The sequence below is a fragment of the Fringilla coelebs genome, assembly GCF_963513975.1.
Source record: "Fringilla coelebs genome assembly, chromosome: 4".
In the NCBI taxonomy this organism is placed as follows: domain Eukaryota; kingdom Metazoa; phylum Chordata; class Aves; order Passeriformes; family Fringillidae; genus Fringilla; species Fringilla coelebs.
The window spans coordinates 48,721,933-48,792,750 of record NC_140032.1 but is presented as its reverse complement, the minus strand read 5'-3'; the positions used below and the strand labels follow the sequence as shown (position 1 = coordinate 48,792,750).

The 70,818-nt window shown below is 37.9% G+C and overlaps 1 protein-coding gene across 1 annotated transcript; it reads right to left on the bottom strand.

Moving 5' to 3' along the window:
* Positions 1-12,682: 12,682 nt before the first annotated feature.
* On the bottom strand, positions 12,683-48,794 carry TACR3 (tachykinin receptor 3; the record flags this gene model as incomplete). Its single annotated transcript, XM_084203869.1, has 5 exons — positions 12,683-12,998; positions 15,906-16,102; positions 33,457-33,607; positions 35,321-35,509; positions 48,319-48,794. 5 exons carry the CDS (start codon positions 48,792-48,794, stop codon positions 12,683-12,685), a joined length of 1,329 nt encoding a protein of 442 aa, XP_084059995.1.
* Positions 48,795-70,818: the final 22,024 nt, after the last annotated feature.

Genomic DNA, 70,818 nt, shown 5'->3' with positions numbered 1-70,818 from the left:
GCATCACATTTTTCAGCTTACAAGTTTCATGTTTATATTAAGAGAACTTTCTGTCTTGAGTGATTTAGTGGTTTCCATAAATTGTCCCTACACACTCGTATGGTATCAACACCTTCCTAGCCATGAATTCAAATCGTAGTACTGTGAGGGCAGCTATGGGGAAAAGTAGCTCCATCATATTCAGCCCCAATACAATCTCCACCCTTTATTCCCTATGGTTTGTACCAAGCGTATGTTCCACATAATTTAATACTCACATATATATACATCAGTTTGTAGCATTAAATTAGTTATTTCTCTTTGCTTCTTACTGTGTTGTTGGGCCTTTTATCACATGTTGTGGAGGTTCATTGTGGAAGTTTTTTTCTTCCCCTGGAACAAAATGTTCCACTTATGACAGTCATTCAGGCAAGCTATTCCTTAGACTTTAATACATATTTATAAAAACCTCTCAGTCAGGCCCATTTCTATTTAGATACTTTTGCAGAGTAACAATTATGTGGATAAGAATAAAGGACAACCAGTTCCCTGAATTTCATTTTCTGACGCATGCACCTGCAAGCTGTTTCACAGAGGTTAAAGCAACTAAGTTGTGACTTTTGAGTCTATAGTTGTCATTGAGGTAATAGCTTGTTTTCTGTGCATTTGCCTCATGTTTGCAAAAAAGACATTGATCTGAAATGTGCTCTTTTTCATCTCCATAATGTCACAGCTTAGAGCATTATAAGATTTAATATTTGCAGTGTGTCTTTGGCAAGATGCTGAACTACTTTAAAAGCATCTCCCTTGATTTTGTCAGGAATCAGAATTTCTCAGTACTTCAGGGAAAGATGCTTTTCTGTCATATGAAAAGATCTTGCTTGGTGCAAACTAATTGACTCAAATACAGAAGAGAAACTGTGTGATGGTTTAGACCCTTTGTTTCAGCCTTTGGTTTCTCAGTTGAGGAGGAGCTAACGAGTTCCATCCAGTGGTGGAAAATTCTGTTGAGCTGAATCAAGTCCACATCACTCAACTCACTGAAGTGCCCTCCCATGTCAGGTGTGGTACCACAGGTACTTTGAGAAGCTCTGAATTTTCTCAATAATACTGTAGACCAATTGTAGAATAACTCCTATTAATAGCTTTTAGAATAGAGAAAAGGAGCTCTTGCTTTTTAATACATTCAATTTTTAAAATTATTTTGTCTTTTTAAGTGATTTTTGCCTATTACAAGTTCTTGCTTTTATGCAATTAGGAAGAAGAATTTGTGGTTTTGGAAGGTTAGGACTATGGTTGTGTTGCTGTGCAGTCAAGATTCCATGCATGATGGATTACTTAAGAACAGAAAGATAAATATTAGGTAATTTGGAGGAAAAGTCACTTGAAACAGATCATAAACCCTGTGTCAAGAAGGTAAACAAGATCACTAAATGCTAGTAGTTCCAAGGGACTTAGGATGAAAAAAAGACATAATTCTTCTAGCAGAAGCCAAAGACAGCTGTGCAACCTGCTGCCTCTGTTGGATGTGATCTGTGTCCACAGTTAAGGTTTTTATTTCACCAGCATGGTGCACCTTGCTTTCAAAAGTCAAGAGGTTCTGGGAACAGACCCTGGCTGTTACATTTCTTATAATTCTAAGATTTCTTTACAAACACCCACTGTTGTATAGCAGGAAAGGCTTTTCATCTTACATTCAGGAAATTAAATAACTTGAATAGATTAGTGGAAATACCTAAGGTCTCTTTAATGTTTGGGTACTATCAGTGCTTTTTTCCTTTCACTTCCATGAGGGTGAGTCCTGCCTGATGAGCACAGTGGCCCTCTATGACTGAGTGACTATGTCAGTGGACAAGGAGAGACTACCAATTTCATTTATCTAGACTTCCATAAACATGACATGGTTCCCCACAACATCTTTCTCTCTAAATTGGAGAGGTGGATTTTATGACTTGACTGTCATATGAATCTGAAAGTGGTTGAATGATCACATCCAAAGGGTAGTGGTCAATGTCTCTGAGTTCCAATGGACATCAGTGACAAGTCATGTCCCTCAGGGGTATGTATTGTGACCAGAGTTATTTCACATCTTCATTACTGAAAGAGGTGAAGGGGTTGAGTGCAGCTTAAGCAAATTTGCAGATGACACCAGGCTGAGCGGTACTGTTGCCACACCAGAAGGATGGGATGCCATCCATAGGGACCTGGGCAAGCTTAAGAAGTGGGTCAATGGGAATCTCCTGTGATTTAGCAACACCAAGTGTGAGGTGCTGCAGCTGGGTTTGTACAACCCTGGTGCCAGCACAGGCTGGGGGTGAACAGATCAGAGCAGCCCTGCCAAGAAGAACTTGGGTGCTGGCAGGAGACAGGATGGACATGACCCAGCAATGTGAACTTGCAGCCCAGAGAGCCAAACTATTAGAAATTAGGAAAAGGGTTTTTACCAGATAGTGGTTGAGCACTGGGCTCCCCAGCGAAGTGGTCCCAAGCTTGTTCCAAGTGGTTCCATCAAGCTTGACAGAGTTCAAGAAGTGTTTGGATAATGCTCTCAGACATCTGGTGTGATTCTTGGGGCTGTCCTGTGCAGGACTAGGAGTTGGACTTTGATAAACCTTGCTGGTCTCTTGCAACTCAGCATATTTTGTGATTTCAACAAATCTTGTCATTTATAGCTCTATAATTTTACACAAGTTCTCAATTTCTTTGTAAATGGATGTGTTAGGTGCAAAGCTAAGAAAAATAATGGTTTGGTTTTTTTCTTTCTACCTGAATGAATACAAATGAAATGTTATAATGAAAATATCTGAGTCAATTTTTCTCAGTTATATCAGAGTGAACCTTGTGTGATTTAATTAATTTTGTTGCATACAGTTGAAAAGAAGATTGTATTTGGTCCCAAATACTCTCTCTCAGACCATCTTGTGAATTCAATGTTAACCTTGCTGGGAAAGCGAGGCATTGTACTTTTCTATTGAGAGAACCAGGAGACATTTTGAGAGCTTATTTTGAGAGCTTTTCCTAATCAAGTTGACTATTATTATTAGCAAACCTTTTTTCATCTGCCAGTCATTGTTTCACATTTTAATTCTAAGCACATTGAAGCAAAGGTTTTGTTTTCTGCTGAGATACACAGCACAGTGGGTCTTACTGCATAAGAACTTAGTCAGTATTGTAGTACAAATGTAAGTACAGTGCTTATGTCTTAGGATTATAAAATAAGAATTAATTTTATCGTATTGATATAATGAGATATATCCATGCCCTGTCACAGTTTGCAGTGCCATGCTTACCTAGTGCCTTCCTCAGGTACACAGTTTGATATATTAAAAGAACTATTGCTTTTTCATTTTAGAATGGTACAGACCTGTTTGTACTTTGATAGTAAAAGCCCATAGATTATCTGGTGGTGGGAAATAAAGTTTAAAAAAACCTCTCTTAACATTTGTGGGAAAGCAAGTTGAAAGGAATTACCTTCCCCCCACCCCTTCCTATTTCCAGTAAAAGCTTTTCTGGTGTGTTCATTGAGGAAAATGCTGAGCTTTACAAATACACTTTTAATGATTTCTATAGCTTAGGGACTGACTGCTTTCCCTCTGAGTAGACAAGATTAATCTTTCTTTTTTCTATTATTTTCTATCTCTTTTCCCATTATCTCCCTCTTTTTTTCCCCCCTGAAATTCTTTTAAATAAAATGAACAATCAGCTATTTCTAAGGATATTATTTAAAAGCATTTATATTAATTATTTAAGGGCAAAATACATAACTATAATCTTGAGCTGGCGTTTGCTGCTTTGAATCTGTGTTACAGAGTAATGTTTTTTTTCTCTTGAGTGCCAAAGTATTTTCTGCAATTCTTATCTTTTGGGTTATGAACAAACCTAGTTATCCCTTTTCCATCTACAGAATTTGAGACAAGTCTCCTAACAAAAGAGGAGGAAGAGTTGGAGACTAGTGTTTCTCAGCTTTAGTGGCCTAACTCTAGCACACTTTTCTTACGGAGGTCACAGTAATTCAGTGGCACCATTTCCAGGCTGCCTTACAAGTACAGGCTATACTTAATAGTCATAATAGTCTTGCTAGAGGAGCAAGAGAAAAGAATTGGAATTTACAAATATGGGCAGAAGCTGATGATGAAACTGACAACTCTAACACTGTTTAATCTACTGGAGAAATACTGGCAAACTCTAAGTATTTTCAAGGGATTGAATTTCATCAGTGTCATATGCTGCAGTAGTACAATTTGGTGAAGCATTCAGCAAAGCTGTGGTAGGAGAGAGCAAAATCCATTTTGATTAATCATATCATAGTCAAGTCTGACCCTGTGCATCAATAACTTGTGACAACAAGTTACTTACATATGCTAATTTAATCTGTGTTCACAGTTGTGGGTTTTTAAAAGCATCCAGCTGATGCTCAGTTGTTACAAGTGTCAGCTGCTCTCAGGACAGTTATGCCTCTTCTTTGGAGGTTGACTGGCATATAATCCCAGCATAGACAACAGAATTCTGTGCTTTCATCTTCAGTCTGATTAAATATGCCCTGTGAAGAGAGAGCAGATGAAGTTTCTTCTTAGTTTGAGGAGAAGCTATATCACATTAAAAACAACCCAAAAAACAGAACAGAGAAGAGGCACTTGCTGAGTCCCTGCCAGGTAGACACAAGTAGCTCCAGGTGAGGTTCCTGGCTCTTTGCCTCATGATTTAGTGCTTTGCAGAACATGTGTGCAGGCTAATTCTGCTGTGGCCTAAGCTTTATGTTAGAATTGCTGCCTCTGGTGTTCTCCTACACTGGTGAAAATCTCTCCAGAGAAAATGCTTTTCAAAATTTCAAATTCACACCTGTCAGGTAAAATATAGCTTCTTATTCTAATCTATTTTGTTCCATTTTTCTCTATTCTTAGGTTCAGGCAGGAACTGTGGACCTTGCAGAGTTAATAGCCTTGGTATGTACTGCTTAAGCAAAGTTAGTTTAGTGTTTGACCTTCATTATTAAGAGCTTTTGCAGTGATTAGAAATACAGAATAATATTAGCAGGGTTTTTTCAATTACAACACGGACACCTGTTTTAGTATATACAGAAACATATGGTGCCCTGTGTCAGAGGTTTTTTTGTTTTCAATTATCCCTGAAGACAACTCCAAGTTCCTTTGTCATCTCCTCAGAGGCCTCAAAAGAGTTAAGGTCCTTATGCAATTATTAGTTCTCAGGCAAAGTTTTTCAGTAATGCATTTCAGTCTGAATATCATATTACATTGATTAGGCAAATGGCCATCCAGATCCCCTCAAAGCTGTATATCAAAATGATATGATTAGCACAGTTTATCGTATCAACCTCTGACACATCCACATAGATTTCTGTTCAAATACTCACCTGACTGTGGAAGATTATTAGCATTTAACTATTTGGTTGTCCCAATGTCTCATTTCTGAACGCCTGTTTATTATTGGGTGTTTATTATATTACTTAAAAATTCTTGCAAGGGTCCGAGCTCTGTGAATGGGCCCCAGAACCAGTGCTAAGAGTCCAAGGTGCACTGGGGAATTGCTTAGTTCTTCTCTGTGGATGCAACTTGTGGATTTCATTCAGGATTTTTTTCCTTCCCTGGAGCTTGTGTGTGTACGTGTGCATTATTTGCTCAAAGAATTTCTGTGAAACACCCACCCCGGTATTTCACTGTGGCAAGCAAGGCAAATGGAATGATTTGGTAGAAAACAATTAGAATTATCACTCCTGGCTCTTTCAGGTATCTAGGTCTATGTTGAGATAAGGTGTGGCACTCTCTGTGTCAGAACTTGCAGCCATGCTGGAAATCTGTCAGGTTGCACCACAAATCCCTCATGGCCTTAGGGTCAGGCTTCTCTTGGGTTGAAACAAGGAGAGGCTGCCAAAGGTGGTGTTATGGCTGTAAGATGGAAGGCATGTAGAGCGTGTGAGGAGTTCTACCATTTCATTTTTTGAGAGCTTGGCAGATGGTTAGGCTGATTTTTTTTTTTTTCCCTTGGTACACATTAGGGTAATAATTGCTTTGAAATGTGGAGGTAGCTACATGTACTTTGAGTGGGATGTGTATGATTAGAGATAGTAGGAATGGTGCAGCCAGATGCCAAGTTTACCTGTGGTAGTTTGCTGATTTCAAGGTAAATGTTAGCCCCCCCAGAGCTCTATGTTTATATGTCTGTGCTATTTTTTGTACCTAAGCTTATCTGCTGCTGGCTCTGAAGTATCTCTACATCCCATTAGTTTTAGGATGATTTCATGTCTGACAAGCTGTGAAAAGGAGCTTTGGGACCAGGGGCAAGCTGTTCGGCTGCTTCCTCCTTCCTCTGTTAGCAGTGGTCCTGCTACCCCATACACAGTAGCCTGGCCAGGTGACAGCAATCACATGACTTAGTAGCCATGAGGGGGCTGTGGTGCAGGGCATACATGGGATGAGAAGTGAAGATCATAATGCTTCTATGAGCACTTCTTATTTGCCTTGTTGAAGTTGCCAGTCCTCAGGAGAGCTGCTCCAGGTGGGCCACCTCACCTGGCCCATGCCTTCTTGGTGATGCATTTGTCTAAATGTATTCAAGGTTCCAAACTCAACCAAATGAATGAAGGCTGTGAATATATTAGAACAAGCTTCTGAATAAAACCTTACTTTGCCCTAATGTAAGGTCCTACTGAGTAGAGCTTCAGGTTGAGGCAAAGCTCTCTCTACCTTTGATCTTGCTGGCTGCCTTAAGTTTTTCAGTTCTCATACAAGATATAGATTTCAGTATTGCAAACAGGAAAGAGCTGCTGGCTGGACTGCTCAAAAGACTGCTTTGAAGTCCTTTTGATGCTGGAATGTACCCCTGTCCTTGGTCAGACCTCCTCTGGCAGAGCCTCTGCAAATCTGGAGATGCTGTCTGGGAAGTTTTCCCTTGAATTCAAGAAGGAGCTTGCCTAAAGTGTTGATGTGTATAGTGTCTACTTGATTTGTTCTCTTCATTTGCATGTGAATTTGTGGGCAATGTTGTAGAAGAGCTGCTGAGCATTTCAAGTGTTGGCAAATTTGTAGGATTTAATTGGTGGACGCCTACTGATTAAATTATTGGTTGGTTGGTTTTGGGTTTTTTAAAATCTAAAGCGTTTAAATCAAACAAGGTGGGAAACATGAATTTCCATAGTAAGTGTGCTTGGGAAGTAGAATTCATGTGACTGTTCCTGGTGTCCCTTTTTCTGTTTGCATCAAAAATATTGCAGTGAAAAACTCATTGTGAAACTTAGGAATAGTGATTCCAGAGGCTGTTGCAGAGTACTCATAACAGACAGGTTTGGTGTTTTAAAGCTTAACCCTTTGCTTTGGGAAATCCAATTCCAGCTGTAATGCAATATGCATGTTTCAGTTTTATAGATAGGAGAGAAGCAATTCAATTAGCCAGTAACTACATCCGTGTGATATATGAATCCATCTAAATACAATTTGTATTTAAATACCCACAGCAACTGCTCATGGGCTGATAAAGAATTATCTTTGACTGGTCTCAACAGATCATTTTGATTTATGAATGTAGAACCACTTGAATCTGCTCATGAACAGGAAGACACAAATTGAACTGAATGCATTATTTGATACAGGGAATTCACGCGATATCTGTAAACAGTCATGTACCCTTAGTAGTATCTCCTGCATCTTTTGTAGCAATTTTTGGAGGTATTCTTTAACAAACAGCCCATAGTATTTGGGACTTTAAACTCATCTTGAATTAGAGGAAGAAGTTCAGCAGTAAATTTCTAATTGGAATAGGCACTTCAAAACTCTTAAAATAAATGCAAAAGGAACAAGAGTTTCTCTAAATCCTGTATCCTGGTGGGCACAGCCTGAAAGGTTTTGAAATTTATATCAGTGAAATAGGTGGTTCTTCACTGGTGTGAAAAAAAATTCCCCAGTGTTAAAGGAGGAACATCCACTTCCAAAATACCTGAAGGGTTTTATTTAGATAAAAAAAGCACAGACCTCTAAAACCTGTTTTGTTCTCCTTTTCTTCCATCGGTTCCTTCTGTATGTTATTTTTGAAAATATATGTTGGTCTTGATCAGTGACCTTCCTCAGTGACACTTTTAGTTACCAGATGTAAATATGCTGCGAATAGCTGACTCTGTGCAGGTCTGCCAGTGCCTCCCAGCCTTGACAATGCGCTGGAAGGAAGGCTGTCAAGGGATTCCTGCCAGAGATCCAGGCTGCAATCTGCTGAATGCATTCTGAGTACCCTGAGTTTGCTTGAAGTTAATTTTTCCTCTCAGGATCATGCTTTTATGTGGAAGACTGTTGCAAATCTTGATTTAGTATTCTGCTGACTATGCCAATTTGTAACAATTGAGTAGTTTAGGTAGCTTAAAGAATCACTGTCACAGGTATTGAGAAAATTAAGTTTTAATATAAATGTGTGAAAGTGCAACAAAGTTCAATGGCAATGTTCAATCTGTTATTTACTATGTAAATAGAACATGCAAAGGAATATTGGCTTAAAATCACTAAAATGATTTGCATGGAGACCAGGAATGCAAGTGATGAGGGTGCCAAGGGAAGGAAGACCTTCCCATAGAGTCGCAAGATTCAGAGTGGATGCCATTGAAAAACTTAGTCTTAGACCCGATCAATGTTTCATGCTTAAAGGATTTAAGTAGTCTTAATCAATTAACTAATTCAGCATTTATAACGTAATTCAATAAACTTGACTAAAATTGCAGTAGTTAGTTAATTATCATTCTGAGATATCTGTGTTTGTGCTCTACTGGCTGCAGGGTATTTAAATCAATTCCCACACACGCATGCACACAGACACAATGAAGTGTGTACAGAAGTACCTGTGAAAAATTCCCTCTGATTTCAGTCAAATACCCCTCTCAAGTGCCTTGGCTTTTCTCAGAGGTTGAGGGTTGAGGCTCAAGGAGTGAGACTTTATCTGCCTATGACCTGTTATCAGCTTTCTCACAAACATGAGAGTTTGCAAACTGAGCGCCATCTCCCATGCAAAGGGAGATTCTGGTGCACCCCACTGAAGTCTAGGGAACTCAAAGGGCCTCACTTCGGACCCCTATTTATAGGGTAGTGAGATGTAATCTGTAAAATTTCCATCCTCAGATCAGTAATGACTGGAGTTTCCAAAACAATTCCAAATTGCTTCCAATACAACTTCAAATTGTTTTCAAAACTTCAACCACGATGGTATTATTCCTCTTGGGTTGTAGTTCAGGCAAAGTCCCAAGGCTATAAGTGAGGGACTGACTGTGCTCTTGTCCTTTCATCTCAGGGATGTTCCCAGCTCAATCACTCAAGAGCTGCCATATCGTCAAGGGAAGCTTGACCACCCAACTCATCATACAAAGGCCAATGCCCAGTGGGAATTCCTGAGGTTGTAGAGTGGTTCAAGGAAGAGTGTGGGGAGGAGATTGCACCACTACAAAGACTTGAGAGAAGAAATGAGGAGGTTTTTTTATTGTTTAAATAGTCATGTTTAGCTTTTTAAGGTGGTTTGATTGTGGTGTGGTTTTTTGTTTGTTTGTTTGTTTGGTTTTTTTTTTTTGCAAGTTTAGCCCATGTAAAGGGAATGCCAGAGTAAACTGATGCTGATTATTTTTTCTTTGGTGATGTGAAAGTTAAACCTGTTCTGTACCAAGGGAATGTCCTTTCAAAATGGCTGTTTAGGGAGCAATGATCTCTTCATCACATAAATATTTGAGGCAGACTCCAGTAGGAGCCTGGGCTGAAGTACTACGAACTGTTGTACTGAGAAGGATGAACATATTTCAGAAGATTTCAGGATCAGAATACCCTTCCTGATGCTTAATTGATGTTTAATTGCGGCTCTTTGGGAGTATTATTGTGCCCTTCTCGGTGAGAAGCTAGCTCTGTATCTGTTTTCCTTAACTCACTCCTAGAAAAACTGAAGAATGCGGATTGAAAGTTGCAGACATGAGACAGCCCCAGTGCTGCACTAGCAATCATGCAAGAGCACGTGCTCTGCCTGCCCACTACTACTTTGAGCTGTCCTATTGACACAAACTGAGGATGACCTGATTTCCTCTACACTCAGTGAGGGGTCTAAGGAGGCCTGTAAGGAATTTTATAGTGACCAGGCCACTTGTTGAAAATATTTGTTCAGAAATAGTAATTCATATGGAAGCTGCTGTCAGTCACAGCTTTTGCTGTGCTACTTGTTTAGCTGTGTAACCTTGCATTGTTCTTGGGGGCTGAGACACAGATGGATTTGCACCATGTTACCACTGTAATGTTTTGTTAAAGCAATGCTGTGATTACAGGCACAAATTTCTTAATCTGTTGTACAGGAATATCCTCTAACTTCAGCGAAACCACAGGAGTAGTGTGGGTGTTTTTGATACTTCTACAACTAGGATTAGTTGTCCACTGATAATCTTGCTATATTATGTCCAGGAGGTCATATCATAAACACTTAAAGTGAAATTGTTTCACTAGAGGTACAAGTGTGAGGGAGTCACCATTGCTTTCTTGATATTTGTCAATGAAAAATCCTAAACGTTACATGAAGGTGATGTTTTATGCGTTTATGCTGCTGTACTTTTATATACAGCTTTTTAAAATTTATACTCTACATTTAAAAACAAATTTATCAATACAGATTTCGTAATAGCCATTTTTAGAAAGGACTGTTTATTTAACAAGTATACATTTTCTCTTTGTATGTTTCTCAGAAGTTGTACATGAGCAGACAGAGGACTTCACAGCATGTGTTTGTAGTACATAACCATCAGATTAATAATATACATAGGATCATTTATTGTTTGTGTATGACTATCCTGGATCTTCTCAACAGAGTTGTTAAAAATCTGTGAAGATTTAAAGTTCTTAAAACAGAGCATTTCAGGGAAAAAAAAATCAAGTATTTTATAGGCATTGCATGACACTTGCTGGATTACTACACACAAAAAACCAAGGAGAAGTGAGAGGATGACAATTACAGTGTTGGAAAATAGCTGTTATTTTTAGAGAAATAGACTGTTGAAAAGCACGGACCGATATTTAAAAGGGAACTCATTAATGAATGGGTTGTTTCAGTGGATTTAAGATCAGGCCATAGATAGAAAAAGTGTGAGTCTGGAATTGTGATACATTTTTGTAAGAGTACAATATTTGAAGACCAGGTTCTTCAGTTATTCCATACATGGAGAGTTTAATGTATCAGGTTTATGTATTTGAGGATATTTTACCTTATGCAGGATCTTGATTTAGTAAGTGATACCACAGTGCACTGCAATCACTATACAAGTACAAGTTAACACTTAGCAGAACATAATAATTGACTATATACATGACTCACAATACAAATATGATTCTTGTTTTACTGATCTTGTTTGATATGCTCATTGTCACAATGCTCATCATCCCCAGTTGCTGGGAAGGAATATGGACTAAAGTCAGCTCAAGTCTTTCTCTCTTCAAACGTCTCTTTATTAATTGCTCAGCTTTGGTACTGTGTTGAGTTCAGCCAGATATACTCTGTCTTGTGGTTTGGCTAGCTCAGGAAGACATTGACACTCTTGCTTGTGTTTTTATTAACTGTTTGACAACAAACATTCAGTCTATATGCAACTGACATAGTCATTTAACTAAAACAAAGGCTGCTCTCTGGTCCCTTTTTTTGTTACATTCAGCTTTCTCTGCAGCAGTGATGGTAAGTGGATTTTATCTGAATTCAGTGGGAACATGTCTGTCTGTGTAAGAATGCCTAGCATATTTTCAGAGGCAGGCACAGGAGTATTTTTACGTGCATCAAGCTATGGAAAATTTGTGAAAAGAACCCAAATAGGGTTTTTTTCCCAGTGGAAGTTTTTCACCATGAATCTGGTTACTTTATCTTCTGGAGAGAAGAGTCAATTGCCACAATGGTATTTTTTCATATATGAATCTCCAGTTTAAAATCTTCTGGCATTTCTAAAGTCAATCAGAAAGGTTCTGTTAAAGTCATTGAAGACAGACCTTACTTGGAACTAAGATACAAAACTATGAGAGATTCATCAAAGCAATTTATTCCCCTGGAAGAACAGATCCCATTAGAGTCTAATGTTTACTGATATGCAAACTTCCATAGAATTAATTTAGTCTCTTAGTCACGTTCTCCTTTTCTTATATATATTTGCAAAATTGTACTGTTGCAGACAGAGCTGAACTGCATTCACGTGAACTTAATTTTATCTATTTGTCTGGGAATGGAGCTAAATTGTGAAACAGCTTAATAGACTTGGGGCTCATTAGGTGTTCATTATAAATACATCTTTATAATCAAATATCATGTAATTTTGTTACTGTAGAATTAATACACTCATAATGGAAAACACAGTACATTTCTGCTTCAATAAGTAAAGGAATCTGTTACATTTTGGTAAGTCAGACATAAATGCCACAGGTCAGAGACAACTGAAACAAAGTTTTTAATGCCATTGGTTTATTCTGGATAATCCCTACAAACATTGTTACGGCGAAGGTGCAACTATGCTTTTGGACTGAGACATACGTATGTCTTCAAATTCCTCTTCTTCTCCAAAGCAAAAAAAAAAGGAAGAGATTTCCCAAAAGTCTCACAATATTTATAGCTAGGGTTTATTAGTAGAATCTGGTTTTCTTTCCTGTGGTATGGATACAGAGTTCCAAAGTAGGAGAACATTGTCCAGTGTTGCCTTTCTAGCAACGTGAGGTGTTTAGGAATAAACGTCTGCTGATGTGTGCAGTGAACTGATGAGGCTTGAGGCTGTGGAGGCAGTCTTGGAATTCTTCTGTGAGCAACCACTGACGTTCAGGTCCCTTGGAGCTGCTCTTTTCTTATGGCTGGTGTGCACGCTGTCTCCATCGTTAGTGTCGAACACCACGGTCATGCTGGAGTCCATCCTGGACACAGCATAGAGGCTGCTCTGCCGAGTGGGGTGGAACCTGGCTGCCTTGAGCTCCAGCTCGTCATAGCTGGACACCTCAATGAAGGGGCACCAGCGGAAAGCTCGCTTGAAGCCAGCTCGGAACCTAGGAGGAAAGAAGCCTGGTGAAGCCTGTGCCTGCGAGAGCCAGCCCCTGCCCTTCATCTGAAAACACACAGTGCTGCCAGGATACTGACTTGGCCAGTTATCCTGCCCCTGTGCCTGGGTGTGCTGGGAGTCAGTGGGAGTTTCCTTGACTGAAGTCAGAGTAGGGCAAAAAAGATAGTGGTAACAACTCATTTTGGTTTGATTTTGTATATGCTGTCCCTGCATTTAACAGTGATATTTTCCTTATAATGAATTTCCTGTCTTTTACTTGTGCAAAGTAAACAAACACCAACTTTCACAGAACCATCTTCACAGAAATTTTGATTTGACCTCTAATGAGAGATCTGCAACTATATTTTCATCTTCTTTCAGCAAGAAACTTTGTAACTTTCTTTTCTCTAAAATGCCATCCCAGTTTCCAAATTTCAATATCCCTTCTGTGTTTCTCTCTAACAGAGATGCTTATATGCGAATGATGTAACAACTAACAATTGTTCACATAAAATATTTGGAAAATTTTTAATGATTAAGAAGATCTTAATTGAAATCTGAATACGACCAGTATACAAACAGGCATTTTGAGGCTTTAGAGCATCAATGTTTGCAATACTCATACAGAGGCAGGGGTTCACCATAAAGACATTGTTATATTTTGTGTGTATGCATTTCCAGAAGTTTAATATATTAAAAAAGCTATTTCCTATGTATCTGTGTTACTGCATCTGTATAATTGCAAAAAGAACACATTTTTAACTAGACCTAAAGCTTGTCTTACTTCCTAACTTGCCTTGCTTCTCTTGTTTTGTTTTAACAATCAGCTCCATTGTTTATCCTGTCTGTAAGTTTTTTGGAGCAGTGGCTAAACTACCACAGTGATGACTGCAGGTAAAAATTCAGGTCAAGTGTTTAGTTGAAGTTAACAGATCTCACAGAAGTGACTTTTACTTCCTCAAATTTTTAAGTTTGCCATGGAGTTCTCATATGATGACACCTGAGCAGGTAGGCTGCTATTCAGCATTCTGTTTACATGCAGTCCATATTTTGGAAAAAATACCAAAAGAACCTCTGGTGAAAATGGATTTAGTTACAGGAATCGTAAAACCAAAGCATCTTTAAACTGTATTACTTTTCTTGGCACCTTCCATCCTCTTTCTAATTCAGGGCATGTTTTTTCTTCATCTTGAAATAATGCTCTCTTTATCTAGATACATAATATCCTAATTAGCCTGGAAGATGATGCTGGAGATAGATGTTCTGACTCTGTCTGATACTAGATCCAGCAGAGGCACGAATTGCTCTGACTCCCAGCAACAAGCTCTATTTTCCTACTTAATGAAGAGGAAGCAGGCATTCTGGTATCTTCATTTCAATATGGAACTTAATTATAAGAGCACTGTCACCAGGACTTCATTCTTGCATCAAATTCTGATTAAGATGACCTTTAGTATGTCTCAAAATATTAATTTTTCTTTGGCTGTATTCTTTAATCCAGACATTTAATTTTGCAGTTTGCAAGTATCAACATAAGCCACACCAGAGATATTATTCTTTTATAAATACTTTTGTAACTGTGCCATTAAAAGTTTTTGAAGCAAATGGGATCGGTTTAGAAGTTTTATGGTAGTGATTGGAAAAAATGAGGCCTCATTCTTCCTCGCCTTTGATTTTGCAGACACTGGACACTTAGTGAAATCTGGTTTCCGTTGAAATTAATGGAAAATTTGCCATTTGAGTTAATGTTGTTCTGGCATGCTAAAACTTTACCTCATCTCTAAACAGTTGTAAAATGCCGAAAAGCTCATCAGAAGGCAGAAGGCTCTATGAATTTAGTCATTACCTTGTCTTTTTAAAAGATCATTAATGTTAATTGTCATAAGTTATCCTCATCAAGGGGGATGATGCCAGTGTTTTTACACCAATAAAAACTTGTTAGGATTTGTTCATTTTTGATGAGATTCCTTTTGACAGGTACTTCATGATCTTTAATGGGGGTTTAGAAATACCTTGCAATATTGCTAAAAAGTTTGAGACTAATTAAACTTTGTACTGGCTGCTAAGTCAAAAGAGACTTAAAGTAATATTAAAGAGTACTTATTCAATATTGATTCACACTGACTGAATTTGTGAAGTAATTAATTGTTCTTGGTGATCTTTATCCAATAATGATAGAAGAAATGCTGATGAATAGGATGGCCAGGATAATGTTTGTGTGGATCCTGGTCCTATAAGTTGAAATGAAAGACTTGAATCCATTCTGCAATGCAGTAGTCTGACTAGCAAGTATCTGTAAAAAGTCACCAAACTCAATAGGTGCAGTGCCTTTGAAATTCAGAGCATAATGTGTTGCTATCAAACAATACTGTAATTTAGTATTAAGTAGTATTTAGTATTAAGTAGAGTATAAACATTTGTATAATATTTATCAGCCTATTGCAGATCTTGGAGCACAGTAGAAATCTAATGCTGAGTTATACAGAACACAATAAATCACATTTTGTATTGTATTCTTCCAGCAAAACAAAATTTGGGCTACAATTAGTGAACATGCAGCTTGCCCTCTCTATCACTAATTATTATCGTCTTTATTTTTATATTTTGCTAACCACAACCATTAAACTGCTGGGTTTTTAAAAAAATTTTGCAGGTGCACATGGGAAGAACTGGTTTCTGAAAACTGAATTTAGCTCTCAAATTTTAAGTAGACCAGAATCTCTACTGGAAGTCTGCATTTGGGGTTTTTGGGCATTCTCTCCTAGTACAAACCTTAAGAAAGGGTTTGGGGTCTTTTTTGCATTTTGTTTTTCCCACTAACTGGAAGCTATTTAAGAGAAAATTCTGTGGGTTTTTTTTTCCATTTAAGCAGCTTGTTCTTGGTTATGCACCTCATTTCATAATCAGCTCTTACCTCTTATTAAGACAGCAGTAGATAATGGGATTGTACATTGTAGAGCTCATGGCAAGCCAAAAGCTGGCTAAATAGATTTGCTGAATGTATTTCCACCGGTTTAATTGTTGATAGATCCCAGTGACTATGAAGTAAATGTGGTAGGGTAGCCAGCAGACAGCAAATGTCAGCACAACCACAATCATCATTTTTACCACCTGAAAGAAGTAATAATGGTATTTAGCCTTTTTAATTTGGACTAGCATTTCAACATCCATTCATAATTTTCTTGTAATTAATTTTTAAAGTTAGTCCAAGGAAAGCTGAATATACTTTTATCTAGTTTTTCCTTTTAATCTGACTCAATTATTTTCTTCTTGACTGGAGATCCTCTTTTTCCTAAGAAAAACAACAAGAAAACATTTCCTGACTTTATTTGTATTGATTTCTGCAAGTAATGTATTTGGCTATCTAAAATATCACTTCTTTTCTGTACATCTAACCATGGCGTAAGGTTACGGAGTGTTTTATTCGCACACCTCATTTTGGCCTTTATTGACCTTGGTGTCTATTTTTATTGTGGTCTGCAAGTCGATTTCGTGTCCCCAGTTTGTAGATGTGATTTGAATAACACTAGGTTGTAGGAAATGAGCGACTGCAGCATCCTGTGTAATTTCAGAGCCTAACAATTCCCTTGGCTGGTGATTCTTATTTGTTGTTTTCTGCAGGCATCACATCTGTTAGCTACCATAGTTTCCAGTAAGCACAAATGAAGAGGAGCTCTGCTTTGTGCTCCAAACATGTGAAGAAAGCTTGCAACTCATGTAAAATTTTCACTCCCATCTTTCTCTTTTCAGCTATGTCAAATACTAATCTAGCTACCATTTTCAGCACAATATGTCACATGTTTACACCACAGGTTTTCTTTTTGTAGCTGAAATGGAACTAGACATGATAGATCCATGCTGGGAAGTCTCTTCTTCATTTGTACTTGTGAATACTGAGGAATAACAGGGATCTCTATGAACAGTTCCAATATTTTCTCTGTACAAAGTGCCATTTCATACTGTTTCTAGTTTTACCATGGGAAAAAATCCAAAGACCTGAAATTTACCATACTTACATGTCTTTGGTTACTATTTTTTTAAAATTCCAACTAACATAATGAAATCATTTTACATATTTATATATACGGCATATATACATATGTATAAGATATCCTCCTTAACTTGCATTACATCTTCCTATGGGAAACATAAAGCAATTTTTCATTTAATAGCTGGCACCAATTAACAATCTTTCTTGCTGGATGGGTCTGTAACATGCAAGGTTTTACTTATAAGAATACTTATTATTGTTGTATGTATGCACTGATCATCACTTAAAGTCAAAAAAGAGGCATGTGGCCAAATATAAAACATTTATAATAGTTGGTTCCTCTGAAGCACTTTTCATCAGTTAACTATAAATCATCCTGTGATAAGGAAGATCATTGTTATAAAGGAAAGCAGCACACCAAAACAGAGTATCACTTTTACCTTTCACATGTACATCTGCTTGTCTACATCTAGGCATATATAGAAGTTTATGGGACTATATGTGATTTTGGGGGTGGGGGGGGGAAAGGTTATGATTCAATGTGGACAGAAATTTCTGGACTAAACTATGTATGTGAAGTGATGCATAAGAATATGTTGTTGAATCAGTCTATCGTTAAATGGCATCGCTATTTCACTGCTTTTGACGTAACTTCCACTGTTCTGCTGGGGACTTGCACCTCTGCCTTGCACGCATTGTATAGATAGAAACCTTAATTCTATAGTTTAACCACAGTACTTAAGCTCCCTGTCATTGATTTACAGGCGCCTTTTGCTTCTTGTTGTGTCTTCATAGATCTGTCAGGAATGATAAGTGTTGCCTCAAGCACCTTTCAGGACTTCTGTAATTTCAGAACACTTGAGTCTTAATTATTTACCTTGATATTTAATTAGCAGGCATTGCAGTTGCAGCTGTGCATGTGAAATTGTTCCTAGAATTAGTCATCGCTGGAACATCATAGGTACTGAATGAAAAGATTTTTGTGTCCAAATTTTCAGAGTGTAAACAGGTAAATCTGTATTTACAGTTCACATTTCATCTGTGCAGTGCTTGAGAACCAAAGCAGTAGAGCTTCCCAGCAACAAATGCAGCTTAATCTGGTTGAGCACTGTCACTCATGCCCCAGAGATGCTAGAAATCAGAGTGCAGGTTGCCTGTTTGGCATACTCAATTGTGTTAATTTTTTCCAAAATAAAGTTGTTTGTCTTTTTTCTGACATCCAAATGCTCATTGTCTAGTATTCTGGGATATATTGAAGGACAAGGCAAGCAGTGCTTCCTGAGCCTGCTTAAAGGTCTCCTAAAGCCAATAAACCTTCACAAACTGTACAAAAAAAAGTTTTTGGATTTCAGCTGTGGCAAAAAATAACGTTGAAGGAATGAAGTTTCAGTTTAAATTGCTAATAAATACAACATTTCAGATTTTGTTCAAGGGACCAGAAATCCCAAACTAACTTTTACCCTACAAAGGATCCACTATTTTTCTCGTCACAATTTCAGGAAATTCAATTCTAATTTTGAATGTTTTAACTTTTTTAAAGTTTTGAAATGAAAAATGCCAAATCACCCCCAAAGAATTGTCTTTCCCTGCAAGGTTACTCTTTTGTTTAAAACAAAATGCTCATCGTTTAAAAGAGTGAGATTCGTATAAGGTTTTCTTGTTGCTGTTTCTGTCTGGAAATCCATGATTAAATCTTAAGTCATCCTCCTGAAAGCAGAATTTTCTGAAGCAAATAGTCAAACTAGACAACAAGCTACAGATGATTTTAGATGGACATTAGTGTTTGATTTAATTTGTGAAGTAACAAGTCACTTGAATGATGGACAGTGAAGCACATTACATTCTTAATCATTCAGGTTTGCATGTCATTTTAAGTATTTATATAGTACAGTGCACTTATTGACATATTTCCTAGGAGAAGATAAGTGAGATGTTGCAAGTCTGTGTGGTGTAAATTGTTGGAAACAGAAGGCAATTAAGGTTAAATTTGAAGTCAAATGCAGAAATTGTGAGAGGAATCAAAAAGACCTAGTCTGTTCTCATTTCATCATCTAAGAATGACTGTGTGTTGGCAGAAATGGAGGCGAAAAAAAGAATCAGGAGGAAGAGGGAGATTATTCCCAATATCCTTTTCCTTTTCCCTTTCAGAAAGAGGCATACACTGCAAGGCCATACCTTGCAGTTTATAGCTGCAGTTCTTGTCTGTAATGTTGATCTTTCCAGTATAAAGTTTCATTTCTTGATTGTATCAATAGCTATGAACAGAAAGTGACTTCAAGGTCTATAAACTCAGGGCACCTTGAGTTTACTTGGAATAAATTCTGATGAACAAGTGCCTGTAAACCAACAGAGAAAGTAAATTAAACAGGCCCAGTATGAATTTACCACAAAAACTTGATTGTCTTTTCCCAGTACACTGATGTTTCATTAAGAAACCCCAGTGACACTTTACAGGTCCAACTGCAGAATATAAAAGACAGCTTCAGTGTTGGGGTTGTTTTTTGGCTACTTAAACCTGTGACTGAAAAAAAAAAAAGCTCTTTTTAATAGCTCCGTTCTGTTTCACTTTGAGATATTACTACTTTTCAGTTGCTTTTCCTTCTGTTCTGAGTTGCATGGAATTCATTAGAAGGGTTTTCTCTTGTGCATTAGGAAACATTTCTAAAGCAAGAAAATGACTGAATTCAGTTGCTTAGCTTAAAATCTAGCTCGGTTCCTGCCACCATTTCACCATGGAGGTTTCCAAAATGTTAATTGCAGTCAAAATCTTTTATCCCAGTGGCACCATTTTCTCCTGGTGTTCTGTTCAATCTCCCTCTGTGTGTATTGTGGGCAGCATGACTGGAGGAAAGAGGATTTTTTCTGTTCTAGGCAATGCTTTTGTTAAATGAGTTGAACTGAGTCTCCCAGTTGTGCAACCTTCATGCAAGTGTTGAGGCTAGATGTGTAAATGTAAAATCAAAGTATTTCTTTTTAGACATTGGTTTTCATCAACCAGTTCTGCTGATATTGATGCACTGCTCTCTATGTCTAAGAAAAAAGTCTGTGTATAAAAAGTTAATTAATGTGCTTTCTGGTCTTATCCATTCCTTTAAATCCTTTCTGAATGAGTAAGAAGCATTCGCTCATTCATGGATGTAATGAGAAAAAAATGTATATATAAGACCAAAACTGATGTAAGTTCATTGGAATTGGCATTTGCAAGTTTGCCTTTGCTGTGAAACATTTGGAACAGTGAAAGTGAAAAGGAACTAACAGATTCTGCTGCACATAGAAAAACCAGCAAGTGCCTTTATTTTTCCATCCTGTTTTTATTTTGCATGAAGAATAACTAGAAGAGTAGTCTGGTTTAAGATGTAGCATTGAGAGCAGCTCTTTAAAGACTGGGAATAACATATACTGTTCTGAGAGGCTCAGTTGCTGCTGGAGGAGTATAGCAATTCACATTGCAAGGCAATGATTTGCCAGCAACACCGAAGACTTGGACACTGCAATCATTTCCTTTTCAATCTTCTCTGCAGCTCCTTATTGCCTTTCTAAGTCACCTTTGATACTGCTGCTTCTACAAGTACAGGAATTTGGCTTTTGATTTCATTTCCACTTATATCACACAGAACAATTACTTTTAGAACTTTTACTCCTGGGTGTTATGCAGATATGTATGAGAAGCAAATTATTTAAGAACCCATGGAGTGTAAGAATGTCTTTGCTTACCCTTTCCTGGATGTTATTTATTCATGAACACAGCTTAAACACAGTTCACAGATAATCCCTATAATCATAATTTTGGCCCTGTGCTCTTTTGGGAGAAGTAAAATGCCACACTAACATTTCACAACGTGTTTCTCCCAGCATGTTAGGATGCAGCCACTAAATCCACTTCCCAGTCCTGGGGGCATACGTGGCACTTTTATGTATGAAACACCAGACAGAAAAGAACACCAATATGCCTTTGCTTCTCCGTGATGCTTATTTGGAGTAAACTATCTCTCTTCTGCAGGAAAATTAGGAGTCAAAGGTAATTCTACTGGCAATAGTACAGAGGCAGAACTGACTTCTGAGGTACCAAGTGCTGTGACTCACTCAGGGATTTTCTGTATTCTTTCAGCCCATAGGAAAGGCTGGATGATCAATAGCTGAAGGAGATGTACATTTAGGTGGAGAAAGTATGAGAGTGCTTGGAAGTCTTTCAGCCAGGTAAGGTATTTGCCAATTCCAGTGCTCCAGGTACTTTAGTCTTCTCACTTATGTTTTCCATCTGTTTTTCTCAGTTACTTGAAATAAAGAAACTGGTTTTAATTTCAGTTTGCATAATCCCTTGTTGCAAACAGAATTCACAATCATTTACTTTTTAGTTAAGCTCCAAAGTTCAAAAATATCTTCTTGTGTAGGGTGAAGTAGTTTTTAATTTGTTTGCTTTCTTCGAAGTTCTCCAATGTGGGACTCCCCCTCAAACCAAAGCAATTCTGACATTTTTTATGAATGGTCTTAACTACTGCTGTTTTTAAATTGTTTCCCCAAAGTTTCATAGAACACAGGTGTGACAGTGATTTTGAGTTTCTGTCAACATGTCAAGAAATATCTGTTCCACTGCAAAGAAGGGGTGAATATTTTGCTCAGAGTTTTATTTTCCTTAAGAATGTGTGATTTTTACAAGCATCTGACTGGGGGCAAGGATTTTCTCAATTTCTCACAAGAGATTGCTGAATATTTGGCAATATTTTAATGTCTGTTGCTCAACCTAAGAGGTTTTTTCTGTAAGATAGACAACAACTAAAGGTAGGTGGCCTTGTATCCTTGTCTTGGTCTTAAGCATTGAGTGTCATAAGAAGTTTATGTTCTTTAGAAAACGACTCTGAGTGGTTATTATGGGATTGGCATTATTTGGCATGATTATCCACAGAGATCTAGTTCTGGAAAAAAAGTGGAAAAGCTGATCTAGTGCTTTCGTGTTTAAGATTCATACCACCACTTATTTTTCAATACTTTCCTTCTTTATGGGGAATGAATGATGGGGCATAATTCATTTCCATGCCTCCAATCAAATATGAGATTTGTTGTAGGGGAAAATAAAATAATAATTTTTTTTTTTAATAATAGGGGTAGTTAATTCTGAAGTCCACTTTGACATAATTCTAAAAGCGTTCTGGAACATTTAATCCTCATTGCAGGCTCAATGTTTAAATTCATTTTCATATAAGACTTCTGAAGGAATGGCACTAGTGAATGCTCTCTTTTGAAGATTAATCTTAAATATTGGACTCTGCAATAACCAACTAATGCTATGATGAATTATGCCAATGAATTATGCACAAGTTGCATTCCATCCTACCTGTGTTTTACTTTATGTGGGCTCCTTATAATGAAATTTGTGCTCCTGAACCTAAAATGAGATGGGTGCCTTTTGTTATCTTCAGAATAAGAGCATGGACTCTTATTTCATATGGAAAGGCTACTTTTTGAATTGTTTTATTTCCACCTTATTTACCTAGGGGAATTAAGTAAGTGATTTATATAATTAGAAGCCATTTGAATGTTTACCATATTTCTCTAGAATTTTGGCACAAGAAAATAATGAGAAGTAATGCAGATTGTTTACTACATAGTTTGAAAAACCTCTTTCTTCTCTTTTCTGTTGATAAGAAAATAGCTATGAATTATTCTTGGACTGTACTTGTTTAGATTGCTTGGCAAAATTCTGTTAGAGAAAAGCACAGTTAAAGCTATTTTTTAGTTGCCATCATAGTTATGCATTTGCAGTGGTAATAGCCTTTTCCCTTTCAAAGTCTGAAGAAAAAACTTTTATTGCCACCTAAGAAACAAAAGGGCAAAAAGTTTCAGTATTGTTCCTCAGTCTATTTTCAGTCTAATTTTTAAATTGACTTCAAATTAAACTGTTAATTTCAGTGATGTTGAGGTTTATATTTTGAATTTCATGCACCTAGTTTATTTTTGTCATTCTTCAAATCACTGTACAAGGTTGTGAATTTACTAGGAGAAGTAGACTTGTAACTCACATACAGAATATTTTGGAAATACTTGGTCAATAAAAAGTGGTCCTTGCTCTGGTAAATTATTGATAAAAAGTATCAGGAGTGTCGTTATCCTGACAGCATCTACTTTTGTACAGACAAGTATTGCTTCAAATATTGAAGTATCCACATGACTTGGCCCTAATGGTCAACACATTGGTCATTATTGCACTGGTTTGATACTCCTGTGGTATCCCAATTTGTGGAATAAAGTATAAAGTGACCCATGCCAGGATGGCTGAAACTGTTTCCTAGGAAACCTGCTTTAAAAACTGGGGAACTAAATTACTTCTATCCACCCCAGAAAATGAGTAATGAAATAAAGGTGTTCCGAATAGGTTGCAGTATAGAAACTTCTAAAGAATTAAATTCTTGAGTTAAAGGCTTAGATTTGTTAGGAGAAGGCATTAATAGACATAACATAGACACCCCTCTGTGTGGAGGTGTGTAGATTTCTGCTTTAACTCAGAAAAAAACCTGTGCTGAAGTTACGCTTTGCTTTGGCATGGAGAGTATTTGGTAATGAATGCAAAAGTGCGTGGGTGTAGTACTGGAACTGCAGTTCTGTTCTGCTGAATATACAGATCTTGGCCCTGCAGTCCTCCAAAATGAGTGATCTGCATCAGATTTCCTGGGATTTTCACCACACAGATGCTTGGCAGTATTCTGAAAAGCTCAGCAGACTGAAAACTCATGTGAAAATCAATTTGTTCATAACTTCCCTACAGGGACTCAATGAGGAAGGGGCTTCTTAATCTTTCTCTCCTGTTTCTCTGTGTGTGTGTATATATGTGTGTGTGTATATGTATATATATATATACACATATATGTGTTTTTATGCACCCATGCACACACAGGACTATTCATGTGGTCATAATTTAGCATATGTAATGGGATAACTTTTACTGCAGATTAGATGATACAACAAAAGACCTTTTGAAGTTTCCAAGGTTTGTTTATGTGCTGGTGAAAACATTTATGTACAACTTAAAAACCACACTTTGTCCTGAATGTGGGATTTTAATGTTATCGGTCTGGAGGGTCAGGTCCCGAACTTGAACCTGGGGAGAACTGCACAGAGGAAGTAAAGTCTGTCTTTAAAAACCCAACTCCATGGTTTCAAAGATAAGGATCATAATCTCAATGTAGAAAATCTGAACATTGAAAAAGAGACACTTGGCTTTCATTTGTCTTTCTTGTAGGTATCTTGGTTTTTTTATTAATAAACATGTATAGTTGAATTCAGCAACACGCTGAGCTCACTGACATTGGAGTGAAGCACTGCTGAAATTTTTTGTCTGTTAACCAAGTGTTACTTCCATTCTTAAATATATGAAGCACTAGTAAGCAGAAATTTTTGCCCTAGGACTGTGCCTAGGCTTTATATTTCACATAAATTTTCTGCCAATAGTGGTGGAAAATATAAAAATAACAAGGAGAAACATCACAGCAACTGTAAGTGCACAGTTCTGAGCCTAATCACTGAACATGCAGAACCAGTCACTTAAATCTGCCTCTGACCTGGAGGTTTTGCCAGCTGTTCTATAAAAAGTATTGACCAGAAACTCTGTCAGTAAATATGTAAACTGTCAAGGCTTATGCACAGTATAAAGAGATATTTAGTATTTACTCTGCTTTTACTTCTTTGTGATTGCTGCTTGAAGCATGGACAATGGGTGTGGAGAGATGTTTGTTCATGGGTCATAGTTGAGTTTTAGGATCTTGAGGCAATGAATGAAAGCTGGTACTGTGGCTGAGTGTTTTGTAGCTATTTGGAGATAGACAGCAGAGAAGAGAAGCTTCCAATAATTTTGTTATATTTCACTGTGTCAGTCATGTTCAGAGAATGATCAGGAGGATGTCTGACTTTATTTTTACCTCAATAGGAAATCTTGTTCAAAGTTATGGGCAGATCATTAAAAAGAGAACAAATTGTTAGGGAAAAAAAAATCTTAAAAAGGAGAACAGGTGAACCTTTTTTTTTTTCTGAAGTTCTATGACCATAAAACAGCTCTGTAAAAAATATTTTGTGTTTAATAGACAATGACATAATTCCCCTGTACCTTATGCCCCAGTTTTTCCCTAGGCAATTTCTAAGCATGTGAAGAGTGAGACTATGAAATAGAAATCATGATTCACAACATTAATGATTACTTTGCCCATTTCCTACATTTTCAGTAGGTTTTTAGTCCATGTACTTGGTAATAGAAAGAGTTCAACAGAACTTTTTGAAACTTAAAACCAAAGATTATTGGTTATTCTGCCTCGTCCTTCTGGAAAAAAAGGTGCCTCTTTGTGTGTATGTGTTTAGGGAGGGGGTCATACATTGCAGTTCATTTGGTAATTGTGCAAGAACTTAATGATAAATGAAAAAGCCCAAATTTGGCTTTGCTGTCAGTATTCTGTATTCTTGTGGAAATTTTTGATAACTATGGGAATGTATTACTGATCAAAATAGTAACAGATATCTTATTCTGTTAGTATTTTCACCAGAAAGATACTCATATGATATTTGGAGCCTCTTTACCCTTTTCATGTTTAAGAAAAACTTAGAGAAAATAAGCTTAAAAAAAAGTCCTATTCTGCAAACTTTTGACAGTAATAGCAATTACTTGCAAGTAGAGACTTCAACTTTAGTGTTAATAGCAATCTGGTGAGTCTGGCAGGGTGTTTGTCTTTATGGTTATGGAATGACTGCTCAAAATGTTAGTGGAGCACTAACATCTGCAGTGGGGTCCAATAACCTTCTTTATGGCCAGTCCTGGCTCACACATGCAGTGCCCTGGAGAAGGGCAGCAGGCAGGGTAAGCATCTGTGCTCTGTAGGAAACATACACAGCATCATGTCACATCTCCTTGTGTTAGCTCCATCTACATGGTTACAAACCAAATTTCAGGCATGTGTAGTGCTTTGTGAGGTCAGGCTTAGCTTCATTAGGATTGGTTTGCATCTACTGTATTAACAAGGCTATTTCATATTTCCCATGAATAGTCAGAGTTAAGGATATCATAGTTTGAGGTGCCCTGAAGCAGAATGAGAGGGAAACCTATCTTTAGTTATTAATGTTTGTAAATAATTTTACCTGTTACATTTCACTACTAAGCATGATTTGGGACATACTTAGAGAAAAACTTTCCACTGGAAAGTTGAGAGAAAAAAAATTATTGAAAGTATTTAATACTGATCTCTCTCCAATCTGGAGTATATGCTCTAAGCATCAGTCTTGAGATCTACCTAATTTAATGTATTTATTTAGGGGTTTTGTACAGCAAAATAAAGGCATGCCAGATAAGTTTGATGATAAGACACTTCTGAGCAATTTTGCTGCTGCAGAAGTAAGAATGAACTGGGATGTGGAAGAGCTGTGGGGGCAGAAGTCACAGTGCTGGTCATATACTTTGTACAGTACCAGTAGTGTTTGTGTCCCTAGGTGGGGTGGTGGCAGTGACAGATATCACAGAGCAGATAGGAACTGCTGGACTGGTACTGTGCTAGTTTTGATGGGTTGTTTTACACTGTACTTCCATAGCTATGATAATACTCAGCAAAATTCTGGGATTTGCTCAATTAAGGACTAATAAAATTATCTGCTGTGAATTTGTTTGCCTGTTGTGAACAAAAGAGGAGACAGATGTTATTGACTCATTATAGCAAGGCCAGGTCATCTGTTTCATTAAAGGAAAAAAATGAGATATTAGGATGTTCCAGATGAGGCATTCTCAGTAGAGAACAGGGAGTTACCCGTCTGCAGGACCATGGTGACGCTACATTGGTGGCATTCCTTGTCTGGTTTTGATCACTTGATGCATAAAAGAAGATGAGAAGCACTTGTTTCATTTATGTAACAAATGTAAACAAAGACTGAGAGAAGAAATGGACATAAAAACATCTATAGAGGTAACACCAGTGAGGGATTTTAAGTAATTAATTAAGGTAACTGAAAATAATGGCTTAGAGCTGTCTATAAAGAAATTTAGCCTGGAAAACTGAACTCTAGGATTGGTGAGATTTTTACAAGATGGATGTTTAAGATGATATCAAAGGAATTCTCTAAGAGTTGTTTGTGGTCACAGGCCTGAGGGCTGGTTCCTGTTCTGTTTTCATTTAATGTTTTACTATTGAAAGATACAAACTGACACTCCAGTGAGTAAGTGGAGAAAGCACTGGACAGCACAGTTTGACATCTTCCAGTATCTGCCAAACAAGGGATGAGTTTGTTTTCTGAAGAGCCTTTAAAAGCATCTGAGAATTCCTTCTTCATATTTTCTTTTTCTTTCCATTAAGTAAGAAATGTAACATTGTTGAACACAAAACTTTCATATCAATGACTCATTGATATGAAAATCTTCAAAAATATTTAATTTTGAAAGTAACTTCACAAAATCTGAGATATTTGACTACGTGATTATAACCTCAGAGGAGACTGACTTAAAAGTATGAAATCATCAAGTCAGACTAATCACTTCAGAAACTTTTTGGTCACTTGGTATTTTACTTAGGGGAAACAAGGTGTATGAGCATAAGCTGCCACTTTGGTATTTTTGTTACACCTTCAGTTGCCTGAGCAATTAATAAGGGACATTTCCATGTAAGGACTGCAGTCTTTAAAAAGCATCTCTGTTTCTAATGATTGTTGGCTGATAACAGAGCAGTGGAGTGCACAGAAGTGGTGCTAGCTGGCATAAGTTGTTCTTCAACCTCATATTACTAAGCCTTTTTTCTTTTTGAATGTGCTGAACAGTGATTGCTAAATTTGTGAATGTGGCTGCACTCAAGTACACCTGTGGATTTCAGTCACAATAGAGCTTTGGCCAGCAAGGTGCTCACAGTGCATCAGCATTTTGGATAAATGATAATTTAACTGTAGCTGCATGAAATTTCAACTAGTCTGGCAATACAGTCACCCACACGTTATAATATAAGCCATAGTGCTATGACTGTTAGATCAGTGAGATCACCTCTTGTAAAAATAGTGTTTGTTTTTCCAGCTCAATCTTCTATGTTAGTTCTCTTCTAGTATTTTTTTAGTCTGTTTTGCACTTTGTTTTCATTGCCACTCTCTGCTAAGTCAAAGAGAAGACCCATTTACAGAAGATGTGTATTGATGGACCAAAAAATTATACAGGCCCCTATTTTTGGCAGGTGATACACAGTATTCCTAGCAAACTGAGCTTCTGCACCTCATTACCCCACAACAGGATGGGTAGGTTGTTTCACACATCACTCCCAGAAATGTAAGATAGCTAAAGGGAAGAGGTGTGTGAGCAAAGTGCTCTGACACCACCATGGCAGTCATTTCTGTTCAGGTGCGCAAGCACAAATGGACCTTCAAGGTGGAAACACTGGTGCCCCATGAATAAATGAATGATGAGGAAGGCACAATGGCAGTGTAAGTTCTCTTCAGCAGACTGCTGTTGCATGGCAGGTTTGGGTGATCTGTAGTCCTACACTGTATGTAGGGTGAAGATGCCTTCACTGTACATACAGGGTGTTCTAGGATTTGGTTCTCTTTGCACATCTAAATATGTGTAGAGAATATTTGGACCTATGTGTAGCCTTGGCAAACCATTACCTGAAAAAAGACCATAAAATTGTGTTTCTTGCTGTCTGACTTTTAAAAACTAGTCACAGGTGATGACTCTGTATATAAGGGCATCAGCTGGCAAGATTGGGCTTTCCCTTGAAATCTGTAATACAAATTTGTGTAGAGTAGTTGACTGTGGGGGGGAGGGGAGGGGGGGTTAATTGAATTTAGGATAATCGAGTTAGATTTACTTTCTGCTGCATTAAATTTCTATTCCCTATGTCATTTTGAAGATGGCATACAAATACAAGTTAGTGGAGATTGCAGTGCTGATTCCCGTGCTGGGATAAGCCAGAAGATGGATTGCTTAAATAACTGACTGAAGATTTTAAACTTACCATGTCTTTATGCAGTCCCAGGAGAAAGCAATTACTTTCCAACCTTGAAGTCTGAACAAATATGTAGGATAAAAGTGAAGTTTTAAGACAGTGTAGGAAGTCACATGCAAGACAAACCCTTGGACCCAGAGTGTCAAAATATTTTGTTTCACATGGCTGGATGCAAACTTTCACAAAAGGTTTTATGAATGGAGCAATATCCAACCCTAATCTGTCTGTCTAGGCTTAGTGGTTGCTTGTTAACTAGGAGGATTTCTGATTTCAGAGTTAATTATTGGCTATCTGATCTGTGCGTTCATAGTGTAATATTTTCATCATCTATTTATTTTGAATAAGCTTTATATTATGAGTAGAGTGTTTTTTTTTTCAAATCTGTCAGCCCATAATTAATTCAGTATTTCAGGAGTTTTGATGCTGTACTGCAATGTTTTAGGCTTTGACTCTTGCTTTTTTTTTCCTTTTCCTTTTCTCTTTTTTCCTGCATCTTCTCCACAATAAATTACTCCATAGAGAAACAATTAATCTTCTATTTTTTTGGTCTGACCTGGTTGGCTACCTTTTAATGCCAACAAATGTATCATTATTTCTAACTATTGCTTCTCTTTGTGAAGTGCAGTATAAAATATATATTAATATGTTTCCATGTCATTTATTCATATGTGATAAAGAAATAAAAAAGGAAGACCTGCATTTTTAGTGGCACTGAAAGCCAGTGGGAAGTCAGGAGTATTTTTATAGCTGCACTGCTATGTAAAAACAGGACCATAAAGATATAGGACAGTTCCTTCTGAATCAGACAGCTGCCCATCCATCCTCCTGTTTTGTCTCAGAGACAGGAGAAGGTGCTGTCTATCCCATGATCCTGGCCGTTTTCCATCTTCTATTTTCCTGATACTGTCCCAGCACCCAAGATTGTATTAAAGAGGGAGTGCATGTCTGATTCATCCTTTCAGTATCTACTTGGACATTAGGGAGGATTTTTGGACATCAGGAAGCATTTCTTCACTGAAAAGGTTGTCGGCCATGGGAAAAGGCTGCCCAGGGAAGTGGTGGAGTCACTATATGTGAGAGCATTCAAGAAACGAATGGACATGGCACTAAGTGTTGTGGTCTGGTTGATAGTGGAGACCAGTCAGAGGTTGGACTCATCAATCTTGGAGGATTTTCCAACCTTTTCCAACTCAATGATTTATGAATTTGTTTGTTAATTTTTCTAAAACTTTCTGAATCCTCTGAGATCATAAGCATCTGGCAGGAGAACATCTCAGATCCCCTTTACTGACTTTTAAATTACCCTATCTTAAAGTGCTCTCTCTTCTACTAGCCTTGTGCTGCTCTTGGATTTCAGGATCCAAGAGCAGCACAAGGCTAGTAGAAGAGAGAGCTGAAATGCTGGTGCATTTCATTAGTTCTTGCATTTCAGGGTTTGGTGACCAACAGTTCTTCAGTCACTTTATCCACTACCTTTGTGTTTCCCTAAACACTGACATCTTGTCCCATGGCCTCCACGTCTCCAAACTAAAAAGTGCAGGCCATTTTAATCACTTCATAAATCCTTTGATCAGTTTTAGCTGCCCTTCTTTGGACTTTCTGTAAATCTATGAAAAGGAGGGGAAAGAAAAAGAGAACAAACCAGAGAAATATGTGTGAAGAGTTCATATAGGAGTTCTTACAGAGGCTGTGAGAAGCAAACATATGGGGCTTTTTTCTCATTTTATACTCAAATTTGAGAAAAATAAATGCATTGAAACAATGTAGCTTTTAATCAATCTTCATTGCTAAAATAAATTGAGATGACACCTCAAGCTGTGTCAGGAGAAGCAGAAAAAACAGGCAGAAGCATAAGTGTGGAGGAATGAAAATTACTGAAAAAGATGCCTGGTGACATGTTATCACAAAATAACAGTCATATTTAAAAAGAACAGTAAAAAGGAAATATAAAAGTTAAAGAGAACTTTTTCTGCTTCTCTGTATTCTTCTCATTGTGGCCAGGCAATAGCATCTTCTGATAAGATAAATGTTCTTTTTTTCAGCAAACAGTTGTATCAGAACTGTATCTCTTGATAAAAACAATACTAATTTTACTTGCAGTACATGATTATTCCCTCTTAGGGTTTAAGTAAAGCTGAAAGAATGATTGGAACTTGTGAGATAGCAAAAGCAGGGTGTGGGGACAACATCTGAGAGCAAGGATTTACAGTGGGTATAAAGAGCGTTTTTACCTGGCAAATCTTACAGTGATATTATGAGACACTTGTATAAACTTGCTATGTGTGGCACCATTGAGAATATAATTCCATGTTATGAAAACAGGAATTGCAGGACAATAAATGATGTTCAGCAGTACATCAGTCAGTCTCATGCCAGGAGCTTTAAGAAGGGATAATGGCTGCAAAGTCCCCGCATGTAGGAAAGGTCAGAAGTTCAAAAAACTGATACCAGGCAGATTTGAATGGGAAATGGGTCAGTCCCTGAGATATTTGAGCTGTGTATAAAAAAAAAAAAGGCAGAAGTAGTTTTGTAGTTCCATCCAGCCCTGAATTTCTAAATATTTTGTCTTTGACCTTACAGGTACTAAGCATGACTTTATGCTGTCCTACAGTGTGCAGTGTGAAATTCTTTTTATCCTTCATCCCTTAATGTTGCTTTCAGGAGGATTCAGGACTGTATTGCCCAATCATATATATGAAATGATGATACTTTCTGTTGAACTACTAACAACTTTCTCAAGTTTCAAATTTTTGCTGGCAAACATTGTTTCTTTTAAAGGTCTTACATGAACTGTTTACTACCATCTTAATATTAAATACTATTTCAAACAACCCAAATCCAAACAACGCAGCACCTTTGTACTGTAACATTTCCTTTTATGAAACATAGTCAACTATTTTATATATCTCCTTCATTATAAGTGCACAGATTTTTCCATATGTCTTGATACTTATGTACTAAATAGCAAGAAAAACAGATTATTTCTTTGCCTGAAAAGGGCAGCCTGCCTGTTATCAGAGGCAGGCTGAGTTATGGCTTTATTTGGATTCCAGTCTGTTAGTTCCTCTCCATGAATAACCAATTATGATTCATCTTTCCAAATACCAGTTATTTCATAAATCCTGCTGGAGAGCCCAGCAGTGTAGCTGAAGTGCTGTCATGGAGCTCTGCCCATAAAGTCACTGATGCCGTTATAATATATCTGCACCTAATTTAATTCCCTTGTTGCATGTCTTGAAGATATGCATCCCTGTACTCTCACATTAAAATCCTTTAATTAGGGATGCTCTTCCTTGTCTCTTGTATATATTTAGAATTCTAAACAGGTGCTCTTTTTAAAGTATTCAAGGGATTTAATTGGGCTCTCTGTTCCATATAGTAAAAGCCAGATTTGGTCTTCAGAGACCTCTAGTTTCTATATCACAAGATGATTATTTTACTTAGCTGTTATGTTAACAGGTCCTGAAGTTCTGACAGGTCCTGGTTCTGCAATAATTTAATAATTTCCCTTCCACATTTACTTTTGCAAGTTGTGTCTGTTACAGAGATAAAGTGATTTCTGCAGTGTCCTGAAAGAAATGAAAATGTTTGTGTTCTCCAGAATTTGCAGGGGATCTTGTGTTGTCTTAGGACCCAATTTGCCCCACTCTGCTGTTACTGCAGCCCAGTAGCATATCCACTGTTCAAACATACTCAAGCAACAGGAAGCAAACTGAGCAACTGAAAATGTGCTCATCATTGTGAATTGGAAGTTTGCATTAGAGTTTTGCATTAGTTTGCATTTTTTCAAGTCTGAAAGGTTAAATACATTTTAGTACCAAAAAATTGTGTCAGAAATAAAAAAGTAAAAGGCCGCCTTACTAAATAAGGAAAGTTAGGTTTAAGAAAAAGAATGTTGTAGGAAAGAAACCTTAATTGCACTGCAACATTAGGAAAACTGGAGATATCAAATAGTTCATAAGCAATCCCAAGTCTAGTTAGTTTAAGCAATACCTACAGTGAAAGGGATTGAAAGAAAATATCTGGGAAAACTTGTTTGCATTTCTCACAAAAAGTTATTGTTTAAAAATCTAATTAATATATTACAAGCAGGCTCATATGCATGGATCTTAATCATCTGAAAGTTACAGCAAGATTCACTTTTGTTTCAGTAGGATGAGAATCTTCCCTAACAAGAGCTAATGGTTTGCTAGTCATTGTTCTAAAACCAGTATCTGAACTCTGAAGGCTAAATGTTTTGCCTTAGCTTCCACATAGCAGACACAATGTGTGCTGCTACATGTGGAATAAGAAGTTAAAACCCAAATGTTTCCTTTATTTAATGACAAACATTAAAGTTATGAAAAGAACAGCCAGTGAACAGGGAAGACAACTTGTCAAACTTAATCAAATTTTGTATTGAAGCTGATCTCTCATTACTGCTATTTCAAGTGATTTGGTGTTTCTGAAAGAATTTACTGTGATATGTTGCAACACAATTGCAGATGATTTTATAAGTGTTCACTTAGTGGGATTTACTGGAACAGTACCTTTCTCTTAGCTTTGAGCTGCTCATGATATTTGTTGGATGTGTCACCTGGTATTTCTCCTCCCCAGAGGGTAATTCCCACCATGGAATAAGTGATGCCCATGACAAGCAGCGGGAAGCAGTAGACCAGCACAATCACAATAACATGATACCTGCAATGAAAAGATATTAAGGTGGTAAGTGCCTTCAGAGGAGCTATAGTAGTGGGATGGGCTGCTACAAGTCAAGACTTCTATTTTAGCTCAAAGCATGTTTTATATTAACTGGCTAGTCCTTGGTGTTTTCACTGTCTTTTTGAAAATCTTGAATTACACTGCAAATTTATGTACATTTTAATGCATGTGCTTTGTGGGGTGTCTAATGCTGAGCCTGCACTAGTATATTATGATATTAGGAGTGACTCTGTCATTACTGTGATTAATGACTGCAGGATAAGGTGTGTTTGTCCATAACTAGCTGAGTTGATTTAATTGCACAGCAGGAGGGAAAGCTAGGCATTTGGAGCTCCAGTCTGTACCATAAATGAAAGAGAAAAAGAAATATTTTAGTGGCATATTGATGCAAAAACCCTGATGAGAGTCCTGTCACCCACCCTTCTTCATATGACACATCTGTTGCACACAGACAACACAGATCTGCAGCCTGTGTGCAATATAGTCACTACTGCTGATTTCAGCACTGGGAAAACAAAGATAATTTCTTTTGCCTCCTGTTAGTTCCTGGTTAAATGCCAACTTCAGATGAAATCCTAGTGAATGATAAGTGAAGGGATCCCCACCTGTCACTGAGTGTGACCTTCCTGCCCTAAAGAGAAATATCTGTGAGTAGCTCCTAAAGAGATAAAAATTATATGTGACTAGAATGTCTTTCACCTGCCTGAAAAAGAGCAAAAGGTCAAATTTTATTCTAGATAGTTACACAGACTTTCAGCCTTGAACACAATGTTTTTCTTAAATGTCAGTGATGACATGAAAGGACAGATGCTTAAGTAGCCACATATTCCTAATTCTACCAGAGGGACAAATAGGATATATTTAATTTAATTGACTGATATTCTCACTTTCAGAAAGTGAAACCAGTTACAGGTTATGCAGTTTTCTCTTTTGGACTAATATCTGACATAAGTAAGTAATTGTGATAGTGTAACAGAATGAAGTGGCAAAATCCAGCCCTCCCATGAAGAGATCTAGAGAAAAAAACCTGGTTATTGCCCTCTCATTCTCTACAATTATCTGGAAGGAGATTATAGTGAGGTGGATGTTTGTCTCTTCTCCCTAGTTACAAGAGAAGAAATAGCTTCAGGCTGTGCCAGGGAAGTTTTAGACTGTCTGTTAGGAAGATTTTATCCATGAGAAGGGTTGTTGAGCATAGGTACAAGCTGCCCAGAGATCAATTGATTCACCATCCCTGGGTGTATTTAAAGCATGTAGATGTGGTCCTTAGGGACATGGTCTAGTGGTGGACTTGATGACCTTAGAAGTCTTTCCAACCCAAATGATTCTAAGGAGAGACTAGAAAGCCTTGTTTTCCTGGTTAGGATAAAGAGGAAGCTTGCTTTCAGTTGCATGTTATGTTCCCAGTTCTGACCATCTCTGTCTCTATAGAAGTAGCGATCCTACGTGCAACAATGACGGTAAAAGTGCAGAACAGGAGGGAGCACGCTCAGATGTGGAAGAGAATAAATTTGTCCTGTTTATCAATAATGCTTTATCATCCTTACTTAGAAAACTGGCTCTGCATTTCTCAAGTGATCAAAGCTGTTAGTTATTCTGCATGTAGAGTATCTGCACGCCGCCAGAGATTTTGCCAAGTCCATTTCAAGTCTCAACACCACCATGCACAAGTTTAAAAGAACAAAAGCTTACGTAAAATGCTGTTTTGGACCACCTGGCCATGCTACATAGCAAAGAGTTCTCCCAGGCATCACCTTGGTTATGGAGTATAGGCACTGGGGAAAGGCCAACAGGAATGCCAAAATCCATATGCTCCCAATGACCACCTTGGTAGCAGTTGCAGAGAGCCTAGGTTTCAAGGGATCAATAATGGCCATATATCTGTAAAAGAAAGCAAAAACCTCTGTGTAAGAACTCTTCAGAGACTCAAAGGTATCTAGAAATCAGCCAAAGGCTTAGGATAAAAGTGGAGATATTTGTCTTCTTGCAGTTCTGATGTCACTGTGCTCTTTGTGTGGTTCAGCTCCAATGAAGGCAGCTCTGGAAGGAGAAGCAGGTTCATTGGATATTATTTTGGAGCCAAGGGACACCCAGTTAATCATGTGTATATCAGTAGAGAAACTATTTTGCAAAAAGTTAGACCATTCTGTTACTGTGCAGCCTGAATGAAAAGAAACAATGCAGCTGGATCCTCTGTCACTCTGCTAGGTCATACAACATTTATTTCTTATACAAAAATTTACAGCCAAGCTGTCAGGATTATTAGTCATCTGTCCCAAAGCTAGAGGAACCTGATAAATCCATATGCATTTATTTCAGTAGAGATTGACTGACTTCAGATTGTCTGCCAAAGAGCACCAGAACAACTGATTCATATGGAGACTGAGAGAAGAGCCAGTTTAGAGCTGGTAAAAGCACTAAGGGAAATAGATGCATAAAGCAAGAAAACATCTCATTTGCCTTCTCAGTTCCCATGTTTGCAGGAAAGATAGCATTCTTTGTCCTGCCTCACAATTGTACTGGCAATTCATGTATGCTGGTAACCTTAGAAGAACATGCAAAAAAAGAAACAAAATATTTAAGTAATTACAGTGTAAGAAAGCAATGAGAAAAAGCATCTAGACAGACAGTAATAGAAAAATAAGTCTTGTTTTGTGTTTTGATCTCTGTTGCAGATACAAGGAACAAGGGAGACACAAAATTTGTATCAATCATTTTTGATGAATATATTTGAAAGACTCATTTCAAATAAATGGAGTGACATATTTTAATTGTTACAGTACACATCTAGGTTCTTGGCAGACTTGTCCAAGATTTTTACATGTAGATATTAGTCATGAGACAATAACAATAATATTTTTAAGATAATGTTCCTGATAAGAATTTGTGGAAGAATCTTTTGCATCCATATTTACGTGCTGTGGTACTCAAATTTCACTCAAGATAGTCTTTTTTTTTTTTAATTGAATCTTTGACAGATGAGTAACTACAGAACAGATATTTGTTTTAGCAAAGCTAACTCTGTTTATAGTTAATGATAAAATATAAAATATGTGATAAATCCAACATTGGTCATAAAAGTGCTATGCCTTTTCTAGTAGACATAACTACCCTAATATCTTAGAACATCTAAGTGCTGTCAGAAACAAGGAGTCATCTAAAACAGCTTCACTTCTGAATCATCAATTTCCATGTGTGGAATTTCAGGCTTGTTAATTTTTTTTTTACTGCACTTCAATATTTTTTCTCCATCAGATAACAGTTAGTTCCCCTCTCTTTCAGGTGCCTTTTGGCTTTTTATTTCAGCTAAACTGGTGCATTTGGTATTATACGGTATGAAATAATTTTGAGTGCTGGGTGTCTTCTGTTTCTTGAGAACAGCAATTGTATTGTTGCCCTCTACCACCTAGCTCCTTTCTCCTCCAAAGTGTAAGTACCACTTGGTAAAGAAGTCAAGTTTGTAGTCATGAGCCCTGTCTTTCAAATTGAGCTGGCTTTTGTGTGGACTGCCAAGCACTGTCCAAATATTTGAAGATCTTTACTTGTAGTAAGTGATAAGCTGTAAGCAAATAATAATTTTCCCCTGCTTGTGAGACTCTTAAGGCATCTCCTTCTAGCCTGGAATCATTCCTTCAAATTGCTACTTTTCTTCACATTGCACATTGCTATTATTTTATATGCTATTGTCAGATTTCTATTCATGTACAGTTTTCTTATTCCTAGTTATATTAATCTTACTCCCAATAGATACCAACAGTAGTTCTTGTTTCCCAAGATAAAATTTGGTTGTTTTATCTCTCCATCTGCCCTTTAAAGACATGGATTGTTTGGGTGAAGTGACTCATACAGCTGTGCTGATGGAAATTTTAACAACTGGCTATCTGAGTAAAATAGGTCAAAGGCCAAGGATCAGATGAAAAGCATGCTATTCATCTTTAGAGTTCAAATTTGAGTGATAAGCCAACAGCCTAGCTATTGCACAAGATTGATTACAAATATGTAGCAGGCAGTCATTCTAACAAGCAAAATGGAAAGGAAGTAGGGGAACTTTGACTATTCCCACAATAATATCTTTGTGCTGGATAGATTTAGTGGAGAGTATTGACAGCTCTGTTACAGAGCCTTTGATAACAAATCTAAGTTATTCTACTTTGCCGGTACACTTACAATTACAGTGTGTTCTCTAAGTGGCTTTTCTGAGAAACAAAAATGCTTAATTAACATAGTGAGATATTGCTTTATAACTGCAATTATTGCATTCACTCAGATTTGTCATACATGTTTGGTAGCATTTTCTTAGAGAAGCCATCATTGCCACAAGTGAGTAAAGTAGAAAATGTGGAATGAACCTTCATTGAAGGTCAAAAACTACCTCCATGTTCGAACAGAATTTGATTGTTATCTCTGTAGCCAAAAGAAGCCTTGAAAAGAACTGAGTTCTTCCTGTACTTTTAGCTGTAATTTGCAAAGGAGGCACATGTGGTCCTGCTTATGATTTTGTTTGCTGTAAATGTTATCTTGCCATTACAGGTATCTAAGGGTAGTTTGTCTTTCTCTTTAGGCTCAGTCTAAAGTAGCAGTAGAGCAGTAGCTAAATTTTCAGTTTGCTCTCGCTTTTGATCTCTCTCCATTCAGCAAGTGTGCTTCCAGCAGGAATGAAAGCTCCTGCTAGCCCAGGCTAGAGGTTCCATGCTTAGGTGTCGCTCAGAAAATCAGTGAGGTAAGGAGACTAAGGACAGGATAATGGGTATGTATGAAGAGCATTTGTCCCTGTATATTATGATTCCCCGTGGCTGACAACTGTCCTATTTCATGGTGTAGCTCTGTCATTATGGCTAAGTTTTTTGTTCTGTATGATATCCTTACATATATTAAGGATGGAAAAATGCCAGTTAGAAGGGGGAAGAGTAGACATGCTGTCTGAATTGGGCAGTGAATGGTGCTGAACATGGTGTAGAAATAAAAGAAATTGAATAGGCCAGGAGTGAAAGGGAGAATGATGAGGTATATAGGATCTAGCAAAAGAACTGAGACTAGGGAGCAGTTTCAATGAAAAAAAAATAGAAGTGAAAAGAGAAGAATGAGAAACTACTAGGAGAAGCAAAGAAAGGAGAATTGTAGAATAACAGCATATAGAAATGGTGTTGAGAGAAGAGAGAATAAGAAAGGAAACTGGGGGTCATGTAAGAGCAAAAGACATGACAGAAATCAGCCCTAGCGTAGCAGAGATTCCAAGGTAAGTAGAAGTGGTATCAAACCAGAACATTTTGGCACTGTGGCTATGTGGTGGCAAGTCCTTCTGCCTCTGCAGGTGTATGGGAGAGAACTCCCAGAAAGTTTTTCTCTCTGTTATCAGCCAACCATAAACAACGTGCAAGGGGGACAGCAGGACTTCTTGGATGCTCTGAAGTCATCTGTCTTACAGACTGTTCTGCTACTCCACAGTTCTTTCAAGTAGTCTGAGCTTTATCATAGAATCATATAATAAGCTGAGTTGGAAGCGATTCATGAGGGTCATTGAGTCCAACTCCTGCCCCTGCACAGGACCATCCCCAAGAATCACACTCTGCGCCTGAGAGCATTATGCAACTGAGGCTGTGCTGTGCCCACTTCCCTGGGCATCCTGTTTCAGTGCCCAACCATCCTCAGGGTGAAAAACCTTTTCCTGATACCTGACCTAAACCTCCCCTGGCTCAGCTTCATGCTATTCCTCTGGGTTCTGTCACTGGTCAGGAGGGTGAAGAAATCACTGCCTGTCCTTCTGCTTTCCCTCGTGAGGATGTTAGAGACTGCAGTGAGGTCTGCCTTCAGTTTCCTCTTCTCTAGGCTGAGGAAGCCAAGTGACCTCAGCCACTCCTCATAAGGCTTTCTCTCCAGACCCTTCACCAGCCTTGTAGTCCTCCTCTAGATGCTCTCTAGACAGATTAATGTCTTTATGTAGTTGTTCTGAAGCCAGTGACAAATGCAGAAGCCCTCATAGGTTCACCATGTTCTGTGATATTTATACACAGACCTTGTACCTTTCCACACCTCCTCTCCAGGGACAGTAAAATATGGTAGGCATTTGAGCTGAAGAAGGATTTCTAATGGCTACAAGCAACTGAAGCCTTGTTACACTACTGAAAAGCATGCTGAAGCCACACAGACATTTTTTCAGTGGGGTGCTGTGACAATTTGCTTTTACAGTCTTTGGACAGTTACTGTTCAGTCTGTCACCAGGTTTGAGCAGTGTGATTCCCTGCTGAATAAAGGACTCTGAACTCCCACTGAGGTGGTTTGATTTAAAGATGGGACTTGTAATGATTTCTCACTCCAGTGGGAGCTGCTGATAGCGCCACAGATAGCTTATTCTACACAACAAAGCAGGGATGTATACAAATATACACTGCTGGAAGGAATGAAGTCGTTATACTCATCAAAACAAGCAAAAATTATTATTACCCTACCCACAAAACACTTATACTTGAAAAATAATTATAAGATGGAATATGCATATTTAGAAATGCAGGGATGGAAATATGTGCAGGTAGAGTTCAAGCCAGCACTTCCAAGAATGTGGATTGCTCAGTAACTACACCATGTTCTTCTATTTATGACTCCAAAGCATTTTAGGCAGCCATTCAGTTTCATATGCGCATCATTAGCACATGATTTTTTTTTATGGCCATATGACATCCCACTGTTGTCACTTCTCTTACAGCTTTATCTTGTGTTAATCTTTGTCCCTAATTGATTACTGCTGAAGTCAGCAAGAGTCTTTCCACTGAGCTTAATGAGAAATCATTCAGGCTGCACAATACAATGGCTGGTGCATCATGGTGTACTTGCTGCTGCGCTCTTTTCATAGCTGCTGGGGTTAGAACAGGTCCAGTTCCCTTCTGAACGGATCTGTTTGTCTAGAGTCTACAATTTAGACTCTTCTCTTCTTGTGTCTTGGGTTCACCACACATCAAGAAAACCTGTTTTTTCTGAAATAAAAGTAGAGACGGTCTTCTTTTGAATAGCGTTGGTAAACTTTAAGCCAGTAGTTTTAATGGCAACATAATCATGTATCTCTCTTACAGTTTTCAAGTAACAAGAGCCAAATAGCTGCTACATACTATAAAAGCTTGAGAAGTTTGTCTATTATGGTCCCAACAATAGAAAAGGTAAAAAAATAAACCTAATTTGTCTTCTTGTAAAATAGCATACACTGGCTAATACAGCCAGGAAGACCTTTTATCTTTAACACGTATTTTGGAAAATTGTGGCAAAAATACACAAGATGATGTTAAAACAAAATTGTGTTCAAAATTGGATCCTACAAATGCCTGTCTGGAGACCCAGCTGGAAGCCTTTAATCATCCTAACTGATTTGTTTCACCTGTTTACAATGTGTTTATAAACTCACATGGGGCAAAATGTAATCATCCCAGATTGTAACAGGAAATTGGAACTTGACAAAGAAAGAGACAGAGAAAAATCATAATGCTTGCATGTAAGTGACTTGTCAACAGGAGACAGCAGAGCATGCTTCTTTCATGAATACACAGAGGCTTTTATTCCCTCAAGACAGAAGCTGATCTTGAGACTTTGTATTTAGAATCAACTGGTATTTAAAAATATGAAAGAAATTTCTGTGATTCCCTGCCCTTGTTTAGAACACTGCTGTGGAAAATCCTCCAAAATGTAAGCTATATAGAGTAGACTAAAGGTGATGGAATGAACTGAAATTTTATAGGCATTTTTTGTATCATGAAAACCAAATCTTTGACTTTTGTATTCTTTAATCTGTATCTGCTATCTACTAGAACAAGGCTCCTTCTTTTTTTGTGGGACTGGTTTGTATTCATTTATTTAGTCTGACTTTCTCTGCAGGAAGAGTTGCTGTGGGCATTTCTGTAGAACTATAACTGACTGTTGAGAAAGACTTGTTTTGGTGCCCTGAAGGGTCTGTTGTGCAGTGTTCACCTTAAAGCTAATGCCATAAAGGAGGTGTGCGACAGCATGACAGATAAACACATGGTACATTTGAGATATCAGTGGGCAATACCCCAGGAGTATAATTTGGCCTTGATTTACCCAGAGGAATGTGTGTTGCTCTGAGTGAGTAACTATTTGTGCTTTGAGCAGGGGGAAACACTGATGTTTTTCTGAAATCAGGGGTAGCTTCTAATGCCTTGCTTACAAGCACCTCTTAAAATCTAAAACCAGTAATATTGAAAATTTTCAGGATGACTGAGCTCTCATAAACAGTGCTTTCTACTTGAGGAGGATCTGGTAACTGAGCAGTGGGCTAGATTTTTATGAGTATGCAATTGATTTTATGCAATGTATTCTATACCTATGAATATTGATAGAAAAGATCTGTCTCATAAAATGATAGACTGACTTCCCCTGAGAGGAAGGTTTCTGTTTCTCCTTTTCTTTTAACATCATCTACCTAGGCTGTTGAGGACCAGTATCAGTGCAAAGTCTGTAGAAACAGCTCCAGCTAAATTAAACCACTGTTAGTGTCAACATTTCTGCCACTGTCATCTACATGGCTTCCTTCTTGTTTCTGCAGTAATCTTGAAATAATTTTATTTTAGGGGAACAGTAATATGTGAATGATACAACTTTCTCTCCTGGCTGGTAACTTAGTCAGAAAAACATGCATTTAGGCAATAATATTTAAGAAAACAAATAAACAAAACAAACCTCTCCCCAAAAAACTCATCACCCCAACCCTTGACTAACTTTAAGTACCACAGGCTGCATTGCATAGTAAACCACAGAACATATTTTAATAGTTTTCATTAAATAATAAATAAGAGTATGCATTTTAGGCTGAGACTCTGTCTAAAATGAACTTCTTGTTTGAACATAAGGTTAAAACTTAGTGGATATTTCCTCTCTGGAGCAAGAGTTCTGGGGGCTTGTTGTTGTTGTAAATGTTGCTTATATTTCTCAAGATACTAGTGTATCAACCTCTTTTTTTACAGCACCTTTTGAAAGGAGCTTATTAAATAGAGTATTTACTCAGTACATAAAAAAAAAAAAAAAGGAAAAAAATTACTGTTCTACCTGTATTTTTTTTGCTGGACTGCCCCAGTATGTTATTAATAACATAACTCTGACATGAATTTTGACCAAAACTGCAAAAAAAATCCTGTCTTTTTGCCCAATCACTATGAAATTGTACCATTGCAAGAAAAGGTTTATTTTTCCTAGGCCTGTGCATGCTGAATCCTGTAGCCATTGCATCAAAGTGTTCTGCAGAAATTATTTCACCTCTTTACCAAGAGAGGAAGAGAATTGTCAAGTGCAGAAACATATTTTTAGACCCCCAGATGATAGAGAGTCCTTTGTGTTTCAGCTCTTGATATTTGAAACCCTTAATGCCCTCCTATTGAACTATCTCTCTAGTTCTGAGAACTAAGAGTTTTCAGAGGGCAGCCCAGATACTGGAACCCAGAAATAAGATGTGCTTCATCTTCAAATACTCTTTGAGGAAGACAGAGAAATGGGGAAGGGATTTCCTCTTTGAATTCTATAGTTTGACTGGCAAAGTAACAATAGAAATAATAGTGAACATTTCTAAAGCATATCTTGCATTTTTTCACTTTGTGACGTGCAGCGACCAAGGCTGATTCCTGAAGTTGTGATTTTGAATTTATCCATCAGTTTGAAAAAACAATTTGTTGCACTTTAGTGTGGTGGTAGGTAGTGTTTTCTTGTAGCTATGTGGCATGAGAGGCTTTAGGAAAAGCCAGCTAACAGTAAAGTGGCATCTTATGGAAAAAGACAGAAGCACTATCATTTCTTATAGTGAAAATATTCTCAGGTATGAGTGGGAGGTCTCTAGCCTGTGAAGCACAATAAGCCTGAAAAAAACTCCTTCTCCTTTTTTCTTGTTCTGATGCTCATCTCTCTCTCACAAGTCTTCAGTGCAAATTCTCACTTCTTTTTAAATGAAAACCATTTACTTTGAGACATCTAAATTTGAGGGAAAGGGAATGAGAGAAGGGCCAAAGGCTGCAGTTCTCTTTGAGCAGAGCTCTGTGCCAGGCATGGCAGCTGGCTGGGCAGTGCAGGTTTCCTTCTGTCACTGCTTCAGCCTCCTCCACTCACCAGTGAGCCAAGCACAAAACACTTGGTGCCAAGCTCACGTTCAAGGATGCAAATACCAACAGATCTTCTTGATGTGCATCTTCTGTTGACACTGCTGCCATATGATCACAACACAGGGTCATGCCCTGTGCACTCCGTGTCTTAACCTGCCAGAAATGTTTGAGATCATTTTTACACGTACACATTTTTCTGTACTTTATTATTTCTGAGCACACAAGGCAGGTAACAGATACGTAATAGCAGTCAGATAATAGATGGCTTGGAAGAAATATCAGTTTAAAATGCTTATGGTGCATGAAGGCCTTTAGCAATTTGTCCCAGGAATGGGAAATCAGGCAGAGAGTGATACCAAAAATGTATTCTGCTGGAAAGATAAGACATTTTTGTGCCGACTGCCTACGTCAGAATTTCAGTAACATTAATTTAGAGGGCTTATGGTACTATTTTGTGACAATAGTAACTGCACTTACTTCAGTCTCTCACCTGGAGAGATTGAAGAGTCTAAGTGATATTTTGAGGATGTGAGTGTATATATGAGTTGGGTTTTATTTTATAAGGTGAATCCTGCGTTTATGTCTCATGTCTATCTTCTGTTACAAGCTTGTATCATTACTTTTGCTGCAGTCTGAGTGTATACAGAGATTATTAACAGCCATCAGCAACTGAACAATGTCACAGAAAAAAAGAAAACTGACACAGTATATGTATGCTTCTGTAGATATATTAAAAGTGAGAAAATAAGGTGGGAGACCAGAATGACAGGTATTGAATAAGGACATACAATATGCATGCTAGAAACTAGGTAATACTAAGGTTCATAAAAAAAGAGAGAAGACTGTGTAAGAGGAGAAATAAAATTGAATATTAAATATAAAGTCACATAAAATGAAACAAATGTTTTTTGCCTTCAAAGACCAAAAACTTGCAGGCATACTAGAAAGAAAACAAATGGTAAGATACGAATAGAATCAGCAACTACTCATCATTGCTATTAGAATACTTTTAAGTCCAGAGGAGTTGCTTTTACAAAGAGTTAAATTCATTGATATGTGAAAATCATTATGGAATTGCAGAGAGAAAAGTAACTGAGAAGTATTACAGTAAATGTGCTAAAACCAGGGGAAAATGCATAGTACTAAGTGCTCTATGGAAGGCATGTAATTTTGTGCTATATTGCTACATCCCCAAACTTCCACTGTAATCATCAAGCATCTGCAGAGAATTTTTAGGCCTACACACAAAACTGGTTGTATAACGAAGCAATCTCAAGACTCAAAAGTAATTGCTGGCATACCTGAACCACCTTCTTTGCATGCTGAGGTCTCGTAGAAAAGGACAGCAGGTCTTCAATGGCCAGGTGGTCTAAATTCTGCACAATTTACTGTCATTAGTATGTCCAAGAACTGTACTGCAGTCACACACTGTATTGCCATGATCACAGATGGACCCTTCAGGATCATGCACTGGTCAGTGACAAGGACATATTGGCTCCAGAATTCTCTCTTATTCAGTTTATTTTGGTCTACTTACCAGTTTATCCCCACAACAGAGCTAAAGGAACTGTTGCACTGGAAGCAATGGAACTGTGGAACTGTGCAGTATGAACTATAGAATTATGCAGGAATGAATGCCCATGAAGCAGCACAGAGTAAAATCTCTGCTGCTTCTCGTGCCTGAAACAACTTGGTTTGAGCTACCTGTGCCATCTTTGCTTGCTGTAGACTGCAAACAGCCTGCTGGGAAAGAAGGAGAAAGCAGGGGAAAAAAGGCCACTAGGAAGGAATGGTCAGAAGTGAATAAACCCAAATGAATTTGAGTCTGTGTTCAAGGACCAGGATCTTCAGTCTTGGATACTTGAATCCTCAGCTCCAGCTGCAGCTCACCCCCACTGCAGGAAGTGCCTAGTTCACAAAGCTCTGGGTCAGTCCAGTAATATCACAATTTACAGAGCTTAGAATGTCCTACAGAATCAGATGTGAAAGGAAACATGTACTGTCCATGACCTCTGCTCAGTGATGTCCAGGTTCACAGTCACACATTTATACTCTATGAACATTTGGATGTTCTAAATCAACCAGTGGAGCGTATCACACCATACTTTTTAGTGAGTTCCTACCCATGGCCTTTAGTATTTTGGGATGGTAACAATTTCTAAAGGAAAATCATCTGATCCCATAATTTCAGTTCCCTTAGCACCTTTATCCTGATTTGTAGCTTTTGTTGTTTTAAATTTTTTAATTAAAAGAATGTGTAAGGATGAGTTTACTGGGTTAAAATGGCTGAACTTTTATGAAAGGCAAACAGGAATCAAAGTTTTAAAAGACATTCACCCAGCAGATCTTTGCCCTGGAATAGGGCAGTCTGTACATCCAAGGACATTCCTTGGGATCTATTTTGACCCTTGGGTTTCCTCAGCTTGGCAGAATTGCTTTGCAGATGTAGCCAGGGAATGTTTAAAGGCACTGAATGCATCAGGTGTGATTTGATATAAAAGGAAAAGGAATAGCAGTGAGAATAGGGAAGGAGGGGTTAGACTGCTCTTCTGTTTGTTTTACATGATGTTGCATGGTACTGCAGAGAGCTCACCTGAACACAGCTGTGCCATTGTTCGTTGGGAAGATTTTAATTTGCCTTTGGAGGCAGGTGAACTTGGAGGATGTGATGGGGCGCAAATAGTGATTTCTTCAGGGGATTTTCTGACAAGAACTAGATCAGAGTGAATAACAGTAGCTATTTACTTACCTCTGAGCACCAGCATTTTGCACTGCTACACCAAGGAAAACATTTCCAGTAGATGTCTCTGTCCATTGCACTTTAGTCAGTACGGAGCAGAGCTATTTTCTCTCACTCTGGAAATGCATTTGGATTCCTGTGGAACTGTATTCACTTTTGTTTCAAATTTCCTAGCATAAATTTAGGAACTGCCAAAGTAGTACGTACTACATCTCTGTGGATAATTTTGTCAGGAAAAATGAAATAAAACATTACTCAAAGCATCCCTGTAACTGCTCAACTGATGGCTTGATGAGCTGCAGCAGTAACTACTAAATATGCAGCTCTAACTGTTAAATACTTCAATTACAGCCCTCTTATGTTTCTGAAAACCTCAAGCTAGATGAGAATCTCAAATGAAACTCAAAAACACAATGAAAGAAATCTCTTCCTGGTCAAAGGTAGTAGCACAGGTGATACACTATCTTCTCAGTTTTTAATGGGGATTAACATTTGAGAAGATACCTGACTGGCAGGAGGAAGTGCACTGATTTCCTCATGTCTTCTCCCATCCTCAGAGCAGAAAAGTACAAGAGTTGCCAAGAATCTAATTTGCTCTTTCATTTCTAGCTTTACAGAACAGAAAGGCATCTTGCTGAGAATGCCACTGAAAATTTTCAATTGGTAGAATAAACAGAAAAGTATTATTATGAACTTGTCCACAAGTACAAAAGGCACAGCAATGTTTCCCAATCTTTGTACCTGGAAATGAGAAATAACATTTCAGAAAGTGGATTGAACCTTATAAAATCTTAACTACCATCACTTGGAAATACTACAGCTCTGACAATTCAGAAAATGTGTACAATGTGATTTGAATATGTAGAAGGAGTTCAGTGAGTAATTTCAGTGTATTGCTGAGAGGAATAAAAGACCTGAGATACAAATCAATCTGTTTTTCTAAAAACAAAACCAAAAAACCCACTAAGTTATCTCTCCAGCACAGCAAATGTGAAAACAATAATAAAGAAAGAAACATTTTCCAGGGGAGACTCAGCGCACTCTCTGAGAAACAAAGTCCATCAGTCCATCTGTGTAGGAAACCCAGCAACTACATCTCCCCTTTGCTGTATGGACACTACAACTGTCTTATTCCATTATTGTCAGGAGTACAAAGGTAAAGTTTTTCCCAGACCTTTTTTCTTTGACAGTCACAAAGCTTTATTTTGCTTCAAGAACTCAGAAAAAACCTGAGCACTTTGAAACTGTTCTTACCAGACCTCTAGATCTGCACAGATGGCAATGTAAATAGTCTCATTAGTTAAAATCAGCAGGAATTAAGCATCTCAGAGCTGACTGTGAGAAAAAAAACAGGATCTGAAGTGATTTTTGAAGAGGAGGCAAATGCCTCTGCCATCTGCAGAAATACAGAGAAGAGGGAAATTTGAAATCCTCTCCCTTTACACACACACACACACACACACACACACACACACACACACACACACACACTCTGCAACTCCAAATCAGTATATATTAGATGCCTGGCTGAGAGACAGACTGTTTTCACAGTGGGAAGCAAAACCCTGAGTTGCTGTTACAGACTAAGTATTGAAAGATAGAGCACAGAAAGCAGCCAAAGTCAAACAGAGAGAGGAAATGTTTGTTACAAAAGAAAGCAGAAGGATAAAAACAATGGAAGACTGAAGGAAAAAGCCCAGGAGAAAAAGCGTGTTAGGGAGAGATCCTAAAGAAGAACAGAGGAGCACAATGAACGAACTACTGAGGTCTTTGCTTCTCATCACTATGATTGTTATCTCTGCCTTTTTATTTTGGCAGAGAATCTGATCTCAGCCTCTCACCCCTAAACTTGTCTCTTTTCTCACCTGTCCACAGCGATGGCTGTCATAGAGTAGATGCTGGCGAAGACAGCTGTGATTGGGAAGAAGTTGTGGAAGCGGCAGTAAGCCTCTCCAAAGTACCACTCGCTGTGCAGCGCATAGATGAAGTTGATGAGAGTATTGAAAGCAGCCATGGAAGCATCAGAGAAGGCCAGATTTACCAGGAAGTAATTTGTCACCGTCCTCATGCGCTTGTGAGCCAGGATAATCCAGATGACAATAAGATTCCCAAAAACGGCCACTGCCACCACACCACCATAAGCCAGAGACCACAGGGCAATGCGCCAAGAAGGTTGCACAAACTGATTGGAGAAGTTGCCTGCTGAGGAGGCTGCAGGGGCAGAAGCATTTGCAGCTGGTGCTTCCAGAGCCTGTCCCCAGGGATCGCCTGTTTCAGCCAGGCTCACGTTCCACCTGCTGCTCGCGCTCATGTTCCACTCGCCTGTGGGGACTGAAGTCATCTTGGGTGCTGCTCTCCTCTCTTCCAGAAATGATGTACCTGTCCTGCCTCCCTCTCCCAACCCTCCAAAATCCCCACCAACAGATAAGAAGAGGGAAGGAAGAGAAGGGGAAGTAAGGCAGCACAGCAGGTACTGGAAAGGAGAACTCTGTCTGAAAAAATCTTTGGCTATGCTGTTCAAACTGTTAGAAATGCTCTAACAGACAAGTCAGGAGAGCTACCTCAGAGTAGAACAGCATCCTGTGTCTCCTCTGTACAGCCTCTTGCTTTTGATTTTGCTTAAGGAGAAGGGGACTGGGAGCCAAGGCACATTTTATAGGCTTGTGAGTTCCCAGCGTCACGAAGGGAGTGGAGCGGTAAGCTCCATCGGCTGGTAAGCTAACAGCTCTTTCCCTCTGCTCTCCCTCCCCTTGTATGTCATTCGTTGCCAGCAGCAGGCACTTTCAGGAGCTGTGGAAAGCATCACAGGGAAAATGAATTATCATCTCGTTTATGTTGAGAGATTTGTTTTATACTGTCTTTCTTTAAGATTCATTATTGTGCATTCTTTTTTAAATAGTCTTTTTGCCCTGTGTTTGCAGGGCTAATCAGCTGGCTTAGTTGAAATTCCCAGGACTGAGGCTGCCTTTTTTATTAAAGCTCTTTCCAGATGAATTTATTCCAGATCAATTCAGAGCTGCTTTTTTGCTGCTGTCTTTTTATTTAGTACACACTTTCCTTGAAACCGTTCTGTTACCTACAGATTTAGAATAGTGACTCTTTCAGACAAACAAATACATTCTGCTGCTCTCTAATTTCACTTTTCATTCTGTAATATGTAATTGATATCAAGAAATATTTATAAGCTATTTGCATGTTCAGCAGTTACTGATTTTTACTGAAACAGTATGCAGCCCTAAACACAGGTGTCCCTAGTAATGGGCAAAATATTAGTGGCTTATTTTCTTTGTGTCTTTGAAAAAAGAAAATTAGTTCTTTTTCCTGATTTGCATTTATTTCATGCTTAGTACTATTATTATTTTGAGCAACCAATATTTTAATGTGCAGCGATTTCTACAATGGTATAAAAGGGTAAATGAGGAAATTTAACACCCAATGTTTTCAAATCCAAAATCACTTTTCTTGTTAATATGTTAACAACAGCTGGCATTAGGAATCCATGTTTTATGCAAGGATTGATTGCAAGGGACTTCAGCTAACAAACCTTTGTTATTCAATAGGCTGCAGTCTTAAGGGAGAAAATGTGTTTTAGTGCCAATCTTTCATGTTTCAACAATTTAGAGCTACTACTTGTCATCAGCAGAGGTTTCAATTGTATCACAGCAGTGGGAGCTATTCAATGTCCCTATCAGCAATGACACATTCAGTACTTTTTTAAACAAAAGCTTCAAACAAAAATCAAATACTCCTGTGTACCACTTCCTCCCTGATGTATTTACCCAGTGGAAGCAGTGCCTGCATTTTAATTGTCAGGTTTTCACTGCAGTTTTAATTTGAATGAGTGTAATTGTGGCTGTTTCTATATGAGCTTTTACCAACTTAGCCCAGCCCGAGCAGCTGCCTATGTCAGGCTTAGAAACTTTGCAGAAAACCACAGAAGCTCTGCTGTAAATCACCGGGTGCTACAGCATGTCTAGAACCCACCCATGCACTGCAGATGCTTGTAACAGGAAAGTCACTGCAGTTAATCCCAAAGTCCCATTTTGAATTCTGAATCTTCAGCTGCCTCTCCTTTCTTCCTCTCCTTGGAGGTGAGCCTGAAGAAAGGCATGGTAGACAATCTGTGTGAGTTTGAGAGATGAAAAAATTCAAATGGTGGTTCCAAAGAGTTAGGGACAATGGACTGACTAGTTATAGCAGAGAATTGGACACTCAGCTCTTAATTCCAGCAGCTTCACTCAAGATTTTCACATGGCTGTAAACCAGAGAGTACAAACCCAGCCCTGTTCCCGATACCATTCCACGTTTGTGCCCAAACTAGGAATTCCAGACTTTATCCTTTTACTAAGCTATGTGTTTTCACATTGACACACCAGTTGCAAAGGTGCCCCACACGCTTCTATTGCTTCCATCCATCTCTCCCAAGCTCAGCCTTATTATTCCTTTTGCTTCATTTCAGCAGAGACACAGCCATCTTATTTCTAGCACACAGTACTGACATGTTTGCAGTAGAGTGCAAACATACAGGAGCAGAGTCCTGTAGAGCACTGTAGTCATTTCCTCTGTATGGGAAGATAAAAGATCTGTGTTTGAACCACTTGCTATAGTTCATGGAATCCCATTCTGGTCATGTGTGTAGATTTTGTCTCCAGTTTCTGTGAAAAATGTGCAATATCCAGTAGTGCTACAAACTGGGGACAGGATTTTGACTTTCAAAGCAGAAATCTAATTTCTTGTTCTCAAATGAAGCTTGTTCTAGCTTTGCTGTGAAAAATTGCTTGCCATTGTGCTCCAGGTGTTCAGGAGAGACCATGCCCATGTCTTTCCCTAATCATGTACAGTGCCCCCAAGGGAATTTTTTCTCAATGCATTCCTAGTCACAATGTGAGAAGACATCTCCTTGTTCTAGCAGAAGTATAGGTAAACTGAGTCCTTGAGGCTTACTTTAAACACAAATCAGGAAGCTTTTTGTAGTCTGTGTTTGTGAAATGTCAGCCAGGCCACAGGAGTGTCAGCTTTGCAGTGTAGAAATCAAAGTGTCATTGATTCTGTCTTCCTCTTCAAAGGTACGCCGAGGAAATAAGCCTTCCCTGTAGGGAAATTTTTATATGCTATGCTCTTCCCCATCCCCTCTCCCCCATAAATGAGAAGAAAAAACTGTGGGGTACCATTGGCATAAAAGGACAACCTAGATTATTTAATTAGTTATTTGCTCAGTAAGATGGATGTGATCAGCCTGCAGCATGTATCTGAAACTGGCAGAAGAGGTGCCTGAATATCTGGACTTGTTTTGAGAGGTGGAAAACTGAACAGCACAGGACGAATGTTGGGCAGCTGGATCAGTCTCCCGTGGGGAATATTTATGACTCCTTTTGGAAATGACTAAATATTTGCTAGAATAAATTCTCTCTGTTCTGGTTTTCCTTCTTACTGAAGCCACGGAGAAGTAATTGGAGCAAAACCAGATTTTCCTACATCCAAAGGGCTACAGCAAATAAAATAGGTTGATCTGCCTTGGTAACATTTTACTTAACTAAATAAGAAAAGATACTAGGCAGCCAGTCATTAATTGGATCTTATCTATAGAGGAAATTCACATATATAGTGATGTCAGCTGTGCTTCTCCATCAAAATTTGTATTGGTTACACATGAATTGATTGAAGTTTAGTCAGCCAGAAGTCATCAATATTGAGTTTCTCAAAAAAGTTCCACAGCAACTTTGGTGAAAACATTTGTGTTAATAACTTCTGAGTAGCATAATCTACCTGACTGGGATGCACCTTATGCAAAGGAGTAGTACAAAAGACAAGGATCTGTGTTTTTTCTCAGTCTCTCATAGACAATAGAGGGTAACTGTGCTGGTCTTTTCTTCTAGAACTGTCACAGGTATGTGATATCTTATGTTAACTTTTGGCCATTCCAGTTTATGCATATTTGCAGTTGGAATGTTTAATTTTACATTCTGTAAGCTACTCAATTTTAGAGTGACTTTCTTCTTGCCATCTACTATCTGCTATTTCCTGATGGTCATTTGCTCCTTTGCTTTTCCAGTGACTGCTACTTTGTGCCTGTGTCAAAGCATATTGTACTTTTAAACTGTGGTTAAACTTGTCACTATTAGCAGCTCCCCATTCCCAGCTTCACAGAAACACTAGGAAATCTGTAAGAAATATCCAAAGTGTGAACAGAAAAGTAGCTGTGATTGTCTCTACTTCTTCCTTTGTGTTATATAGTTTGAAGCTGTTTTTTCACAGTTCCAGCTTAGCTGGCTCCTACTTAGCCAGAGCAGAAGCTACGCTCCTGACTTAGCATCTTGACTAGAAGGTAGATTTAGAAGTTATTCTTAGTTGCTTATGAGATTATGATTTAATTTTCTACAGGTCTTCTGATGTCCTTGAAGTTTTTGTTGGAAATTGTTCTTCCACTAAATTTTTCTGTGTGCTATGAGAATGAGAGACAGAGAATATCATCATTATTGCACAAGTAGGGTTTTGTGGTAAAACAGCAGCTTGCACAGTAGGTCTATTTAGCATAAGCAATTACTGCATTGTCAAGATGTTTCACAAGGCCTGTCCTCTGTCCCTTCTTTTGTGTATAGAACAGAGGGCATTGTGACTTTTACTTTTGGTTTTGGATTTGCTTGCTTGATTAGGCTTAGCCTAACAACCTCTTTCCCTGCCTCTTTCCTCCAGTGCTCTGCTGGAAGAAATGATTCTTCAGCAGGAGCTTTTTTTATTCTTCAGATTTGATAGCTTCTGTTCATCAGTCAGTCATGAAAAGGTTTAGCTAGGGCAGCAGAATTTATGCAATTTAAGGATGCTCAGCACTGTCCTATTTATCATGGCTATATGTTTGCATTGTGCTGCTGTCATGACAGTACCAAACCACCTAGATTTTGAACAGTTTGCTTTTATTTGTGAAGCTTAAAACACATGTGGAAAACATAATAATTCTTTGATAAAACTTGAAAACTTCTGATAATTGTTTATGAATGCAAAAGTGTTATTCCTGTCACCAACTGCAAGTCACTCAGTGGATATTTAGCAGCCTCACAAGCATGCAAGTAAGGATGTTGCAGCAAAGGAGAAAGACCAAAACCAGAAATACAGTGTGTGGCTCTTCATCATGGCTAGAGGGGGCCAAAGGGTGAGGAAAATCAGAGCCAAAGAACTGATTAGAGACAAGTTTTCTTCTGGAATATGATGCTGAGATGCAACTTTGCTGAACTATTTTTAGAATAAAGTAAAACTCAATATGTCTAGAGATGGGTTATGAAAAACAAACAGTAAATAGAAATGAAGACTATTTTGAATTTCAGATAATACTCACAAATTATTTTGTATGAGAAAACTTTTTTCTTCCTCAATGAAAGATTTCTTCAGCCATTGAGAGTTAGATCTTCTGTTTCTCCTGAAAGGCTAAATATATGTGTTTTCCATTGTCATCAGCATAGCATATCTCTCTGTTCTTTAGCTGCTACACACAGGACATGACTGAAGGTGCTAAATTGCTGGCAGGGTGAGGTGCTTGTGCCAAAATGTAATTTGTAGGGCACAGTTGTTCTGTGAAAAGTAATTCTTATTCATTTGCTTTCCTGGTCAGCTAGGGCTTTGAGATGAAAATACGTTGTACAAAGTGTGATACTAGCAATTTTTTGGAAGAAACAAAGTGGATTGATTCAAGTGGTTCTTCTACCTGACAGCACTATATCTGGAGAGGAGGTAAAGGCAAAGGGGAATGGACCATGGTATACAACATTTTCTTAAGTTATTGTGATTAGTCTTCTTTCCTGCTATTATTGTTTTCCTCTTTACATTATTTGTGACAGTCCTTGACACAAATTAGTGGGGAACCTTCACTGATACTTCCCCCCCCCTAGCTGTTTTACATTCTCTATTTTCTCAAGTGGGAGACAATTTATTTGCAATTGTAAATCCAGGCACCTCTTCCTCTTCTTTCTGCAACCTCTCAAGTACCTGTCTAATGTCATAGGTGAGATGAACTGACTTTTATGCGTGCACTGAATACATCTTTGCCATATTCTTCTCTTCTTTTAAATTGCTTTAATAACTTTTTAAAAAGTTATATTTAATGACAGAATTATACATATGTCACAACATATTGGATTGGATCCTGTAGGTTCAGAACCTACAGCCTTGAAATTAATGGGTGGCTGCTGTAGCCACCTGAAATTGCAAGTCCACTGAAGTCAGTCGAAACGACACCTACTGGGAAAAAACCCATTTCCTCTGTCTCCTACAAGGCTCTTTCCAGCAATTTGTTTCCTTACAAACATCCAAATTAAGGGGGATTTTACTGGTGACTTTTCTGACTCTTGAAGCTACTTACTCAGTTACATAAATATATTGCATATAATAAACACACATATTGCATATAATTTACATACAAACTCTTAGACAATAAAATGCATATTTTAAGGTCTGGAGCAAATTGAAAAGGCACAAATGGAACTGTAGTAATTCAGCACTAAATTCCATTCAGTAAATCTTAGGAAATAAGATTTTCTGATAGCTTTACCTATGTTATTTATAGAAAGAATCAGTGACACATCTGTTTTTCATGTTACCTGAAAAGTAAAACTGATAGGCTTTTTGGCTTGGTTTTTTAATAACAGGAGATATCATCTTATCATTGTGGTATCTAGAGAATATTCTGTATTTTTTTTTCCTTAACTAAATTAAAATTTTGATGGATTGGTCTTCATATGAAGCACTACAGGAAATCCACAGATTTAAAATACTATCTAGACAGTAATTCTAAATAATAAAATATCATCTCACCTACTTTTGAAAACTAATTGGAATGTTTGTATGGAACTGTGTTCTGTCAGCATAGAAATGGTTTGTCTTTGTTGGACAAGAAAAAAGAAGGGGGAAAAAAATGCACAAATTTACATACGGTGTTACTATCTTCTTATGACTTTTTACCAGAAATTATTTTACATTCTAAGTGCTAGAGCAGGATCAGAGTTAAGGGAATTTTGTAATTGCTCGTGTAGAAGCATATGATAATTTAGAAAAGCTGTGTCTGCCAATGTGTAATAAATACAGGAGGGAACCTCTGTCTTGAAACATATCTATTTTGCATGGGAAGTAAAGGATAAAATTAAAATATTCTCAGCTGTTTTCTCAAATGTGCAATATCACTTGTGTTCTGTTCTACATTTTGTAATCTGATTTGTGCCCTGCCTTTTTTAGAATCCAGGTTTTTCATCTGAGATAAAAGTGAGAAGGAGATCTGAACTTGGCCTTTCCACATTTAAACCACTGTTGTGGCCTAAATGGTGACAATGTCTTGTCATATCTTGTGAATTTGCCTGTGTGACTGTTAGTGGAAAAGAAATTACTGTCAAAACTGATGCACAAGGATTATGTTATTTTTATGACATTTTATCACACACCTTCTTTTTCTAAACTTAGAGTTTCTTAAGCCGAAAGTTCTGCTAGTTAGTTGGTGCTCTGTGAAATAATTCATTTATTTGTCAAGAACCCCATATGAACTGCCTATGTAAAATTTTATGGAGCCTATCACTGAAATTGTTGTGTTTTAAGAACTAGTATTTTTTACTGGAAATTTATTTGTTGCCAAATGTATTTTTTTCCTTCTCCCTAATATTAAGGTTGTTTCTCTGTTTTGTGACCTTTGGAATTGGAATGAAAGGAAAAGCATCTACTTCCATATCAGTGAAATTCAATTTGTGGCTTCAAGAAGTCAGTCTCTTGCACCTTTTCTGCAAACCACTGCACTATCTTATTTCTGCTATGACATATATTTACAAAGGAGTTCCTATTAATTCGATTTTCTATATTCATGTTGAAAGAGATTATTTAAGTGAGAACAAGAGTTCAAGTGACCTAACCTTTCTCAATAATTCAGCAAGTTCCAGAGGTATTGTAAGGCGACAGAAAGGAAGGCAATTAATTTTCTGAGGTGAAATGACTTAGGCTAATTTATTTTTTGTGGATGACATATATCACTAGATGAGTTTTGAAGAAGCAGCAGCAAAGAGGGAAGGGAGGCATGAAAGCAAAATGTAGTATCTAAATATAATTTGTTAAGAATGCATCTTATTAATTTGGCTCCAAGAATTAGCATTCAGATTTGGTGACTAATAACTTTTGAACATCATAGAAGGTACTTAGATTTTTGTCATCATGTTCTTTTAAGATTATTTTTATTAATTTCAAGTAACAGGCCCTTTCTGATCCTCATTGCTGGTTTTAGAACAAAACCACAACTTTTAAGTGGAAAGGATAAAAATTCATTTAGGGTTGGCAACAGGTAGCAATATCTTGCTAAAAATGCTTTCTAGCTTTACTGGGTTTCTTTTAAAATAAAGATGAACAACCTTTCCTGTCTAGGTAAACAGCAAAGGAGGAGGCTCACAGCCTGGATTTTTCACACTGTTCACATAAACAAACAGACAAGGATGTTTTGAAGATAATTTCTGTGTCTTATGGTTGAATGAATTGTTTGACTCCAACAAGTGACAAATGAAAACTAGTTCTATGGAGTTATAAACTTACAAACTAAGCCTCACTGTAGAAAAACACATGCAACTACCCTTGCCTGATGCAATGGCTCTTACAAGAGAGTAGCTGATAAAAAGACTATAAAAGGAGGTCAGGGAACTGGAATTGTAAAAATGAAAATGTAAGTCTTCCTTACCTTTCCTGAGGCAGACAGAAAAAAAAAATCTTTTGATTAAATCCCTTACATTCCCTTCAGGCTATTGTCTGAAAATAATTTGTTCTCATGTAGCAAGCACTGGGGATGGAAGCTATTTTATAAATCTTTTGCTCTTTGAAAACCAGATGGTGGGTGTTGATAAAATGTTTGTTGTCTCCTTAAATTGTTCGTATAATCTAATTTCATCAAGTAGAATTTGTAGTGGTAAGAATTATGTGTAGAGGTATCATTTGTAGACTGGAGAAACTAATTTCTTGTGTCTGACTTAATGTATTCAGGGTTTTATCTAATGGATTTATTTCCAGATTTATCTGGTGGAGAAAGGGCCCTCCATCTCTCCTGCTGTAGAGCACACATTTTCTTTTATGGATGATAAAGACAGGGAAATCTTGGGCTGATATACAAATTCCAGCATTGCCCTAATGAAATACTGCTGTCTTAAAAAGATGAACTAATGTTCCCTGCTGCAAAGCAGTGTTTTTCCTTCATGTTCTTCTTCCTTACTGAGTGAGTGTGTGGGATACCCTAGAAGGAAAAGCAAGGGACAATTGGAGCCTGAACCTGTGGAAGCAGACAATGACAGCTACTAAAACCAATTTACATTCACTACAAAAAGAGAGAAAATTGGAGAGAGGGAATCCAAAGAAATGACTAAAGGGTAAAAGAAAAATCACTGAATAGCAGATTGGAATAGGTGATTGGAAAAAAAGCATTGAAGATAATTGGAAACTGAACCAAATGATTTGGAGGATGAGGGAGAGGAATAAAGACTGAAACACTGCTTTAGTCTGTGGTTATATTAAGGATTGTGTAACGATGAATTTCGACAGGCATCCACAGTGATGGATGCAGGTTTATCTGTCAACACAGAGCAGCCTTGTTTGGGCCCCTGTCTTTCAGCAGCAGAATTTTATTCATCCTCCATTAACACTGAGTCCAGATGCTTCTCAGGTCTCCAGATTTCAAATGAAAGCATTCGACTTGCAGACAGTGGAAATAGTTTCTTTTGTAAAATACTGCAAAGCATTCTGCATGGGGGTGGGTTTTTTATTGTTTGGTTTTTATTTTTTATTTAAATCTAAACTTTTGAGACTTTCCACTTGGGGAAAAAAATCTCCAGTTCTGTGTTGATATTTTTGTATTGATTCAGGACAAAGTACATATTGGAATTTCTCATGGCTGTAGACTGGAGGCTGTTTAATTTTGCATACTATCCAGTTTGTGGCATCTCTTTACCAGCAGCCCAAAGTCATAATGTCAGGAAATTGTGTTTTGATAATATGGGCATTAAAAAAGGATTTTCTTTATCCAGTTGCAACTCCCTCACCACAACTGCCATTAATGTGCAGCAATCAACTGTGTTTTTCACTGCTGTCACCTCTTGTTTGAAAAGAACAAACTGTTCTTTTTGTAAAGCAAAGTGCAACCTGGCATTGCAGGTTTATATGACTGACAAATTCATATTGATATGCTAATCAATGTACGTTGTCACCTTTGTGCCGAGCTCTTTCCTGTCACAATGGCTCTTTGTCCCACAGGCTTTGTTTTTTTGCAAGATGCCTTGCTAATGCAATTAATCATCTAATCCAGGAAATCGTCTCCTGGCATGGAAAACTGACATCACCTTTTCTGCTGTATATACTCTGCATCTTTTGTCTATGGTGGAATCTTAGATACATCTACAATGTATTTTATCATTATAAATTGTTACTAGCCCTAGCTTCAAATCTCATGCAAAGGTGCTACTATATATATATATAGTACATTAATATAGATATGTAAGCTTTTCTATCTTTACCATTGGCTTCACTAAGCAATTGGTCCAGTGGAAATCTGTCCTTCAATCCTATGATGATAAGTCTTGAAAAGCACATGTTTAGATAATTCTAAAATCTATATATAGTATTTCCTGGTTGGCACAGAATGTATGATACTAGATTTAGAGATAAAAACCTTCAATTTTTAAAGGAAAGAAAGATCAGTGGAGTAAATTACTCTCCTGAATTTCTGCTGCAATGAAAATGTTATTCAATAGCCACAGAGGGTTTCAAATAGAGTGATGCTGCTGCTGGTTTTTTTATCCAATAATAGAGGCCTCAATAGTTCCAGATAAGTACAGATAAGACTCTTGAAAGGTGGGCTTCTGGGTGAAGAGCTGGCCACCAGGTCTTTTCCAGTACAAAGATGGATAAAGCTGAACCCTCTACATGACAATGATAAGCTGTAGGTTTCTATGTCAGCGATATAAAGAACTGAAGAAGTGTATTACGGTCTTTCCCCCAGTGTGCCATTCTAATTTTGTTCTGTGGTGTCCTGGGAACTTACTGAGGAGGTCAGATTTGGGGTACCATTCTTAATAGTAATGATGAGACCTAGCAAAAGTGGTTTTATTTATATTTTTGGTAGATCCAAAAGTAAATAATAACCAGCCCCCAAAAGGTATTGTATCTTGTCTCCTAAATTTGTGGCCTGATAATTTCTTTGGACTCTTCCTAATACTGTTGTTTATAAAACTCAAGAAATAAGCATTCTTTATATTCTCCAAACCCTGTTAAGATGTATTAGATGTGTTTCTCTTGCAAGCAGAGAATTTATAATGTTTTTAAACCTTCCCAATTGTAAACTCCACCATTCTCATTCCTGTTAAATATTGTTACCTTTCTCTGCAAATCTTGTCATTACCTGTATCTTTTTTTTTTTGAATGTTTATAGTTGCATATAGTTGCATCTGTATATTAAATAGAGCAGTATAATTGTGTTTTGTTCTTTATACCCTTTCTGGTAGTTAATATGAAGATTAATATGTGAATTAACATGAATAGTTAATATATGAATTTTGGTTGCTACAAGCCAATGCTTTCTAAGAGTCAAGCAGCCATTTAAAGCCTACATGGTGGGCCTATAGCCACAGGGAAAAACTCTTTATTCTGAGAAAGTTTTTATTGACTCTTTTGGTAGTAAAGGCTCTTTCTATACATGCTGTGTTGTTATTTACAGGATTTAAAATTTCTTCCATTAAAATAATATTTTAAAAAGTCTTGCAGAGGGCAGTTTGAAGAACTGCAAACATACCCTGAGAAACCAGAAGCCAAATCAGAAGGATTTTCACTGGACCACCTTTGCCTTCCAAGATCAGAATCCTAACTTCTGGATTCTTGGTATGATTGTTCTCGCGTTAGGGAATTGCAAAGGATGGGTGGCCAGAGAAAGAGAGAGAGAGCAGAGGAGTCTGGCTGTAGAAATCTTTGAAGCAGCCATCCCTTGGGAGAATTCATAGATTAGGATAAATGAGACACAGGAATTGCCCTTGTAGAAGAAGGCTGGGGCGCCTGTCAATTAATTTCTTTTAGAATTATCTATGTATTAGCTAATGAGATAGGAAAGGGCAAGCTTTTGTTGTATGAGGAGTTGGTCATTTATAACAGAGGCAGTAACATGACTTCACCTGTTTGTATTTTCTTGGATTATTAAGAGAAGATATAAGCATTCCTGTAAGACTTAAAAAAAAAAAAGGAAAATCAATAGATTGTCAAAACCTGTAAAAATATCACTTCCTAGTACAGGCTACCAGTTTTTTACAATGCATAAAAATAAGATGATTTCTTCTAAATCCTGTAAGATTTTTCTAGTTGGGATAAATTTTTAAATTGGATTCTTAGTAGGCTTTAGCTAGTGAATTTAGCAGTGCCTTTCAGAATTATAGAAAGCACAAAATGTAGAAGAAAACTGCTGAATAATCACAGAATGGCTTGGGTTGGAAGGGATCTTAAATGTCATCTAGTACTAACCTTCCCCTATGGGCAGAGACACCTTCTACTTGACCAGTTTGCTGAAAGCCCCATCCAGCCTGGCCTTGAACACAACCAGGGGTGGGGTATGTGCAGCTTTTTTGGGCAACCTGTTCCAGTTCATCACGCTCACATTGAAAGGTTTCTTCCTAATATCCAATGTAAACCTACCTTCTTAGTTTGAAGGCATTCCCTCTTATCCTATCACTGCATGCTCTTGTTAGAAGTCTCTCTTGAACTTTCCTGTGAACCCCTTTGAAGTACTTGCAGTCTTGGAGCCTTCTCCAGGCTGAACAATCCCAACTCTCAGCCTTTCGTTGGTAGTTTAATGTTTCTGGAGGATGATCATCATGAGTAAAATGCATAATTCCTCTCTAAGGAATATGCATTATGGTAGATGGAAAGAAAGCAACAGCTTTAAGTAATAAGTCTCCAAACTGGTAGAACTATGGATTAGAAATGAATGAATGTACCCTTTATTTGGCAAAATTAACACAGGAAAAAAAAGAGGCAGAATATACAGTTAGTCCCTCATTAATTATGACGTAGGAGGTCAGAAGTGGTGTTTCCCATAAGGGCTCAGTATTTGGGCCTGCCTTGTTTAATGTCTTTATTGCAAAACTGGATGAGGGGACTGAGTGCACCCCAACGGAGTCTGTAGACAATGCTAAGCTGGGTAGGAATGTCGATCTGCTGGAAGGTAGGAAGGGTCTGCAGAGGAATCTGGACAGGCTGGATCAGTGTGCCAAGGCCAGTTGTATGAGGTTCAACAAGGCTGAGTGCCAGGTTCTGCCCTTGGGTCACAGCAACCCCAGGCAGTGCTACAGGCTGGGGCAGAGTGGCTGGGAAGTTGCCCAGTGGAAAAGGACCTGGGGGTGCTGGTCAGCAGTAGCTGAACATGAGCCAGGGTGTGCCAAGAAGGCCAAGGGCATCCTGTCTGTGGCCAGAAGGATGAGGAGGCCACATTTCAAATTCTGTATTCAGTTCTGAGCCCCTCACTACAAGAAGGACATTGAGGTGCTGGAGTGTGTCCAGAGGAGGGCCACAGAGCTGGGGAGGTCTGGAGCACAAGTTCTATGAGGAGCAGCTGAGGGAGCTGGAGGTGTGTTTAGCCTGGAGAAAAGGAGCTCGGGCAGAAGGAATCTTCTTACCACTCTACAACTGCCTGAAAGAGGTTGTAGATAGGTTGGGGTCATTATCTTCTCACAAGTAACAAGCAATTTAATAAGAGGACATGGCCTCAACTTGAACAATGGGAGGTTTAGGTTTGATATTAAGAAAAATTTCTTCAAGCATTAGAACAGGTTGCCCAGGGAAGTGGTGGAATTGTCAACTGCTAACTCTGGAAGTATTTGCAAGATGGGTAGATGTGGCATTTGGTGACACGGCTTAGTGGTGACTTAGTGGTGCTTGGTTAACAGTTGGACTTGATATTAACAATATTTTCCAACTTAATGATTCTATGATAATCAGGCTGGTTGATTAATTTTGTCTTTTAATCTGCCTGGTATCTGAAAAACAAAGCCTGTGCCAGAAACACCTTCACTGCATAACTGTGATTCTCTTGGGATAAGAATCTAAGAATTACACTGACAAAAGAAAACTGAAGAGAGACTAAATGACAAGGGGAAAAAATAGCATTTGCTTCAGAAGGGCAGGAGGCTGTTTACATTTATGTCTGTCATACCTAATTTTTAAAGGTCAATACAGTTTCTTTTTAAGAAAACAATCAATTAAGTAATACAGCAATAAGACATCAAACTGTGTAAAAAATATATGCTGTCATTGAAGAAGAATGCTGACATTTTGCAAGAGATTTTGGGGGAGTCAATGGAAAACACTGAAGAGGGGAAATTATGTATTTTCAAACATTAATAAGAGTTAGTGATATTTTCAGAAGAGTGACAGTATTTGCAGTTCAGTAATGACATTCATTTCAGGCCTTTGGATCTGAATTTTGATTTAGAGCAGCTGAAGTGAGTGCTTTATCAGCCCAGCTAGTCCAGTGGAAGCTAACAAAACTCTTTAAGAAACTGCTCAGGAGTTCTTGTTTGTATATGAGTCTGGAATTAACAAAATCATTAGCAGTTATTCAGATAATTTCAAAACCATCTAAATTGAGGTACAGGGACTTCTTGGAAGAGAGTACTACATTTTTGGCAGTTGGTGAAATGTTCTGGTTTTGTTAGTCTGTTTTTACACCTTGGGAAAACACACCCTACTAATTCCATTCCAAGTCTCTGATATGGACTGGAGTTTCTGTGAATAAATCGTGCAGCCTGGGAGGGTTCCCCATTGCTCTTAGTGACTTGTGTGTGGCACTTCCTTGCTGAAGGCAGCACTTCCAGCTCCTTCCAGACGCCTCTAAGATTGGTGCTAATGACAGAGAAGGAGAGCTGAGGAAATACAAAGGTGCTAGGCTTGAGGAAGAAGCAGCTAATGGATATGTAGAAGCACAAAGGACAGAGCTCACTGTGTAGCTGCTGTCCACTAAAGCAAGCCTCTGGAAAAGTAGCAGAATTCATTTCAAAGAAGGACTTTCCACCACCAAGCTCTTATAAATAATAGTCAAACTTTTATTAAATGTTAGTCAAGCTACTTACTCTCTTTTGTAAAACTGGCAGTATTTTTTTTTCTCTAAATATGAGTATTTTGAAAATAGCTGCCTGAGAGCAGTGAGAAACACAGAGCAGACACATCCTATTTTGTTGTTAATGAAGTTTACCATGGTGTCTAAATGGCTGTGCTTGAACATATATAAGCCATTTAGGACAGCAACAGCATTCTGAATTAAGCCACCTTTCACATAGTCACCCATTGTTTGTCCTTTGCTGCTGTTTAAATGCAATGACTCAGGTTCATAGGAAGATTTTTTGAAAAGGGATAAGACAGACTGTTTTTTAAATGGTACACTTATGCAGCTGAAGTAGAAAAATAAACTTGTAAACAGTGATTCACAGTAATTATCTGAATGGTTTTCCAGCAGAGATTTATGTTAGAAATATGTGGAAGTCAAAGCATGAAAAAAGGTTAAAGAAAATACCTGTAGGTTGTGTTCTTCAGGCATTTATCTAATAATCACTTCCTTTGGATGCTTGTTTTGCAACGTAAATGACTGATGTTTATAAAGCTTTTTGGAAAATATGAATATAAACAGTGTGCAAGTGCTCACTGTTATTATTACACCTGAATCATTGCATTAACAAAAGCAATGACTTGTCTCAGGCGTGGAGCCAATCCCTCTCACACTGGCTTTGATAGGATGCATTTTACGATTTCAATGAGGATCAATTTGGCAAGGTTCAGTCCATTTCACTGCTCCTCATTTCATCCCAATCCATTTCATTTCAGTCACTTTGTTTCAGAATTTTTATCATCCCACATTTAATGTTTGATTAAAAAACCACTGCCTTAAACAAGCTTTTTAAGGTGTTGCATTCTGGCTGCACTGACATCTGTTGTGTTTCTTCTACCAAAGCTAGCAGAGTGCCTCTCTGACTTTACCACTCTGCTATGTGTAGCAACTTTTTATTGAGGAAAGATATCACTGTGCTATGTGATATGCTGTGTATCCTCTGTAATTTTCTTAGCAGACATTATTTTTCCTGTATAGATATGCCATCAGTCAACTGTCTCTTAGTTCCAGCATTTTTATTATTCATATACAGGAAAGTTTAGGAGTGTTAATTCAGCCCTATGTCAAAGCCATGCAAAAGGGTTGTGACCTACATGTGTGCTTCAAGAGCATGAGGTGTCTTTTGCCCTCATGGTGTTACCTTACAAAAGTTTTAAGAATACTCAGCTGTCTGTTTTACACAAGTACAACAATATCAATGAGCAACCTGGAGCCTTTCTGTGAAACTTGTGGGACTGAACAGGAGATTCTGGTGTGTGGCACAGAGAGCTGTGGGCTCAGCAGAGAATCTTTGTGTGCACTTGGGAACATTTGCCTTGCTTGTCTGAAGTTACTTATCTGACCTGTTTTGTCATCTAGAGTGTTTAAGTCTGTCACTTCCTCACATTTCTTGTACCATTGTTGTGTGGAACAGCCCCATCTTAGAAAACAATGGGGAGACCATACAGAAACATTGGCTTGGAAAACTGAGACCTAGGCTGGTGGCAATGGTGATAGAAATTTTATTTTAATTTTTATTGTACAATTCATTTATCTCTCCTCAGGCCTCTCTCCACATCTCTGTGCATGACATGAAAGGCATAAAATTCCAATTATTAGAACCATATGGTATCTGAATCCACTTCTATTTCTATGGTTTGTGAAGCCTAGTTTTTACTTTAGTTTGCTCTAAACAAAGATCATGGAAGAACACTAACCCCCCTTAATTTCTGGATCATAAAAAGCTTGACACTGAATATGTAGGGCTTTACATTTTCTTAAATAAAAATGGCAGGAAATTAAAGTAAAACCTCTTTCAAGTGTGGATTTTTTAAAGTTATAATAATTTCTTACAGACTAAAAAATATTTGCATGTAAAGAATTTTTACAATTTTTTAGAATACAGAATTTTTCAACGTTTTTGGAACAAAGTATCTTTTCTGGAATAGCACCTATCCATGTGTCCAGCACCTATCTCTATGTGTCCAGTCAAGATAACAGGACCGTAGTCTTTTAGCAGTCTTTGATAGCTTGGGCACTGGTTTTGCTCCCTTTCATGTTCAAGATATAAAATTTCACAAGATATATTTGTATTTAAAAACAAAAGAGCTTGTGTCTTGCATTTGAAGCCACATACTACAGACCAAACACAGGATATCACAGGATCAAATGGGACCTGTCTCCACAGACTGATAATTATGGAGGAACAGAGGGCAGTGCAGAAAAGCAATGAGTTAAACTATTGGACAGAAAAAATATTATTTAATATTTGGTAAATAATGCAGATGAAGTCATGCTGAACTGCCAACTATGGCAACCATACATAGCTGTATAAATTATTAATAAAATTTCCTGATTTGAAGATAGGAGTTGAAGAATAATGTATTAAGCTCTTTTTCTTCAAGGGAGATGAAATAATGGTAGCTGTTCAGCTTGTTTCTGCGATGCTATCATTGTAAGTTATCAAATACATTGTTAGAATTGGCCCTTATTTCAGCGCCAAAGATGATTGCTTGTCTTTAGTTTGTTGGGAGGGGATCTCTGCAAACACAGCTTACACAACTACTTGCAGAAATTCTTGTAAGGCTTGAAACACAACTAGCAACAAATACCAAGGCAGTATTTGGAAACTTGGAATGAAAGGGGAACTGACAATAAAATACCTCTTTATAATTTAAGAAATAAACAGAATTTAAATTGATTTCCATCCCTGTCATTGTTAGCCAATGGAAACAACACAGTGGGCTGAAGTGATGGGCTTTTCACAGCTTTCATTCCCTAAGTTGATTGGCTGAGAAATTCCCAGTAAATAAGAACTTGAAAAAGAAACAGGGAAACTTGAAGCACAGCACAAGACAGGTGTCAGTGCTGCTAAGGAGTTAAAGATCACAGCCTGGAGATAATTCAGAGATGCTACCTTATGTGTCCTGCTTAACCCTTGGCACCAATCCACCCTCTACACCACAGCCTTCTGAACAGCTATAAGGATGGACAGAAGATGGTTATGAGGGATAAGTGAAAAGAAAAATAGCTGCAATCAGCGGTCTTCTGATTCCTGAGTGCCCTAAGCTCTTGAGAGTACACCATTATTATAAGACCTAGTTTCTTTTCTCTTCAGTACCATTTTTCATGTAGTTTCTTTGGAATGAACTACAGCAGAATAACCGTATGTAATTTGCATCCAGCTCTTATTCTCACAAAGATCAGGATGAGTTTTGCTGCTTTTGTTAGCGGAGCGTTCAATAGGTCCTTAGCTCTGCTCTGAAGGTAAGCAATAGTAATGACACCCATGGAAAAGGGTGAGCAGTGTAAGAGCTGCCAGGGAAGTAAATGAGCATCAGCTGAGCAATTTGGTGTTCAAGAAGAGGGGCAAGTGTATGAACAATCCACATTAAGCAAGTATGTAAGAATAGAGTGGCCCCAAATTTGTTGACTAGGCAGAGCTGAGAGCTGAGTGTAGTACTGAAAACTTCCACTTACTACTTTTCTTTGTCTATGCTCAATATCAAAGTTGGACTACCAAAAAAAAAAAAACCCAACAAAAAATCCACTATTCCTGATGTGTTCTGTTAAAAGAGTTACATCAGCACCGTTTCTTTATGTGTCTTGGTTTCCTTTCGAGGGAGAGCGTGGAGGCTCTATTGTAGCAGTTCCTAGAATAGAGTGTGATGTGCACTGTATTGCCATGCCTGCTGCGGACAAAAGTCAGTCTCTGCATGAACTGAATGCTCACATGCACTAGCTGGTTTTGTCTGATGGCTACACAGTGCTTGCATTTTTGGCTCTTAAAGGGAATAACTAAGTGAAATTTAAATATAATTTATTAACGGAATCCTTTCTTATTCTACAGATTTTTCTGTAAAAATTGCACCAGAAGTGTCACCTTTCTGATGCTGAGACCTTTCTGTTCAGTTTACTTTATAATGTCTTGTTATTCTATTTATGATGATTAGTTATGGGTTTTATTCTTAAAAAATATTGAATGTAGATATTCCCTGAATGGGAACATTTTTATTTTCCATTCAGAGGGTATCTGAATTCAATTTATCCCTTCTCACCTTTTGGGTGCTGTAAAAATTTAATTGGTCTCTTAATTTATATCTGCATCTGTGTCTCAGTTTTATTTGCTCATTTTTGAAGGGTCAAAGGCAATAGATGATGAGCTTTTTAAAGTGAGTGTGTCGGTAATATCTACAATGCTTCAATATTGGATTGACTACATTTAGAAGTAATTTCAGTAACAAAAGGTACTGTATTTGTAATGGTCTTTATACTAGTAAAGATAAGGTGGTTATTTCTTGTACTTCTCCAGTTGGGAAGACTAGGAGACTCCTACTGTGACTAATCCAAAATAACTACCAATGTGATTTTAAAGATCTCTTGTGCATTTCCATGACACTATTACAAGGGTCAACGAAAGCAACTACATGATGCAAATATCATTTGCATCAAATGCAAATGTGATTTGTGGTTAAAAATACAAGTAGGTCTAGAAAGTTGGTAATACGAGCAGGGAGGACATAAAGGTAATTCTAAAAGCTGTAAGTAGGGAGTGTGTGGAATTGTGTCTCTGTAGGAATTATACAACTGCTTTATAGCATCAGAAAAATAACTTTTTCTACTTGGATCTACAACCTAAAATATTATCCTAAGAGCTAGTGTATGATAAACAATGTTTCTAATTTCTAATTCTTTAACAGAATTTATGCTTTTCAGTCAGTCTCATTGCTGTTAATGCTGATCAGGTACTAGCCAGCCAGCTGAGTCCTAATCTACACAGTGTGCAATTGCTGTGAAATCCAGTATCTTGCTGGGAGCTGTAGTGAATTGAGCTTGTCTCCAGCTTCCTAAAAGTCTGGATCATGATGCTGCTCTGGACTTCCACTCTTCTGTTGAAACTGGGCCAGTGTCCACTAAAGGACTGAAGAAGAAGCAAAACTGGAACAGGGTGGGCTTGTGGCCCAGAGATAAGAGCACTTGTTTGAATGATCTGTGTCAGACACCTCAGTGTTCATCTCTGTATTTCATTAAATGCTCAATTTAATATGTATCACAGAAACAAGTGTTGCTTGGGATGGAAGAGATTGCAATGCAAGAGGTTAGTGTCTTAGTATTCGCTGAGGTCATGGAAGAGAATGGTCAGTCCTGGATGTATCGAGTATATATTCTGGTGGTTGGGAAATACACCTTTGGAAGTGTTTGCTCTCTAGGCCTTGAACATGACTGAGCAGGAAGAAAAACCTGTGATAGGATTTGATAAAGCACCTAGTTACATACATAGTTTGCATATTTCTATGCAAAACTGAGGATTGGTGTTCTAGAAAGTTATGTGGATGCACAGAAAGCTATGCAAAGTTCATGAAAGATGCATCTCGTTTCTTCTGACACGTTCTTGTGCCTTATGTGTGTTCTCAACAAATTACTCTGCATGATCACTACCTTGAAGACAAAGAGGATTTTGAAGAGTTTGTATATTCACATTCATGAATGACACTGCCCATCTTCTATTTGCCATGCTGCCTACATGTGAGAACTAGTTTGTTGTTAGAACTTTATTTCAAATCAAGAAAGTTAGCTTAGTTAGTTGTCTTGTTTTATTCTGTATAATCCCAACTGCAGACAGTAATTCTTTGTATGTGACCATTGAGAGGAGTAAGTCTTTACCACCCTTGACAATCCCTGAAAGACTAGCAGCAATTTATGATGTTTCATGCATTTCCAGATATTTGGGTTTCATAACAAATTTTAAACAAACTAACAAAAATTTGTTTTTAAAAAAGAAATGAGTTTGTGTTAGAATAGGAAGGAAAAAATGAGTGCCATTACTCAGTAATCCATTTTTTTCCCCCTGCTTCAGGCCTGGTCTATAGCAGCACTAGGGATTTTTCTTTCTTTTAAGTAAGCATACAGCTGAACCCTTGCAAGTGTCAAGACTGAAGCATTTCATACACAGAATAATTCCTCCAAAGATTTCACGAGCTGAAAAGCTCAAAACACATTTACATGGTTGTTCCTGGAGTAAACTAACACCACCACTTTCAACAGAGTGAAAAAAAGGTTTTAACAAAATAATTTTTGGCCTTACCCGGAGTTCAGATAAGCTAAAATTTCAATTCAATCATCAGTCCATGACACTAATTACATATTTGGGCCTTCAAGACCTCAAGAACCAAAAGAATCTTTGGATATAAAACTGACCTGATAGAAGAGGAAAAATTGACAGTGGTTGACAGGTGGCCCAGAGAGACTGAAATAATGACATTTTGGTGTTTGTACTTCTTTGAGTATTCTCCCACGCTTTCTGTCTTTAGCACTCCATAGCTGCATGCATTGCTGTTCTGAGATTTCACAACGAGTGTAGTTAGGATGATATGGTGTTAATTTGTGGGAAGAAAGAACAATTTGAAATTGGACAAAGAAAAGGATAAATTAATTAAGATGCTGACACTACTGTCTGAAGCAAATTAAATTAAGTAAAAGATGTTTGATGTTTTAGCTGGGAGGAAGCAGTGCTAATAGTCTTGAGTAATTATGGCAATAGAAAATTCCTGCTGTGATCAGTATTTATTAGATGGTAATATTTTGGTAGTACTCCATATTGCTATTAAAATCTAATTGATATTGCTTTTATGAATAAAGCCAAAAGCATATTCAAAGGGTGCTGTTAAGGGATGTTCCCAATGAGCCATTTAGAAGATTTTTTTTGCTTTCTAAGTATGTTTCAGCCTTTTGCTGTTTATTGTAATGCTTTGAAAAAATTGCCTAAATTCATACTGGTACTATTGACTCAGTTTTTTTTCCTCCTGATAACCAGTAGGCCAGATGGAAGAGTTGTGATTAACTTGCCTGTTCTTTTTCAGAATATCTCAAATGACTGGGTTCTACCCATGAATTCACTCAAGAAAGGAGATGAGCTCCCTCCAAGACAGGACCACATGTTTTTGAAAAATACTCAGTTTCACTCCAATAACTCCAAGTCCAGCTGCATTCTCAGGTAGCCTACTACAAATATTTGTTTCCTTGACCACTCCTATTGGTGGTCCCATACCTAGGTATACCCTCTCAAAAAAGTCTGTTCCTCTCTTCCACTCAGGATTGCAATTTGCAGTATCCTCTACCAACAGTCATCTGTGACATTGTTAAATCTGCAAGATCCCTCTTAATGTCCCTCATTTTGTCCTTGATATGTTCCCTGCCTGATCAAACTGTTCCCTCTTTTATTACCAATCTCAAAGCCTATGCACAGTTTTTC